This window comes from Pongo pygmaeus, chromosome X, assembly GCF_028885625.2.
Source record: "Pongo pygmaeus isolate AG05252 chromosome X, NHGRI_mPonPyg2-v2.0_pri, whole genome shotgun sequence".
Lineage (NCBI taxonomy): Eukaryota > Metazoa > Chordata > Mammalia > Primates > Hominidae > Pongo > Pongo pygmaeus.
Window position 1 is genome coordinate 31158528 of NC_072396.2, and position 72089 is coordinate 31230616.

The 72089-nt window shown below is 38.8% G+C and overlaps 1 protein-coding gene across 1 annotated transcript; it reads right to left on the reverse strand.

Annotated features, from left to right (window-relative positions):
* Window positions 1–16978: 16978 nt before the first annotated feature.
* On the reverse strand, window positions 16979–36058 carry TASL (TLR adaptor interacting with endolysosomal SLC15A4). Its single transcript, XM_054471715.2, has 3 exons — window positions 35888–36058; window positions 35008–35119; window positions 16979–18542 (listed from the first exon to the last, which is right to left on the reverse strand). Exon 3 carries the CDS (start codon window positions 18539–18541, stop codon window positions 17636–17638), a length of 906 nt encoding a protein of 301 aa, XP_054327690.1. The 5' UTR covers window position 18542; window positions 35008–35119; window positions 35888–36058; the 3' UTR covers window positions 16979–17635.
* Between the last annotated feature and the right edge of the window lie 36031 nt (window positions 36059–72089).

A 72089-nucleotide genomic window follows, 5' to 3' on the forward strand; every position in this document is an offset into this window, starting at 1 on the left:
CAAACTAAAAAACTTCTGCACAGCAAAGGAAACAATCAAAGGAATGAAAGACAACCTAAAGAATGGGAGAAAATATTTGCAAACTATCTGATAAGGGGTAGATATCCAAAATATGTAAATAACTCATACAACTCAATAGCAAAAATAATAATAACAGGCTGGGCGTTTTGCTCACACCTGTAATCCCAGCACTTTGGGAGGCCGAGGTGGGCAGATCACCTGAGTTCGAGATCAGCTTGACCAACATGGAGAAACCCCTCTCTACTAAAAACAGAAAATTAGCCGGGCGTGGTGGCAGATGCCTGTAATCCCAGCTATTTGGGAGGCTGAGGCAGGAGAATCGCTTGAACCCAGGAGGCGGAGATTGCTGTGAGCCGAGATTGAGCCCCTGCACTCCAACCTGGGCAACAAGAGCAAAACTCTGTCTCAAAAAATAATAATAATAATAGTAATAATAATAAGAAATAACAAATAACCCAATTTAAAAATGGTGAAGGGCTTGAATAGACATTTCTCAAAAGAAGACATACAAATGGTGAACAGGTATATGAAAAGGGGCTCAATATCACTAATCATCAGGGAAATGCAAATTGAAACCACAGTGAGATAACACCCTACACCTGTAAGAGTGGCAATTCCCAAAAAGACAAAAGAAAACAAGTGTTAGCAAGATTGTGGAGAAAAGGGAAGCCTTGTACACTATTGGTAGCAATGTAAATTGGTACAGCAATCACGGAAAATTGTATGGGGGTTCCTTGAAAAATAGAACTACTATAATACTCAGCAATCTCGCTTCCAGATATATATCCAAAGGAAATAAAATCTGTATCTTTAAAAGATATCTCCACTTCCATGTTCATTGCAGCATTATTCACAATAGCCAAGAAACTAAAATAATTTAAATAAAGGGTGAAATATATATATGTTACATATATGTAATATATATGCCCATATATTAGTTATATATAATATATATGCCCATATATACTATATATTATATATGCCCATATATAGTTTGCAAATATTATCATATATATAATATATATGCCATATATATTATATATATATATAATGTTGGAATATTATTCAGCCTCAAAAAGAAGGAAATTTTGTATTTGTGACAACATAGATGGACCTGGAGGACATTATGATAAGTGAAATAAGCTAGACACAGAAATACAAATACTGTATGATCTCATTTACATATGAAGTCTAAGACAGTCAAACTCTTAGAAGTAGAGAGTAGAATGGTGGTTGCCAGTGAGAGACGTAGCGGGGAAATGGAGAGCTTTTGGTCAAAGGGTACAAAGTTTCAGTCATGCAAGATGAATAAGTTCTGGAGATCTAACGTACAGCATAGTGACTACAGTTAACAATACTGTGTTGTATGCTTGAAATTAGTGAAGAGAGCAGATCTTAAGTGTTCACAGCCCATACAAAAAAAATGGTAACTATGTGAGGTGATTGAATGTGTTGCTTAACTTTTTATTTTATTTATTTATTTTTTTTGAGATGGAGTCTTGCTCTGTCGCCCAGGCTGGAGTGCAGTGGTACAATCTCGGCTCACTGCAACCTCCGCCTCCTGGGTTCAAGCGAGTCTCCTGCCTAAGCCTCCCGAGTAGCTGGGATTACAGGCACGCGCCACCACACCCAGCTAATTTTTGTATTTTTAGTAGAGACCGGGTTTCATCATGTTGGTCAGGCTGGTCCTGAACTCCCGACCTCAGGTGATCTCCCAAAGTGCTGAGATTACAGGCGTGAGCCACCGTGCCCAGCAATGTTGCTTAACTTAACTGTGGTAATCATTTCACAATGTATATACATATCAAATCCACCACTTTGTACGTCTTAAATATATTAGGTTGGTGCAAACATAGTTGCAGTTTTTGAATTGTTGGAATTTGCCATTTGATACTGGAATAAATTCTTAAATAATGTGGTTATGTTATACATAATTTTAATGGGCTTTTCTCGCTTTATGGTTTGGTTTTGTTTTGTTTTGTTTGTTTTGTTTTTTAAAGCAAATTTAAGTGATTTTCTTATTCGAGTTCAAAACGGGTCATAAAGCAGCAGAGACAACTTGCAACATCAACAGCGCACTTGGCCCAGAAACTGCTAACGAATGTACAGTGCAGTGGTGGTTCAGGAAGTTTTGCAAAGGAGACAATAGCTTTGAAGATGAGGGCATAGCGGCTGGCCATCAGAAGTTGACAACGACTGATTGAGAGCAGTCATTGAAGCTGATCCTCTTACAACTACACAAGAAGTTGCCGAAGAACTCAACGTGGACCATTCCACGGTCCTTCGGTATTTGAAGCAAATCAGAAAGGTGAAAAAGCTTGATAAGTGGTTGCCTCGCGAGCTGGGCAAAAATTTTAAAAAATCATTGTTTTGAAGTGTCATTTTCTCTTATTCTACGCAACAACAACGAACCATTTCTCAATCGGATTGTGACCTGCAACGAAAAAGGATTTTATACGACAACCGGTGATGCCCAGCTCAGTGGCTGGACCGAGAAGAAGCTCCAAAGCACTTCCCAAAGCCAAACTTGTGCCAAAAAAAGGTCATGGTCACTGTTAGGTGGTCTACTGCCAGTCTGACCCACTACAGTTTCCTGAATCCCAGTGAAACCATTACATCAGATAACTATGCTCAGCAAATAAACGAGAAGCACCAAAAACTGTGACATACGCAGCCGGCATTGGTCAATAGAAAGGGCCCAATTCTCCACAGCACCGGACCACACATCACACAATCAAGGCTTCCAAAGCTGAACGAATTGGACTATGAAGTTTTGCCTCATCTGCCATATTCACCTGACCTCTTGCCAACCGACTACCACTTCTTCAGCCATCTCAACAACTTTTTTTGGAGGGAAAACGCTTTCACAACCAGCAGGATGCAGAAAATGCTTTCCAAGAGTTCGTCGAGTCCCAAAGCACGGATTTTTACGCTACAGGAAAAAAAAAAAAAAAAAAAACCTTTCTCATTGGCAAAAATGTGTTGGTTGTAATGGTTCCTATTTTGATTAATAAAGATGTGTTTGAGCCTAATTATAATGATTTAAAATTCACTTTCCAAAACCAAAATTACTTTTGCACCTATGTAATACACAATTTTGTTTGTTCGTAATACCCACATGAATATAATTGACTATCTTTGACAAAACGAACAAAAGCAATACCATGGTGAAAACAGACTCTTTTCAAAAAATGGTATTGAAGCAACAAGACATGCAAAAATACGAATCTAGACAGATCCTACACCTTTCACTAAAATTAACCTAAAATGGATCATAGACCTAAATATAAAACACAAAACTATAAAACTTCTAGAAGATATCATAGGAGAAAATCTAGATAACCTTGGGCATGATTATGATATTTTAGATTCAACACCAAAGGCATGAGCCATGAAAAAAATATTGATCAATGTTGCACTTTGTTAAAATTACGAAAGCTTTTGCTCTGAGAATGATACTGTCATCAGAATGAGAAAATAAGCCACAGATGGGAAAAAAATATTTGCAGAAGACATGATTAAAGACTGTTATTCAAAGTATATGAAAAAGCTGAAGTCAACAATATGAAAAAGAACAACCCAATTTAAAAATTGGCAAAAGATCTGAACATGCTCTTGAGCAAAGAAGATATACAGATGGCAAATAAGCACATGAAAAGATGTTCCACATCATATGTTATTAGGGTATTACAAATCAAAACAACAATGAAATGCCACTACATACCTATTAGAATGGCCAAAATGAAAAACGTTGACAGCACCAAATGCTGGTGAGGATATGGAGCCACAGAACCTCTCATTCATTGCTGGTAGGTATGCAAAATGATATTAAATACAGCCACTTTGGAAGATAGTTAGAAGTTTCTTACAAAACTAAATATACTCTTACCATATGATCCAGCAATCACACTCCTTGGTGTTTATCCGAAGAAGTTTAAAACTTATGTCCACATAAAAACCTTCACATTAATGTTTATATCAGCTTTATTCATAATTGCCAAAACTTTAAAGCAACCAAGATGTTCTTCAGTAGTTACATGGATAAACTGTGATTTCTTTTTAGCTCTGAATAATATTTCATTGTCTAGATACACCACAGTTTATAATATTTCATTGAAAGATGCATCAGCTATCAAGACATGAAAAGAAATGGAGGAACTTTAAATGCATATTACTAAGCGAAGGAAGCCAATTTGAAAAGGCTACGTACTGCATGATTTCATCTATGTGACATTCTGGAAAAGGCAAAGCTATAGAGGTATAAAAAAATTCATGGTTGCCAAGGATTGAGGGAAAGGAGGGATGAATAGGCAGAACACTGAAGATTTTAGGGCAACAAAACTACTTTGTATGATTCTATAATGGTGGATACATGTCATTATATATTTGCCAATACCCACAGAATGAACAACACCACTAATGAGCGCTAATGTAAACTATAGACTTTGGACGATGATCTGTCAATGTAGGTTTATCAATAGTAACAAAGTACTAGGGGGTATATGGGAACTTTCTGTATCTTCCACTCAATTTTGCTGTGAACATACATTTTCTCTAAAAAATAAAGTTCATTTTTCAAAAGGAGAAAACATGAGTTAAAGGCATGTATAAGCATTTTACAGAAGAGGAGATACCTAAAGCCATTAAACATATGAAAAGATTTTCAGCTTTGTTGGTGGTCTGGAAAATATAAATTAAAGCCAAATGAAATACCATTTTGTATATACTCCATTGGCCATAAATTTAAAGTTTTACCATGTCAAGATTTGGCAAGATGTTGCTTGACAAGACATCTTATACATTGCTGTTGATAATGGATTTCTCTCTCACTTTAATTTGAAAATTCACGTAACCTATGACCCAGCAATTCAACTCCTAGGTGTACACCCAAGAGAAAGTCTCTCTCTCTCTCTCTCTGTCTCTCTCTCTCTCTCTCTCTCTCTCACATACACACACACACACACACACACACCCACACACCCACACAGTGCCACCAGGCCAACAGTTAGTGAAAGCAGTGGGAAACCTAAAAAATGATAAGCGAGGTGTATATGAAACATGTATGGGATAAAGATGCTCAGAGAAATATTAACATTCTTACTACAAAGTTGAATACTGTGTATCTACTTTCATATATCTATTTTATTGTATGGTAATGCTTTTCATTTTGTACTAAACTTTTGTATGAGAAAGGAATTGTATTAAGTGTAACTAAGAACTGGATTCTCATTTCTCAAGAAAATATGGTGAATGAGTAACTTTTGAGAAAATATGTATTAACATTTGTCATCAATCTTGGGGGTTACAATGTTATTACTGAGTACATGAAAACACAAATCTGCTGAAGAAGCATCAGTAACTACCACAAAACGTTATACTTATTTAAAAAGACTATACCTGAAGAAGATCAAAGGTATGTGACACCATCAGTTTTCATTGAGATCAAATACCCATGTGAAATTAATTGTGATAATTTTCAGTGCTGAGTTTTCTTGTCATGTACAAAAAAAGGTAATGCAATAGTTATAAATATGCTTTTACCGTGAACATAAGAGAAATTTCTCTCTTTCATCTGGGCTTAAATAACCCCAGATGCTTCAAGTAGAAAATAGGTTAATTTCAATAGTGGTTTCTTTCCATTCAATTTATGTAATTAAAGTAAAGCTTTTAAATGTTCATTCTATTGAAGATAAAACATCTGACATTAATGTCAGTATTATTGCAAATTCAATTAAAAAGTTAAACTTTGAAGAAGAAGTTTTTACTTTTGAGAGGATGAAATGATTACTAATTTGGCTAGGGCACAGCATCATAGTAAAAGCAATGTTCTCACTAAATTAAGGAACTTTGAAAGCAAGAAAATACAATAGGTCAACTGAACACAAAACTCTTAATTGCATCCAAACAAGAAGTAATACTCTACCAGTTGAAATGAAAGCTGTTAATATTAAAAGTATTTTTAAAGTATTTTTATAGGCCGGGCGCAGTGGCTCATGCCTGTAATCCCAGCACTTTGGTAGGCCACGGCGGGTGAATCACCTGAGGTCGGGAGTTCGGGCCCAGCCTGACCAACATGGAGAAACCCTGTCTCTACCAAACATACAAAATTAGCCCGGCGTGATGGCACATGCCTGTAATCACAGCTACTCAGGAAGGCTGAGGCAGGAGAATTGCTTGAACCTGAGAGGCAGAGGTTGCGGTGAGCCAAGATTGCACCATCGCACTCCAGCCTGGGCAACAAGAGTGAAACTCCGTCTAAAAAAAAAAAAGGCCGGGTGCAGTGGCTCACGCCTGTAATCCCAGCACTTTGGGAGGCCGAGGCGGGCGGATCACAAGTTCAGGAGATCGAGACCATCCTGGCTAACACGGTGAAACCCCGTCTCTACTAAAAAAATACAAAAAATTAGCCGGGCGTGGCAGCGTGCGCCTGTAGTCCTAGCTGCTGGGGAGGCTGAGGCAGGAGAATGGCGTGAACTCGGGAGGCGGAGCTTGCAGTGAGCCGAGATGCGCTACTGCACTCCTGCCTGGACGACAGAGCGAGACTGCGTCTCAAAAAAAGAAAAGAAAAGTATTTTTATAAATACACAGAATAAGTAAACTATAAAATGTTCGTGATGAAACTAATATTGAAAACTAAAAGTACTTTAACATGGCAGCATGAGTCTTCTCAGCTTCCCATCGTCAGATTTTAGAAATGTTTGCACCTTTGAAAAACGACCATGTAGATCAACCTATGTGCCTTACAATAATATTACACTTTTATGTAAATTAACACTCTCAAATTTGGTCATTGGAAATCTTTGAAGTTTCTAGAAAATTGTGATTATTGAAAATAGAACTTGCAAAAGGAGAGACTGGAAATTTATCTTTGCAAAAATGAAAGGAGGAACTAAACAAATGGAATGATGATAGCACAAATAATATGCAAGATTTAATTTTGAAATTCTATTATTGGGCTTGGAATATCTCCACTTGTGGAAAGAATATTCTGGTGGAGCTCTGAATTTTAATTGGATAAATGTATTATCATTACCAGAAGAAGACCGAGAAGATTCTAATTTTGCAACATTTAAATTTGGCAAAACATTCCAAAGTATCATAAATAGAGACAATGTACTGGACCCATTTTGTCTTGTAAAAATATTTGTTGAAAAACGGAGCTGGGCATGGTAGTGTGCACCTATAGTCCCAGCTACTTGGGAGACTGAGCTGGCAGGATTGCTTGAGCCCAGGAGGTTGAGGCCAGCCTGGGCAACATAGACCTAATCTCAATATTTTAAAAAATGAAAAGAAAAACGGAGTCAGAAAGAGCACCTGGGAAATATACATTTCAATATTTTTAAAAAGTATGAAACTTGCCATTTAGCAGTTGGAATAATATTTTCCCAAATAAAATATCATGCAAGCAGCCATTATGTGCCTTCTCATGGAAGGACACAACACTACCCATGAATTCTCCTTGGGAAAAGAAAAAATAAAACCTGTATCTGATCAAGCCTATAGATCTCACTACTAATTTAAAAGAAAGACAGAGTATAGAAAAACTTGTTAAATAATGCCCTGGGAATATAATCAGCAAAATCTAGAAAACTGTAGGACAAGTAAAGTGACCAAGTTCCTTCACAAATAAACTGTAAGGAAAACTAAGAAATCAGGATGAACATTTAACTTACAGATTAAAAGATACTTATAGAAACATATTAACCAATGGCAATATATGAACTTTATTGGATCCTGATTCAAATTTAAAAAATAGAAACTTGCCAGACACTGCGGAATCACTCCATGTGTCCTAATCGCAGTCCCCTCTTCCCATCAAAAGTAACCATTATCTTGACTTACAAAGTAATCATGTCCTTGTCTTTCTTGATGGTATTTTCACCCAAATGTGCATCCCTAGACATTCTAATTCAGTCTTGCCCATTTAGAAATAAGTTGATATGCCTTTTAAGTCTTTTTAAATCTACAACTGTCCCCTTCATCTCTTTCTTATACTTATAATTTACCTATTGAAAAAATTGACACTAGTTTCCTCTAGTCTGAGTTTTGTAGACTGCATATTCATGGGGCACTTTAACACATTCATCTTTCCCCTGTATTTTCTGAAAATTGACAGCTGGATTTAGAGGCTTGATCAGACTCAGGTTCCATCCATTGGGTGATATTTTGTTTCTAAGGAAGCACATAATGTCCAGTTTGTTCTCTTCTTTTATATTAGTGGACATTCATGCTCACTTCCTAGCTCCATTTAATTCACTGGAGGGTATAAAATAATGATATTTTAATTCAACAAATTTTCATTAATGAAATATTTTTTATAATGAATTAAATAATTTAATATACTAAATAGGTTAATTTTATTTAAGAGTGAATATAATTTTATTTTTTAGAAACAGAGTCTCACTATGTTGCTTAGGCTGACCCTGACCTCCCGGGCTCAAACAGTCCTCCACTTTAGCCTGCAGAGTAGCTGGGACTACAGGCACCTGCCCCCACACCAGGTTTGAATTTAATTTTAAATGAGTGGAAATCCTAGATTATATTTGAAACATTCAGAATTTCAGTTTCTTTTGTATTAAACTGTGAATTGTCCACATGGAGTGATATCATGTTTGATGCAGGATTTCTTTAAATCTAACAGACTGTATCCTGATCTATAACTTAAAACGATTAATGGGATCAGAAGGTACCAAATTTTCCTGTACCCCTTAAGGAAAAAACTTCAGAGATAGCAAAAAGTGCCAAATCTCTTTCCCCAAAGCTGCAAGACACCCTAAACTTCTTCTTATAAACTACTGGGAAACTGCCCCAGGAGGACTGGCAGAGGGTAAAAACGTCATAGCAATTGTGTCTTCTTATGATTTTATAATTTAGGGAAGTTTATTTTAGTGGCAGCTCTAAATGTTTTCAGAATCACATATACTTATTTCTGTTCAATCTATGTCATTTATCAAAAAGCAATGTTTCTTCATAACATAAGAAGATAGTTACTACCTTATCTTTTTTTACCTACACCACATGACATTAGTTACGATGTAAATATTGCTTTCCTGTTTGTATTTCCATAATGTGATTTCAATTTCAGATTCTGTGCTCAGAACATGAATAAACAATCTTTCTCTGGCCTAATAAAGTCTACTTTAAAACAAACAGATGTAACTTAAGCCACCTTGAACATATAGTTTAACTGTATTTAGAAAAGTGATTTTCCAATTAGAGGAAAGAGTAGAAATATAATTTTAAAATATTTGCAACAAGAAATGTACTAAAATATATGTAAATATGTACGCTTGTGTATGCAAAGTTCATTTCAATGAATTAAAGTCTCCAAATTCAGGCACATCACCACCCAAGGTATAATCAGCTTAACAAACATGATGACTAAACCACTTCAATCCTTTTCCATATATAAAGCAGAATGAGGGAAATGTTAGAATTTTAGAGAAATGAAATGTCCAAATTTGTTTAAGTTAAGATCTCAAAAATATGTATCCTGAATTTAGTATTAATCAAGGGAAAATGCTAAACAGATTGTTTAAAGCAAGCTTGTCCAACCCACAGCCCGTGGGCCACATGCGGCCTGGAATGACTTTGAATGTAGCCCAACACAAATTCATAAACTTTCTTAAAACATTATGAGATTTTTTTGCAATTTTTAAAGTCATCAGCTATTGTTAGTGTTAGTGTGTTTTATGTGTGGCCCAAGACAATTCTTCTTCTGATGTGGCCCAGGGAAGCCAAAAGATTGGACACCCCTGGTTTAAAGGATGTTGGGTGAGTGCCTACAAATAAAGACTAATTACTGGATGACACATCACAAACCAGTTATGCCAAATCAAGCTCATTGTACTCTTTGATAGGGTCACTAAGCTGATAGCTCAAGAAGGGGCCATAGGCTTAATGTATCCTATTTTCAAGAAGGCATCTGGAAAATTTGTCATAAAATCTTTATTAGTTTGAGTTCTCTAGAGAAACAGAACCAATAAGATGGATACATAGATAGATAAATTTATTATAAGAAATTGGCTCACACAATTATGGAAAGTGACAAGTCCCAAAATCTGCAGGGCGTAGTTCCAGTCTGAAGGCCTGAAACCCAGGAGAACCAGTGATGTGGTTCTAATCTGAAAGCTGGTAGCCTCAAGACCAAGGAATAACCAATGTCTCAGGTTGAGTTCAAAGGCAAGAAAAAGCCAATGTCCCTGTTTGAAGGCAGTCAGATAGAAGAAATTATCTTACTCAGGGGAGGGTTATCCTTTTTGTTCTATTCAGGCTTTCAACTAATTGGATGAGACTCACCCCCATTAGGGAGGGCAATGTGCTTTACTCAGTCTACCTTTTCAAATGTTAGTCTCATTTAAAGTCACCCCCACAGACATACCCAGAACCAAATTTGTTTGACCAGATATCTGGGCACCCCATGGTCCAGTCAAGTTGTCACATAATAACACATTAGTCAACATAATATCATTGTGGACAAGACATAGAAATAAGAGCTACATAAAAATACAGTCTAGAATTTGTGGACTATAAGTGAGGAGTTTGTTAATGGACCAGTGTCAATCTGTCAGTCCATTTCAGTGTAATGCCTGTGTGTTTCAGCTAAATTTTACACTCTCTAACACTAGGTGCCTAAAAAAGAAAAAGCTTTATTTATTTTATGCGAATATTCTTTCCATTAAGAAAGATATGGCCTACAAGGAGATAGTGTTCATTGTTTTTCCTGTACTGAGGTTTGTCTATTCAGATTTCTATATTTCCCATTCTAGAGAAAGCTGTAGTAGAATGGGGTCTTGGTGTCCTTCTCACAGAGTATATATGATTCAAACCCTTTACAACACTTCTTCCTATGGAAATGTGTATAGTTAAGTGACAAAAGGATAGAATAGTATAATATCATTTGTTTAAAAATATAAATGTATAGCCAGGCCTGGTGGCTCACACCTGTAATCCCAGCATTTTGGGAGGCTGAGGCGGGCGGATCACCTGAGGTCGGGAGTTCGAGACCAGCCTGACCAACATGGTGAAACCCCATCTCTACTAAAAATACAAAAATTGGCCATGCGTGGTGGCCAGCGCCTGTAGTCCCAGCTACACGGAAGGCTGAGGCAGGAGAATTGCTTGAACCTGGGAGGCGAGGGTTGCAGTGAGCCGAGATTGTGCCACTGCACTCTAGCCTGGGCAACAGAGCGTGACTCTGTCTCAAAAAAAAAAAAAAAATATATATATATATATAAAAATTTATATATTTGTACAAGTGTAGAATATTGTGAGCCTTGCTGGCAGGGAATCTGGAAGGCAAAGTGGTGCTGAAGTGAGAAGTCATCACTATTTGGATTTCTTTTATGCAATATTCATGAATTAACTTCTTATTCATTAGCATTTCATGAAATAAAATGGAGAAATATTTTTGGAATTTCATAAATTAGCATTTTATCAAATAAACAGTAGGCTGGGTATGGTGGCTCACGCCTGTAATCCCAGCACTTTGGGAGGCCGAGGTGGGCGGATCACGAGGTCAGGAGATTGAGACCATCCTGGCTAACACGGTGAAACCCCGTCTCTACTAAAAATACAAAAAATTAGCTGGGCGTGGTGGTGGGCACCTGTAGTCCCAGCTACTCGGGAGGCTGAGGCAGGAGAATGGTGTGGACTCAGGGGGCGGAGGTTGCAGTGAGCTGAGATCGCACCACTGCACTCCAGCCTGTGCGACAGAGCGAGACTCTGTCTCAAAAAAAATTAAAAAATAACAAAATAAATAGTAACAGAGAGAGAGAGAAAAAAGTAGGGAAGAAAAAAGTAAAGAAAGGAGGGGAAAGAAGGGAGAGAAGAAGAGAAGGAAAGAAATGGAAAGGATAGGAGAGTGAGAGAGGGAAGGGAAAGGATGGAAAGAGGGAGAGAGAGAGAAAGAGAATGAATGAAATAAATGAAAAGAATGAAAGGAGACAGAGAGAAACAAAAAGGAAGGAAGGAGAAAGAGAAAGAAAAGAAAGAAAGAGAAAGAATGAAAAAGAAAGAGAGAAAGAAAGAGGAAAAAAAGAAAGAAGAGGAAGGGAGAAACACAATTTCCTAATTTCCATTGCCTCTTCCTCCTAGACTAGATCTAAACCTAGTTTCTCATTTGTCCCTCTCACAATGCTACTTCAGAAGTTACTTCATAATGTTACTTCAGAAGTAAGAGGTTTCTGTCTTTGGGTTATTTCGTCCCAGGGCAGGGCAGAGGAATAGGAGCCTAATTAACTTCAACTTCTCCACAAACTCAGAAGTATAATTAATAACACCTCTCTTTTTTCTTTCTTCTTTCTTTCTTTCTTCCTTTCTTTCTTTCTCTTCCTTTCTTTCTTTCCTTCCTTTCTTTCTTTCTTTCTTTCTTTCTTTCTTTCTTTCCTTTCTTTCTTTCTTTCTTTCTTTCTTTCTTTCTTTCTTTCTTTCTTTCTTTCTTTCTTTCTTTCTTTCTTTCTCTCTCTCTCTCCTTCCTTCCTTCCTTTCCTCTTTTCTTCCTTTCCAGAATGGCTAAATTTCTGAAGCTGGACCTCCATTCTTCCATGGTGGCAGAAAATTTCACTTCAGTTATTCTTGGCTTCTTCAATCCTCCCCAGGGTTGGTTCACAGTCCTAGAATGTCATACAGTGCCAGTGAAGGGCAAGGCAGGAGATTGTGGATGATCTTCAAGCCATAGACTATTGGTCATCAGTGGACACATGTTACTACAGGTTACCAAGAAGCTTATTATTCTGTCTGCATGGCACCTTCTGGTCCTCAAGCGTCTGCTGCTTCTAGATTACAGAAGGAACCCAGTAATTTTTCAGGGTTTCCTATGATCCCATTCTCCACAGGTTGGTCCTCTCTGAATCCATGCCACCTCCGCAGAGGGAGGGGTGGGGGACACAGGAGACTGTCAGTTCCAGGTTCCTGATTTTCTAGGACCCACAGGCCACTTTTTCTTCTTCCTACAATCATCCGATTTACCTTACTTAAGAAAATAGTCTTGGCCGGGCGTGGTGGCTCACATCCGTAATCCTACCACTTTGGGAGGCCGAGGCAGATGGAGCGCTTGAGGACAACAGTTAGAGAGACCAGCCTGGCCCACATAGGGAAACCCTGTCTCGACTAAAAATTCAAAACATTAGTCAGCCGTGGTGGCACACACCTGTAATCCTGCCTACTTGGGAGACTGAGGCAGAAGAATCGCTTGAACCCAGGAGTCAGAGGTTGCAGTGAGCTGAGATCGCACCATTGCCCTCCAGCCTGGGCAACTAAAATGAGCAAGAGATAGAGTGAGCTAAAGTATACAGAAAAAATATATATAGTGTTAGATGACAGGAGACAAAAAGAGAAGCAAACTATTTTATATATAAACAAACATGGATTTATCCATCTTAAATAAAGAGAATTAGTGCTAGAGAGGCAAAGTTCTGACAATTAAGAGTCAAAAATGATTTTGCTATTGTCTGTGTTGGAAAGAATAATTCTACCTTCCCCCTTTGCAAATGTCTATGTCCTAATCCCCGGAACCTGTGAAACTGTTAACTTACATGGCAAAAGGGACTTTGCAAGTATGACTAAATGAAGCACCTTGAGATGGGAAAGTTAGCCTCAATTATTCAGGTGAGCCCAGTTGTAATCACAAGGGTCCTTATAAAAGGTAGGCAGAAGGATCAGAGTCAGAGAAGGAGATGTGAGGATGGAAGCAGAGATCAAAGTCAAGAGCCAGAGTGCTGCCAGCCTCTAGAAGCTGGAAAGAGCAAGGAAACTCACTTTTTCCTAGAGACTCCAGAAGGAAGGCAGCCCTGCCCACAACTTTATTTTAGCCCAGTGAGAATGACTTTGAACTTCTGATCTCTGGAAATGTAAGATAATAAACTTTTGTTGTTTCAAGCCACTAAACTCTATTAATTTGTCACAATAGCAATTTAAAAAACGAATATCCTGCCTATTCATGCATTCATTCAGTTCCAGTTACAGCCAGCGACTTGCAGTTTCCAGTTGCACTAAACCCTCTCATACTTCTGCCTGAACACTTCTCCTACCCATTTGCTGAGATCTGATCTTGTTCTTCAAGAGTTATTTAAACCATCACTTCCCCCTTGGAAGCTTTTCTTACGTTGGGCTCCCCCACTGTCTAGAACTCCCTACCATGTCTCCTTTTCAGCACTCACTACACTTGAGCTGCAATAATTGATCATCTTATTCCTGTTTGTATCAGTTTGCCAAGTTCTTGCCTAATAAATGGCTTTGTTACTTCTTCCTTAGTTATCTTTCAGGTCTCCCTGACAATATGGTAAGTTTTCAGAGAGCAGGGCCTACTCCTGTGTGTGTACACAGATGTATGTCTTCCCTCCATATGCTTAATACACGGTGCTCCAACTCAAAAATCAAAACAAAACAAAAACACAACATCAAATAAATATTCATTGAAAAAAAATGACGCAGCCTACTTTGTAACAGATTATTTCTTGGGAAGCAACGGAAAATAACCATGCATTCTATTGTACCATTTATTAACCTGCTATAATAAATTAGGCTCATTTATTTAGTTAGTTTATGTCTTGAGAAAACCTCAATAGCACTTTTTTTCTAGTCAGAATTATCTGGTTTTCATATTGATGGTCTTTTACTTCAATCACCAAATGCGGTAGCCAACATGATCAAAACATATTTATCCATTTAACAAATATGAAATGGTTGCCTGCTGTGTGCAAGTAATGTTTAGGATGTGGAAAAGCATGTGGATAAATCAAAGTTCATGTTCTGGGCAGGAAGACATACAAATAAATAGTATATCAAGCAAAACACTAAAAAGGAAAAATGAGATAACATAAGAAATTAATGAGCTGACTCCACTCAGAGAAGAAAAAAAATCTTTAGTGAGACAAATAGAGGGGTGAACAGAAAAAGCAGGTGATAGTGGTTAAAAACCAGGGCTTTCAAGTTAAATAAAACTGAACTCAAAGCCAATTCCACTATCTACTGTGTGCCCTTGGACAAATTATTTAATTTCCCTGAGCTCAGCTGGCTCATCTGTAAAATGGGGATAATAGTAGACATTCCACCTCACAAGATTGTTATAAGAATTATGTAAGATAATTCATGTAAAATTCTTAACATGGTGCTAGACACAGAGCAAGCAATTAGTACATTGCAGTTATTATTGTGATAGTTTTAAAACAGTGAATAACATTTCTAATAATTATTTCAAAACCAAATTTCCTTACACAATAGTATATATTTTGAAAAAACATATATCCTATATATATATATATATATATATCCATTCACTCTACAAATACAAATACTGCTAAATGCAGAGCGCTGCTCCACCCAGATTGCTCTTTCGGTGTGAGAAGCTCATTCCCCCAGTAGCTGCTTGGAATTTGGCTGCTGAAGACACAGTCGATTCCTACTTTGGGGATTGCCCTCCACTGAACTGCCTCAGCTAAGGTTACACTCAGCTCCTGGTAGATGCTGGAGTATAAAAGCTGACCCTCTTGTTTCCATTTGTAACCATTTTGAAGGGTCACCCTAGCTCCAGCGCTCCCTGTGAGATGGGCAGAAGCCTCTGTGGAAATCTCTTCTGCTTCCTTCACTCCATCACAGATGTTGTTCCCAAGACCACTCCTCAAGAAACTTACCAATCTCCATCTCAGAGTCTGCCTTCCCAGCGAACCTGAATTAAGCCAAGCAACCACTATATGGACAACGCACTACTGTTAGGCAGGGTTGGCAAGCTTCTTCTGTCAAGGGCCAGGCAGTAAGGGTTTTAGGCTTTGGTGAGCCATATTCTCTAACACTTTTACTCAACTCTGCCATTCTAGTGTGAAAGCAGCCAGAGACAACACATAAACAAATGGGCACTGCTGTGTTCCAATAAAACTTTATTTTATGTACACTGAATTTGAATTTTATATAGTTTTCACCCATCACAAAATACCGTTCTTATTTTGCTTTTTTTTTTTTAACCATTTAAAAATTGGAAAAACCATTCTTTGCTTGTGGGAGTTCAAAAGCAGGCAGCAGGCTAGATCTGGTCAATGGGCCATAGTTTGACAATCCCTGAGCCAGAGGAAAGATGCGATGCAGAGCAGTGAAGCTACTATTCTAGTGAATGAGTTTACAGAATTTGATATCATGGGACCCTACGGCTTGTAACCTTGTTCCAAGGACATGGAAGACCCCTTCTTGGCTCCAGGTCAAGAGGGCATGGAGAAAAGGAAGAGGAAAAAAAGGGAAACTGAGATTCATAATTTCTTTCTTTTTTTTTTTTTTTGAGACGGAGTTTCACTCTTGTCGCCCAGGCTGGAGTGCAATGGTGTGATCTTGGCTCACTGCAACCTCTGCCTCCCAGGTTCAGGCAATTCTCCTGCCTCAGCCTCACAAGCAGATGGGATTACAGGCACCTGCCACCACGCCCGGTTAATTTTTGTATTTTTAGTAGAGACAGGGTTTCGCCACGTTGGCCAGGCTGGTCTCAAACTCCTGACCTCAGGTGATCCACCTGCCTCGGCCTCCCAAAGTGCTGGAGTTACAGGCATGAGCCACCGCACCCGGTCTCACAATTTCTTTTGAAGCTTAGTACCAAGAAAATCAAACACAGCAAAATAACACTAAATGATTTAGTGCTATGTGGTGTTTTTCATTTAGACAACTTCATCTCTACCAGGAAACAGATGTAAGAGATTTGAGTGGCTGTTTTGTGTCTGTGTCCGTAACTAAGAAACCATTCAAAAATAAAAACACAATTATAATTTGTTACAGTTTTAATATTTACAAAGAATACACCTTTAAATGATCTGATACAGAATAGACAAAGGAGAGATAAGCATATTTTGAAAACTGTTTGACCCTATCTTTCTACCCAAATATAGCAGCCTTCTACAGTCCATTTCCTTCAAAAAGAAACAAGTTGGAGGAATTTATTTGGGTAACAAATATATTCTTAACTCTTTACCCTGAAACCTTTTGACTTTTTTTTTTTTTTTTTTTTTTTTTGAGACGGGAGTCTCACTCTTGTTGCCCAGGCTGGAGTGCAATGGAGCGACCTCGGCTCACTGCAAGCTCCGCCTCTCAGGTTCAAGCAATTCTCCTGCCTCAGCCTCCTGAGTAGCTGGGATTACAGGCACCCACCACCATGCCCGGCTAATTTTTTGTATTTTTAGTAGAGATGTGGTTTCACCATGTTGGCCAGGCTGGTCTTGAACTCCTGACGTCAGGTAATCCACCCACATCAGCCTCCCAAATGCTGGGATTACAGGCGTGAGCCACTGCGCCCGGCTACATTTTGGCCTTTTTGTTTCATCTCACTTGACCGTCTTCTTTTTTAATTCCTATGTTTCTTCAAATGAATTAACCTTTTCGTTTTTGATCATTTTTATTTTTGCTTCCTTGCTGTAGACACCTCTCTTCGAAAGCATTCCTTATGACTCTCTTACCATATTCCTTCATCAAGTGTAATATTATGAGATTTCCCCATGATTCACACATGACTTCCAGCTGACCTTTACTTCTCTAGCCCTTAATTCCCCTTCACTACCCCCTCCTGCACATTCTCAGAATAAATGGATAAAGTCTTGCTTCATGTTTAAGTTAATGAGAGACAGCAATGGAAGCATCCTCTCTATGGATTTACATTGCTATACTGAGAAATATGGAGACTAGGAGTGCTAATTTCAGTAATTTCAGTTGACATCAATTGCAATAGGCGGCTAAAGACTATATCTCTGGCTTTTGAGGTCTCCAGATTCTTCTCTCTAGACACTTGAAGACTGATTTGGTCTACACTTGTCATGATGAGTTCAGACGCCAGAATCTGGGTAGGGGAACTGTCATGAAACACGGTGTCCATAATGTACTGTTTATATAACTCCACAACCTTCTGCTCCAGGTACTCATTCAGCACTGCATTAGAAATCGGATTCTGCATTTGCAAGCTGCTTTTCTCTTTGATGCTTGTTATTCTCCAATAGGATGAATACCGCTGGATAGGTTTTTGGGGAAAGTCACTGAGCTGAGTAGAAATGGAATCCTCCATGGGTAAAGGAATCTCAGATGACTTCAGCAAAGGGCCACATTCAAAACTGCTCTCAGAGGGAAAATCTGTTGTCACTGAATTAATGGCCATCACCTGGCCCCCCGCAATCTGTAAGTCATTATAATTCTTGCAAATACTTTTGCAAGAAGATGGAACCAAGTAGGTCTCTCTGCTGGCATCTCTACATATTTCAACTGCAGCCAAATTTGGGCTTTCAAACACAGGATTGGGGTTTGTCTGCAGCACTGTGACTCTCTGACTTCTGCTATGTTGGCTCTCTCTTGAATGCACTGAAGAGATAAACTTGCCAGATGATTTGCAGCTCACGTAGAGACTTCTGAGTTGTGTTTCATCCACAGAGGAATAGGAAAGAGTAGCAACAGAATTTGTCTCCTCTTCCTTTTCCCCAGCCACCTGCTCATTATAAGAGGCACAACTCCAGCGGATGTCATTACAGTACTCAAGTCCACTGAGATACCCTTCTGACAGCATTCTGGAAAGAGAATTGATGAGTAAGAATGGGGAAAAAGAATACTGAAATTTTAGAAGTTGGCACTTGATATATCAAAAAATAAGGACAATGAATAAATTCACTTTATTCATTCACCAAGCTCTTACTAATTCTGTGTACTAAGTGATTTTATTTACTAAGTGTGTACCAGGACTATGGCATGTACTAAGGATATAAAAATGAAAAGCATACAGTTCCATCCTTCAGGAACTTTCCCACTACAGGAAAAAAATCAACTAGATATAAACAATTCCAATATTATATCACTGAGGGTTATAATAGTGATAGGTAAAAAGTACGGGGCGGGGGTCCCTAACTTAGCCTGGGGCAAAGGGGGAGAAGTCACAGGATGTGTCATAGGGAAGGTGACATTTCAGCTGAATGCTAAAGAGTAATTAGGAGTTCCAGCCATAAGAACAGGGTTATAAGATAATATGGTGGCATGACCTACTCACCACATACAAAGAAGCTGAGCACAAGCAGAAGGAATTGGGAAAATAGGCTGAAATTGGATCATGAAGAGCCTTGGCAGTCAGGCAAAAGCATTTACATTCTGCGCCGTAGGAAATGAACAGTGATCTAGAAGTTGCAGACTGGAGAGAAACATGGCTAGTGGATTATGAGCAAAACAATGAGAAAATCTGTGGCAAATTCTACTGAAAACAAGTGCTGTGTCTTACTTAACTTTGTATTGGATCCCTAGGAGCTAGCACAGTTATTTGCATTTCTACAGAGACTCAAAGGTATTTGCTAATTTGAGTTAAAGAATTTTCAACAATGACATGGTATGAAATTAATTTGTGCTCAACACGTCACGAAGTACCACAAAGCCTACCCTGCCTTTGTATCCCAGAATAAATTTCTTTCTCTATCCCTCCCAGTTCTCAGAATACATCCTGAAAATGTCTCTGTATCTAACTAATGTGTTTACCTCCTAGTTACCAAGGAGCTTTCCTGGCCATGGACTTTCCCCACATCTGCCTCCCCTCCCTACCCCCAGCAATTGTCACTGGTCTAGAGTGGCTAGAACAGGCTAGAAACCAGCAGCTGCATTTTCTAAAAACAGAACACACTGGCATTCCTGGCACTGGGGCAAAAGGCAACAGCAAGGAAAACTGGTCCTCTTGGGCCTCGAGAGCTGGGCTTCTGAAACAGACCTGTCAACTTGAGCCTGAACTTGAAATGTCGAATAAGAAAAGAAGGATTTTTTTAACCATACATAAAGGTCCTTTTAAAAATTGTTAACATCTCTTTTTACATTCATGTAATTATTGTTTCCCAGGTAAATAAAATGTTCCCCTTTTTTAAAAATTGTATAAGGGTAAGATAGTAAATGTTTTTTTTCTCTCTTTTGGAACTATTCCTGGTTTATTTAGCAAATCTCAATTTTTTTAATGTTTGCAAATCTCAATTTTTTTAACGTTTACTATATTCTGGGCACAGTTATGTGTCATGAAGATACTAAGCTAAAGGTCTTCAACAAATCCATGAAGTAATTTCTATATGCTGAACACACTTATAAGGATTAAAAAAAAAAGTTGCCATTTCCTTAAAAATCTATGTGAAGTTCTGCCCTCAAACCTAATACCCAGGTGAAAAGGCCAATCTTACCTACATGGAAAGATAAGAAACAGAGAAAGAGTTTATCATAAAGAACTAATGGGGATGCAGTTAATTCCTGGCCCTCAACACCCTACCCCCACCCCGGCTATAGCTAGGGCATTCTGCCTTCAAGTCCTCAGAATATCATTGTGGAAAATCAGAGCATAAACGATCTGTTGACTTTTGAGTATCTAAATGGGCTTTAGAAACTCCTGGCAGAAATAATCGTTTGGGAGAAATGACTTTTGAGAAACCATAACCTGAGCTTTTACACCTCAGAATCCAGAACCATGGAGGACTTAAGGCATAATATTTATGCACTGATAATAAACTTAAGTAGACTGAGTCTCCCATGGAGGGAAAAAGTATGTCTCCAGAGAGATTTGGGAGCCAAGAGTAGACAGGTTTGCAAAATTATCTCATGCCCAGCATGGTGCAGGAGCAGAAGGAGAGACAGCCACATGGATCACCTGGGCAGGCCGGCATGAGGCTGCCTCATCAAGTCTGCTCACACATCAGCATGCTGCTGAGAGCCTGAAACCCTGGAGAAGACCTACAGTTGGGGTGGAAAGATTGCAGACATGATCTCCATAGACTACAAACCAGGGACCAGATGAATGATAAGTTGCCATGGATACCAGTATGGCTACATGATGACAACCAAAGATATCCCCCACCCACTCCCATCCTCAGCTGACCCTATGGCTTTATATAAACAATCTAAAACTTAGACGCATATCCAAGGAGGAGGGAGCCCTGAAGTGACTGAGGAAATCCTGATTGACAGTGAGTACTTTCCCACCACTCTGGAGAAAGTGAGCTCCAAAAAGATATCCAATTGAGGTTGAAGAAAGCAAGGATCCCTAGGAAAGATAGCAGAATAGGCACATGCGTGTATTTTTTCTTCCTTTCCAAACTTCACTAAAACAATAAATGGTTTTTAAAAAGGTATAATACACACACACATACACACACACACACACACAAATACACACACAAAAAAAAAACAACAGGAGAAGAGACCAGTACAACAACATTTTAGAAGCTGAGAAGCAGGAGATTGAGGATTAATGACAGGAGACCTAAGAAAACTGAATCTTACAAGAGCCATGGTGATATGGTTTGCTGTGTCCCCACCCAAATCTCATCTTGAGTTGTAGTTCCCATAATCCCCATGTATCGTGGGAGGGACCATGTGGAGATCATTGAATCATAGAGGTAGTTTCCCCCATCCTGTTCTCGTGATAGTGAGTTAGTTCTCATGAGATCCAGTAGTTTTATAAGGGGCTTCTCTGGGCACTCATTCTCTCTCCTGCCACCCTGTGAAGAGGTGCCTACCACCATGATTGTGTTTCCTGAGGCTCCCCAGCCCTGCAGAACTTAGTCAATTAAACCTCTTTCCTTTATAAATTACCCAGTCTGAGGCGGTTCTCTATAGCAGCATGAGAATGGATTAATACACATTGGGAAAGCAAAGAGCCAATCTGACTTAAATTCCCCTAAATATTGAGGAATTGGTGGTACCACATGCCTTTTTGGAGTGAGAGTAAAGGGGATATACCTAAAGTAAGAAATATCGAAAATCTATTTAAAAAGCAGTCAGAAACCCAGATCATCTTTCACACCTGGCCATGCAGCCAGGTGACACTCCCCATCCTTAACCCCAAAGAAAAACTTGAAATGTAGTCTCTAAAGAGTGAAACAGAGGGTCTCTGGAGTAGGGAATACCAGTTGGGGGTAAAGTTACTGAATTGATAATAGATCAATTAAATAAACATATGCATATTTTTCCTGAGATCCATGACCTCTCTCCCCTTACTCAGCTCCAAGAATGCTAGCAAGAGGAGTATCCACCTTCTAGGCAGGATATTGGGAAGAATGTTTTGGGGAATCTGACCTGTCTGAGAAGAAGAGCAATTGACATCAGAGGTTTCCCAACTCAACAGGCAACCAGATCATCCTTTATTTAAGCCCACAATTAATAGAGCCTATTGAGCTTTTTGGAGCTTTATCCTTAAGTATGAGTAGAACTCTGAAACATCTGAGGAAAAGTCTGATATGAGAAAGATCAAAATAGTCATTTGGAGGAAACAAACTTAGGGTAGGGTGAAGGCGGTGGCAGATTCTACCATCAATATTCTTAAAGAGTTAAGGTATAATATAATCATGAATTACAAATGGGATGCTACAAAAAAAGAAGAATTCTGAAGCTGTTAGAAATTAAAAATGATAATTTTAAATCTCCATGGAAGGATTGAAAAGTAAAGTCGAGGCGAATTATTATTTTGAAAGCAGAACAAAATTACAAGATGGAAAATAAAACTAGAGAGGACCAGTCCAGGAGATCTATTATCTGAATAATAGGAGATTCAGAAAGAGAGACCAGAGAAAACAGGGGAGAAATTCAAAGACACAATTTAAGAATATTTCCCAGAATGGAAAGACTTAAGTTATCAAAATAGTGAGTGAAAATCGATCTATACCTCCTCTCATGAATGTGAAATGATAGAACACTTGGGACAAAGAGAAGATCCTATAAGTTTCCAGAATGCAAAAAAGAGTCACAAAAAAAGACCAAGAACCAGAATCTTCAGACTTCTCAACAGCAACATAAGAAACAATAAGACAATGAAAAAATGCCTACAAATTCTGAATTTTCATTCAACTAGTTATTTTCAACCGAGACCAAGTTATCAATTAAGTATGATGATAGAATAAATACATTTCTAGGTTACAAGTCTCAAATAGCTGATTTTCCAAGCACCTTTCTCAGAAAGTCCATAGAATATGTGCTCCACTGAAAGGAGTAAGTAAAACAATAAAATGGAGGCAAAGGATACAGGAAACAGGAAATCCAACACAGGAGAGAAACAAACAGCCCTTAAACTAGGATAGCCTGAGCCCTTGTTCTAAACCCTGCAATGTAAAGGGCCTCACTCTGGCCCTCCTGAAGTTGCACCTCTCCCAACAGGGTAAGGAGTTCTAGGGTCCAACATGATGGGAGGCCACCCAGCCTCTATACTGCTGCCTTCTATCTCACACTTCTGGTATTCAGGACCTCAGAATTCCCTGCTCAGATGGCAGACCCAATTACAGAGGCTGCACAGGCTCCTCCCCAAATCCATCATGATTAGGGCAGACTTGGGGAAACTGAACATGCACACACCCCTAGGCCCAAAAGATGATGAAGAGGTGGTTTTTAGTGAGGACTGTAGACAGAGCTTAGGTGTATGGGCTGAATGTCAACGATAGCCAGGACTGGGAAAAGAAGATGGAAGGGCTGAAGGCTGAGGCTCCCCATTTTTTGTCCTAGGCCCAGGAGTTGTGAAGAGGAGACCTACCCATGATGACAGTGAAAAGACATTCCAGGAGGAAAGCTGCATATGTAACAGGCTTAAAAGGCAACCAGGCTGATTAGAACAGATCAGAAGGCTTCTGAAGCTAACGATAAAATTGAAGAGAACTGAAAAGGTCTGACCATCATGAAATACAATTTACATAATTGACTACAAACTTTGGGGATAAATTAGAAAAAGCTAAGCAAATGAAAAATCTAGACCAGCACTGTCCAACAGAGCTTCCTGGGATGATGGAATGATCTATATCTGTGTTGTCTAAAATGGCAGCCAATAGCCACATGTAGTTATTGGGCACTTGTAATATGGCTAAGGCAATTCAATTTTTAATTTAATTTAATTTAAATTAATTTTAATTGTCACATGACTACTCTATGGAACAGCAAAGACTTAGAAAATAGTGAAGGTGATAACATAAAATTTTTAAATACTGAAGATTGCTAATTATAACTGCAGTATTTTGTTTTGTTTTTTTTTTTTTGTTTTTTGAGACAGTCTCGCTCTTTCACCTAGGCTGGAATGCAGTGGTGTGATCTCGGCTCACTGTAACCTCCACCTCCCAGGTTCAAGTGATTCTCGTGCCTCAGCCTCCCGAGTAGCTGGGACCACAGGTGCACGCCACCACTCCCAGCTAATTTTTGTATTCTTAGTAGAGACGAGGTTTCACCATGTTGGCCAGGCTGGTCTCGAACTCCTGACCTGAAGCAATCCACCTGCGGTGGCCTCCCAAAGTGCTGGGATTACAGTCATGAGCCACTGCACCCAGCCTATAATTGCAATTTAAAGTTCATTGGTTGATCGCCATCATAGCATACTATGACAGTTATTTTTAGCATACTAAAGTAACATCTGAGTAATTAATTTGTTTCTGTATTCCTTTCAAGGGATGTCAGAAAGGAGCTAACAAAAGATAGTAAAGCCAGGCCGGGTGTGGCGGCTCATGCCTGTAATCCCAGCACTTTGGGAAGCCGAGGCAGGTGGATCACATGAGCTCAGAAGTTTGAGACCAGCCTGGTCAATGTAGTGAAACCTCGTTTTTACTAAAAATACAAAAATTAGCCAGGCATGGTGGCGCATGCCTGCAATCCCAGGTACTCGGGAGGATGAGGCAGGAGAATCGCTTGAACCCGGGAGGTGGAGGTTGCAGTGAGCCGAGATTGAGCCACTGCACTCCAGCCTGGATGGCAGAGTGAGACTCTGTCTCAAAAACAAACAAACAAACAAAAAAAGAGATGGTAAAGCCAGAGCATAAACTATTAGATGTTTGGTAATGAAATGGGATTAGAACACTTATTTGAGACTTTTTTTTTGTTTCACTATTTTGAAACAAGGATGATATAGAATTTCTTTTAAAGTTTTTTAAATGCTTCTATTTGGAGAAGTCTAGAATGCCTGTGTGAATTGTTCAACAAAAAATTGTAAAGATACTTTCATTTTAATTGTGTATTCTCTTAGGTCATCTCTGAGGTGACAAAAGTGCTATCCAATAGAACGTCTTGAAGTGATGAAAACGTCCAATATCTGTGCTTTCCAATATGATAGCCAATAGCTGCTGAAAATGTGGCTACTGTGACTGAAATTTTAATTTGATTTAATCTAATTTAATTTAAATAGCCACATTTGGCTAGTAGCTGCCATATAGACATCACAGATCTAGACAATTATAATCTCCAATTGATAGTTTTAAGAAAGTTGTGTAGCAGTAAAGCCAGGCACAGTGGCTCATGCCTGTAATCCAAGCACTTTGGGAAGCTGAGGCGGGAGAATCACTTAAACCCAGGAGTTTGAGACCAACCTGGGCAATATAGGGAGATCATATCTCTACAAGAAATTCAAAAATTAGCCAGGCGTGGTGGTCCCAGCTACTTGGCAGGCTGAGGCGGGAGGATCGCTTGAGCCCAGGAGTTCGAGGCAGCAGTGAGCTGTGATTGTGCCACTGCACTCCAGGCTGGGCAACAGAGCGAGACCATGTCTCAAGAAAAAAAAAAAAGAAAGAAAGTTGTGTTGTGAAAAAACAAAGCAAAACAAAAACAACCCGTGGTCTACTATATGGCTGAGTTATAAATAGCTTTTATATAGTCAAGATAATATAGCACATGATAATATAAAGCACTGAAAATAAATCTAACTCAATTTAAAATATAACCACAGGGTGACCATGAAGTCAGTACACAAAGATAAAATATTTTTATCATATATAGCAGAATATCATGTATGTATAAAATACTATTTTAATATATATATATAGTACAGTGATACCAATAAAAATCATCCTAGGCATTTGCCTGTGAGTCCAGACTAGGCGGTCACTCCGTATAGTGAGAGGAAGGGGACAAAGTTGTATATCCTTGGTGAGGCCAGGGGAGGGAGGAGAAATAAATCCTCCTCTTCATGATGACAAGTCAAGAAATAATGCCCCAAACTGAAAAATCCAAAAGTTGCAACACAAGCATGTTATTTAAAGAAATGATGGTAAATATCAAGTAATTAGTTAAGGGAGATAAAAGTAGTTGCTTCTGGAAAAGGAGGCAAGGACAGCAGTTTTTCATAACAAACTTCTCAGAATTATTTGACCCAATTTATGTGCAAGTATAACTGTGATTAAATTTTTAATTAAAATAAAAACTAAAGATAAATATTTTAAAGTAACTAAGGGCCAGGTACGGTGGCTCACACCTGTAATCCCAGCACTTTGGGAGGCCAAGGAGGGCAGATCACCTGAGGTCAGGAGTTAGAGACCAGCCTGGCCAATATGATGAAACCCCATCTCTACTAAAAAATACATAAATTAGCCAGGCGTGGTGGCAGGCGCCTGTAATCCCAGCTACTCAGGAGGCTGAGGCAGGAGAATCACTTAAACTGGGGAGGCGGAGGTTGCAGTGAGTCGAGATCGTGCCACTGCACTCCAGCCTGGATGACAGAGTGAGGCTCTGTCTCAAATAAATAAATAAATAAATAAATAAATAAATAGTAACTAAGGGGGTGGGGGGAGAAGATGGCATTTCCTGTACAGCTGTTTGTGGTTAAAGATATTGCATATTCTAAGGGTGAAGAAGAGAGAGAGATGACTGTGTGATAGGTTAACCTTTATTTGGCCCTACAGACAGGATTCCAATGGGCAGTGAAAAGAGGGAAAACATTGCAGACAGAGGAGAGAAGGGCAATAAAAGTGAAGAGGTTTGTGTTGTCAATTTCATGTGGGTCAGTAACAGACACCAATGTAGGTGGGGTGCAAGCATTGTTTGTCAGTGTCGTGCTTACCTGAGACCCTTTCTTGAAATGTCCCAGTTTGCCGAATCCCCCCTTTAGGACCCCTTATCCCCATTCAGACACACCCCAAGTCTCCCACTATTTATCTTATTTCTCTTCATGTTAAACAATCAGCCCTAACAGAGTCTTCTTTCATTGTATGCAGATGAGTTTTATAAGTACTCCAGATAATCTCCACACTCCTTCATAACAATGAAGGAAAAGGGCCTAGAATTTTATTTTGAGTACAGTAATGGGCCCTTTTCCTATTCGTTGTCAACTGAGAGGTTTGCTGGTATCTTAATTATGGCAGAATAAGAACCCTATCATTCTGATGTGTAGGACCCAAGACAGACCAGTAAAGTAGTGGGTCTGATGACGGAAAAGCAGAAAGTGCATCCTAGTGTCTAGGGATAGACATGTCCCCAGCAAAAATAAAAAGAAAAAAAGATTTCTGAGAGGGAGGAGCGGGAGATAAGGTCAGGACAGGGAGGTAAGTTGGGACATCCAAGACTGAGTACATTTGATTCATCCTGTAGGCACTGCAACGTTCTGGCAGGTAAGGAAGATGATTCACCACATGATATAATATAGCAATAAAGTGCAAAATTAATTTCAGCAGAGTGAGATTGGTATTAAGGACCCAAGTTAGGAGGCTGCTGGATTCATCCCAGCCTGAGATGACTGGGACAGGAAGCAGGAGGGAGGTAGGAGAAAAGAAAGAGAAGGAACGCATTTGAGAGACCAAGACCCCCAGACATGGAAGTGAAGGAGAGAGAGGAGCCAAAAGTAACTCTGAGTGTGGGTATGTAGGGGAAATGGCACCATCATTGACCAAAATGGGAAGATCAGGAGGAGCTGCGGAGGAAGCAATGGGTTTAGCTTAGCTCTTCTTGAGCCTGACAAGAGATAGACTGTCTGGGTGCAAGTGTGTAATTGTCCATTGGAGATTCAGGTAGGCAGCTCATTAGAGAAGCTACTTAAAGTACACAGTGAAGTCACCTTCCACTTGCAGGCAGTAGGAATTTATACTGGGGGCTTGAGGAGCTTTCTAGGTTTGTAACTTCTTCTATGGGGAGCCCACCTGGAACAGTACAAGGAGGAAGGAGCAGCAGCAAGGGCTTTGTAAAAACTACAAGAGCTTTGGATGCATTGAACAAGTCACATTTTAAAAATCAATATTCGGGCCGGGCACGGTGGCTCACGCCTGTAATCCCAGCACTTTGGGAGGCCGAGGTGGATGGATCACGAGGTCAGGAGTTCGAGACCATCCTGGCCAACATGGTGAAACACCGTCTCTACTAAAAATACAAAAATTAGCTGGGGGTGGTGGCGTGTGCCTGTAATTCCAGTTGCTCGGGAGCCTGAGGCAGGAGAATCACTTGAACCCAGGAGGTGGAGATTGCAGTGAGCCAAGATTGCACCACTGTACTCCAGCCTGGCGACAGAGCAAGACTCCATCTAAAAAAAAAAAATCTATATTTGAAGGCAAAATTTAATTTCATACTCATTCAGGCAATATACATATGTGGTGTATATATATAAATATATGTATGTTACCTAGAACATCTCATCTACAAATGTCTTCCGGTGTCTTTTCCTTCACACTTAAAAAATCATGGAGAATTGTATATATTTTATAAAATATATATGTGTGTGTACATAAATACTCACACACACACACACACACATATGTATATATGGAGAGAGAGAGAGAGAGAGAGAGAGAGAGAGAGAGAGAGAGAGCGAGCACACACTGGTATTGAAGAGACCAGAGTTCTAAATCTGATCTTGTCACTAGCAGTGGTTTTAGTTTAGTTGTTGCCAGATCTGTAAAATAGCTAGCATAGTACTAGCTACAACACAGATAATATTCTAAGTGCTTTTTATGTACTAAATTAATTGATCATCACAAAAAAACTCTAATATTTAGGTGCTATTATTATGCTCGTTTTACAGATGACAAAATTGAGTAATGTCCAAAATCACCAGCAGTCAGGAAACAGAGCCCAAGTTCATGTTCTTAACCTCTCAGACATTCAACTTATCATCTGTAAATTGAGAATTTGGGATTAAATTATGTCTAGAGTACCATCAAACTTTAATTTTGAATGCGATTATGAAGAATAAAGTGAGCATTAGTCAGAATCAGAATTAATTTCTGAAAATTAGCAGCAGAGGGCAGCAGAGAGCACACAAGGAGGCTTTTAAAAGACCTTTCTAAAGCTATGCAGAGTAATAAGACATAAAACTTATAAACAAAAATACATATATTAACACATTTAATCTTCATAATTAATTTGTTGTTTAGGCCCTTTGCTTCAATTCATCTTACTCTTTAATGCACTTAAAAGGGCCCATTCAAGGCCAGGTGCAGTGGCTCACACCTGTAATCCCAGCACTTTGGGAGGCCGAGGCGGGTGGATCACCCGAGGTTGGGAGTTCGAGACCAGCCTGACCAACGTGGAGAAACCCCATTTCTACTAAAAATACAAAATTAGTCTGGCGTGGTGGCACATGCCTGTAATCCCAGCTACTCGGGAGGCTGAGGCAGGAGAATCGCTTGAACCCGGGAGGTGGAGGTTGCGGTGAGCTGAGATTGCACCATTGCATTCCAGCCTGGGCAACAAGAGCAAAATTTAGTCTCAGAAAAAGAAAGAAAGAAGGAAAGAAAGAAGGAAAGAAGGAAGGAAGGAAGGAAAGAAAAAGAAAGAAAGAAACAAACAAACCCATTTGGCCAGGCGTGGTGGCTCACGCCTGTAATCTCAACACTTTGGGAGGCCAAGGCAGGTGGATCACCTGAGGTCAGGAGTTCGAGACCAGCCTGGCCAACATGACAAAACCCCATCTTTACTAAAAATACAAAAAATTAGCAGGGCGTGGTGGCGCATGCTTGTAATCCCAGCTACTCAGGAGGCTGAGGCAGGAGAATCGCTTGAACAGGGTGGGGTAGTGGGCAGAGGTTGCACTGAGCTGAGATCAGGCCACTGCCCTTCAGCCGGGGTGACAGAACGAGACTCTATCTCAAAAAAAAAGGGGGGGCCCATTACTGCACCCTTTAATGCACCACTAGAATAAAGACAGCGTTGAACATCCTGAGTAGGGACATCAAGAAAAGTTAATTGGGTTTATTTTGACTGATTTTTGGCATTTTTCTTAATAATTTTCCATTATTTTTGAAATTCTAATAAGATATCACTGGGTCTCTTCAAGGGTATATAAAAAGTACACTTCAAACAAATGTTAACATATTTGTTAGACTTGATTTCATCTGAGACATCAAAATTTAACCCAACGGATTACTTTAATTGTTCAGTGGTATTTTGTCACTTGAATTCTTGTTTCTCATCTTAGAGAAGCTATATATATATAAAGCTATATATATGTAAAGCTATATATATTACATATAAAATATACATATATAAAATGTATAAAATTCTCCCTGATTGGTTAGGCGTGAAGGAAAAGACACTTGAGAATATTTGCAAAGGAGATGTTATAGGCAAATTTAGCCCACATTAATCATTAACAGATAGGGGAATGCCAAAATTAACCTTATGTGCAAATTCACAACTTAGAAATATGTGCTAAAGTGCAGTGCCTTGTTAAATCATTTACTTGCTTTTCAGAAGAAACTGCAGTGTAAGTTCTCTTTCTAGACGAGCATTTAGTTTTTCAGAAAGCTGTTGTTATCACTTCTTCACAGACACATTTTTGATTGATTTTTAAAAATCGACAGATAAAACTGTATGAATTTCTCATGTATAATATGGTATTTTGAAGTGTGTATATTGTGAAATGGCAAAATCTATCTAATTGACATATATATTACCTCACAGTTATTATTTTTGTGGTGAAAATACTTATATTCAGTTTCTTATCATTTCTCAAGAATATGATAGATCATCAACTATAGTCACCACGCTGTACAAGAGATCCTTTGAACTTATGCCTCCTATATAACTGTAATTTTGTATCCTTTGAGCATGCTGATCAAAGGACACACTTTTAATTTACATCTAAACAACACAGGCGTGGAGTCAAAGAGAAAACCTAACGAGAGAAGAACTTTATAAGGGGGAACGTTTAAAAAACCTAAGTTAGGGATCGGCAAACTTTTTTTATACAAGGCCAGAGAGTTAATATTTTAGACTTTGCAAATCATACAAACTCTGTTGCAGCCCTGCTGGCATAGCAGGAAAGTAACCATAGACAATATGTAAACAAATGATTGTGTCTGGGCTTCTACTAAAATTTACAAAAACAAGCAGGGGGCCAATTTGGTCCTGGGCTGTGGCTTGCCTACCCTTGACCTAAGCCAAAAAGCAGATGCAATAAATGGGATACGCATCATAATAATGACAGCTGTATGCCGAGTGCTTTCCAGGCATAGCCCTTAACCTTCCAAGAACACTGCAGATTAGATATTATCATAATCTAGATATGATCATATCCTTTTAAAAATCTTTTAAGTTTTTTTCTCTTTATCATTATCTAGATTTTCCCAATGAGAAAACTGAGTTTCAGACATGATAAATACCCCTTCCAAGGTCACACAGCTACTAAGTACTATCGGCAAGATTCAAGCCCAAGTTTACAAACTCCAAAGTGTGTGTTCTGTTCTTAGAACATATCACACTATTGTACAGTTAAGAGCAGTTAGTATCACGCAGCCATAATAACAAGCAATTAGTCCTTCCAGGAAAAGGGCATCAGCCCTGATTCCATGTAGTAACAACAGCACTTGCCAAGTAAAAGAAGGAAAGTGCAGTGAAGTGCAGAAAGGAAGGCTCCAGGGGAAAGTCAACACTCACCCCAGAGGGGTGGCCCAGATGACTACACGTATGTCCCAATTATGTATCGATGCTCATATGTCTTTGAGGAATACAATTTATTTATCCTCTTTTTTTTAATCTAACCATATGAACATTTTCCTAAACCATGACACTGCTATAGCCTGGCATCGCCTCATCTTTAATTTTGCAACCATCTTTCACAGGGTAATTTAATATTACAGGCTGCACGCGGTGGCTCATGCCTGTAATCCCAGCACTTTGGGAGGCTGAGGTGGGTGGATCACCTGAGGTTAGAAGTTCGAGACCAGCCTGACCAATACGGTGAAACCCTGTCTCTACTAAAAACACAAAAATTAGCCTGGTGTGGTGGTGAGCGCCTGTAGTCCCAGCTACTTGGGAGGCTGAGACAGGAGAATTGCTTGAACCCAGGAGGCAGAGGTTGCAGTGAGTCATGATCACACCACTGCACTCCAGCCTGGGCAACAGAGCAAGACTCCATCTCAAAAATAAAAAATAAATTAAATAAATAAATAAATAATACAGATACTCTGTTTAAATATAAACCACTTCCCATCACCTCAGGGATAAAGTCCATACAGGGTAGGCCTGTGATGTGTGCTCCCTGTCTGTCTTCCTCATCTCATCTCTGCCTGTTCCCCACAGGACCCAGGACCCCAGCCATGCTGATCCCTTCCCAGTTCACCTGAGCCCCATGCCTATCCCAGGGATTTGCGCATTTTTTGTCTTCCGTCCTGAGAGTTCTAGTTCCCTATCCATCCTCTGGTCCACCACCCATAACCTTCAAGTCTCACCTCATATGTTAACATTTCAGAACCCTTGGCCATCTACTCAGAATCATTGAATCTGAATTAGAAAAGGATTCTTGGCTCTTCTCTCCCCTACCCCAAGGTGTTCATCAGGATTGCATGAAACTTTAATAAAACTGAAAAGATAAATCACTGGAATAGTCTTTGGAAAGAAGGAAAAATTGACACGAGCAAAAGGAAAACAAGATTGAGGATTGGTGGGGAGTGTGGGAGTTTTGGATGATGAGGCAAAACAGATCCTGCCCCTTGAAGAACATTTTGGAGGTGTGCGAACTAAGACACCCAAAGAGGCTGGATTGAGATGGATGCAAAAACTACTAGTGGCCACACACAAATGGAGGCAATGGGATGGGGCTGCCTTCCACCATTATGGGCTATAACATCTTGGAATTACAGACAGAAAAACATTTGTGATCTTGAGCCTAGCTAGCAGGGGTACAGTTTGGCTTCTACTTGTCAACATGTCTGCTTACAGAGATATAATTTTTAAGAGTTTTTTAATATTTGTATTATTTAAGAAATAGTACATCTAAAGACACATCTTATTTTAATAAATCATTTCTCTTGAGGGGCACTGAGGTTAATCTTGCTTTTCCACTATGTGTAATTATTGCATATGCCTCCGTGAGTATTTCCACAGGCCAGATTTGGAGGAGCAGAATTACCGGAGCAAAGCTATTGCCAAATTTCCTTTCAAGTAGCTTGGATCAATTTATTCTTTCACCAGCAATGTTTGAGATTGTTTTCATTGACATTCCTTAGCACATTATTTTTTTTTAATTTTCCAATCAAATGAGCTAATTTATGTTTGTCTCAAATTAGAGAGTCTTGTTAAAATCATATGTAGGTCATGTGTTATTTTTTAATACCTGCAAAACTCAAAATCCTGTATTTCATCTCTTTACCTCTATATTATATTACCCTATAATATAAATTCTAAATCCCATGATTCCAATGTAAACTTTTTAAGACTTTCTTGATGTGGGGGACTTGCAGGTAAATTGCTGAAAAGTGATCACTGAAAAACTTGAATATTGTTTTGTTCATGATTTAATTATGATAATGTAACCAAATCTGTATTACATGTTCCAGTTTTTTTTCAGTGAATGATGCAAGACCTTTATCTAAACAAAAAGCTTCTTTAGGAAGGACCTCCCTGTATAAAATAGCATCTGCAGTTTCCTTACTCTTATCTTTAAAAATACCTGTTCCTTAGAGCTGGAAATAATCACTTAATCACATACCTTAGATTATATCCCTATTATTTCAGCTTGTATTGAATTTATTGATGAATGCTCTAAAATATTGCTCATTAATATTTCAATTTCTGTTACAAATCATATAATTTGGGATTATCTATTCTTGTATCAAATATGAAGTGACTCTTACTTAACAAATTAATTTCTGAAAGTACAACTTGATGGCTAAGATAACACAATCATAAATCAAAAGCCGTCTGTTCTTCATATTAATATTACCAAGTAAATAAATAATGTTGTGTTTGGTTCTGCTTAGATTCTTATGACCAAAGTTAATGGCTACTTCCAAGAATGATCTGATGTGTGAATTTTCTTAGTTCAGAAGATGTAAACTTTGGTGCAGAAATATTAGTAAATACATTTTATCATAGTTTGGATTTTTCTTTATACTCCTTCTTGATATATCATAAATTGAAAAATTAAACCTTATGGATCATTTTTTGAATCACTTTCAATGTATTTTGATGCAAAATGAGAGGACTAAAAAAATAAGAAAACCTATCATAATTGTATTGTACTGATATAAATTTCCTTGGTGTTATAATTGTTAATCATTGTTAATCATGTTAATTATGCCAATTTCATTAACATTTACTTAATTGTAGGCATGTCAACTACAAATGCAATGCAAGATTCTTGATTGGATCCTGGATTTAAAACATAAAAAGATTCTAAAGGACGTGTGGATAATTGGGAAAATTTGAATGTGTATCACATCTTAGATAATAGTATTGTGTTGATGTTGTGTTTCCGTGGTGTTGTAATGTGTTATAGAAGACTGCCCTTATTTTTAGGAGATACATGCTAAAGAATTCAGGGGTGACATGTGTCCTAAAGTCAGCAACTTACTTTCAAACCATTCAGGGAAAAAACTGTGCATATGTGTATGTGTGTGTGTATATATATATATATATACACATATATGTGTATACTATATATATGCATATATGTATACACATATATGCATATATATACACATATATACATATATACACACATATATATATATACAGAAAAGGACAGGCAGAGACAGAGAAAGACAAAGCGAGAGAGAAAGTAAATGTGGCAAAAGGATACCACTGATTAATATACATGATGAAAATATGGGTGTTCGTTGTACTATTCTTTCAATTTTTATATAGATTTGAAACATTTCTAAATAAAAATTGGGAGGGGAAATAACCATATTTAGTTAATGAAGGCATATATACATTCTATAATGTTTATTAAGAGCCTAGAGGGACAATATCTTATATATCTAAAATAATCATTACATATGTGATGAGAAATGTCTCAGTGACTTGATATAAATACTTCAAACATCACTTTGCTCTGAGATAATAGAATTAGTGTACTACCTTTGAATATCTCCAAAATTCCACTTATGATATGGATGTTTGACACAGACTTCAAATACTCTTCAATCCTCCAGAAGCTTCTCAAGCTCAGAAACAATCTTCTCACACTGACCTATGCAAGAAATGTTATAAAATATCAATATAAATATTCTGTCCAAACCAGGTCTATATTTAAGCACAGATTCATATGCACAAGACAAAGAATGTTGGAGTGAGTCTAAAGATAATTCAAACAAAAGTCCACTCATACACGCGCTATCTTTAATACCAAAAGGGAAGCTTTCCCCAAATCACCCAGATGAAAGTCGAAAAGCATCCTCACCACAGATCGCATTCATTTTGAATACATCCTGCCACACAGAAAAACACTATCACAAGCTTGCTGAACTGAATAATTGAGAGTCAAATCCAATTGGAAAGGATTGTGATTGTTTTCGTCTCTAAAACTGCATCACCGTAACTGAATTCAAGAGCTGTGTTGTCCCTGCAAAACCCTGCTTAGGTTTTTAGGCCTTCTTTTAAAAATGCAGAAGCTAAACCAGTGTAGCAATTAAAGATACAAAATATTTACAATACAATAAATATTTGATCAGATCAATCAAAAATTGTAGGTAAAAATATATGTATTTTAGAAATGCTTAGAATGTGGACATGAGGAGGTAATAAAAGGAAGTATTGGGCTTAATTTCTCTTTATTTTTCAACTCCACTGAATGCTTGTTTAAACTCCCACTTGCCCCTGATATGGTAAGCTAGAAAAGCATTTTAGATGTCATAAGAATGGATCAGCGCTCTGGTGATAAAGGGCTAAGAAAGCGTGAGAAGACAGATGACAAAAAATAATAGCAGAGTTCTAGGGTCCTTTGCTCTCTTTTTCTTACCTTCACTAACCAATCTGCTCATCTGATCCGGCAGAAACACAGCAATTGACCAGAGAGACGAACAAGCCAGCCAATGCTCTTTCCAGAAATTTTCACAAGCCTTTCACTGATGAGACCAGTAGACTGAGCTGCTCATTGCAAAGCCATTCTTTTTATAATTGATCCCATGGAAAAAGAGTTGTTTTTGCTCAAGCCTGATTTGTGCTAAAGGGGCAGTGGGAAGTCCCGGGAGGTGGGGAGGCAGTAACTGACAAAGCCACATCAAGCCACAGAATGGTGTTTCTTCCCCTTTTTCGAAAAATGAAACCTATCTACGAAACTGTCGCTTATTAAAATAGTTTATGGTTACACATTTTGTAAGAACCCTAGCAACAGAATTAAATTTCCTTTCTAGAACAGTACATTATCTGGGATCCTTCACCCAAAAGAGAGCCAAAGTCACATATGACTTTAGAAAATTCTGTTTCATTACTAATCTATAATTTTTAAGAAGTATTATTTCTCAATGGTACTTATAATTTTTAAAAATGTAAATGAAAAAAGTTTTCTCGGCCGGGCGCAGTGGCTCACGCCTGTAATCCCAGCACTTTGAGAGGCCGAGGCGGGTGGATCACGAGGTCAGGAGATCGAGACCATCCTGGCAAACACGGTGAAACCTCGTCTCTCCTAAAAATACAAAAAATTAGCCGGGCGTGGTGGCGGACACCTGTGGTCCCAGCTACTCGGGAGGCTGAGGCAGGAGAATGGCGTGAACCCGGGAGGTGGAGCTTGCAGTGAGCCGAGATCGCGCCACTGCACTCCAGCCTGGACGACAGAGCGAGACTCTGTCTCAAAAGAAAAAAAAAAAAAGAAAAAGAAAAAAGTTTTCTCTCTCCAAATACCAAAGGTCAAAACAATAATACACGGTGTGGGCAAAGTTGTGAAGAAACAAGCACTCTCAAACACTACTGATGAGATTGTAAACATATTTAGAGGGCAATTTCCCAGTATCTCTCAAATACAAATATTCATACCCTTTGACCCAACAATTGTATTTTTATAAATTTATCCAAGCTATATGTTTACACTTGTACACAAAGACTTACGTGAAAAGATATTTGTTGCAGCATTGCTTGAGAAAATAAATGACTAGAAAAAATTATATCCATAAATAAGATATTGGCCAAATAAATGAGAACATATGCATACTTAAATTCCTATGTAGGTTGTATGGGGTGGCTCACTCCTGTAATCCTAGCACTTTGGGAGGCCGAGGCGGGTGGATCACTTGAGGTCAGAAGTTTGAGACCAGCCTGGCCAACGTAGTGAAACATTGTCTCTACTAAAAATACAAAAATTAGCTGTGCGTGGTGGTGGGCACCTGTAATCCCAGCTACTCAGAGGCTGAGGCAGGAGAATCCCTTGAACCCGGGAGGTGGAGGTCACAGTGACATGAGATTGTGCCACTGCACTCCAGCCAGGGTGACAGAGCGAGACTCCATCTCAAAAAAGAAAAAAAAAAGATCTCTAACATATATTGTTTAGCAAGAACTCATTTTCCAGTTTGTATTTTTAAGGAATATATGTATATACATGCTTATGTAATAGAATATTTCTTTTTAAAATTTTGTATTTTAATTTTTGTGGGTATACAGTAGGTGTATATATTTATGGGGTACAGAAGATGTTTTGATACACGCATATGATGCATAATAATTACATCATGAAAAATGGGGTATCCATCCCCTCAAGCATTTATCTTTTGTGTTACAAAAAATCCAATTATACTCTTTTAGTTACACTAAAATGTAAAATTATTATTCACTACAGTATCCCTGTTGTGCTATTAAATACTTTGTCTTATTCATTGTTTCTAACTAGTTTTTGTACCCATTAACCATCCCTACCTGCCCCATCAGCCCTCCACTACCCTTCCCAGCCTCTGGTAACCATGCTTCTACTCTCTATGTGCATGAGTTCAATTGTTTTGATTTTTAGATATCACAAATAAGTGAGAACATGTGATGTTTGACTTTCTGTGTCTGGCTTATTTCACTTAACATAATGACCTCTGGTTCCATCCATGTTGTTGCAAATGACAGGATCGTATTCTTTTTTGTGGCTGAATAGTACTCTATTGTGTATATGTATCACATTTTCTTTATCCATTTATCTGTTGATGGACACTGAAGTTGCTTCCAAATCTTAGCTATCGTAAACAGTGCTGCCACAAACATAGGAGTGCAGATATCTCTTCAATGTACTGATGTCCTTTCTTTTGGGTAGATACCCAGCAGTCGGATTGCTGGATCTTATGGTCGCTCAATTTTTAGTTTTTTGAGGAACCTCCGAAGTGTTCTCCATAGTCGTTGTACTAATTTACATTCCCACCAACAGTGTATGAGAGTTCCCTTTTCTCCCTATCCTCACCAGCATTTGTTATAGCCTTTCTAGAATATTTCTTTTTCTATGCTACACACAAGAAATCAGAAATAAGCAATTGTGTTTCAAGAACAAGACTCATTTTTCATTCTATACCCTTTTGAAATTTCTATGTGTATGTATTAATTTTTCATTTTAAAAACTAGTATTCTTAAGTCATATTTAACTTTGACTGTACAGCCCAAATGTATTATAATCTATGTCTTTTCTGGAGGACAGACAAGTCTATCTGCAAATGGGTCAGTTCTTTTTGCCCAAAAGCAGAAAAATTAAGGGTTTCAAAATCGTTTATCTGGTTTACCCTGACTGCTTCAAGTTAACCAACAAAGAATAAGCCTGCCCAAATCATAACTACTTCATCGTCTTTTTCTACCTAACTCCAATCAAAGCTAAGTTCTATGGATACAAAAAAAAAAAAAAAAAAAAAACAAAGCTAAGTTCCAAACCCTTAAGAGGTGAACATTTCCACTTAATGGGTTTGATTTTGTTTACTTTTGTTCAATGACTTATCTTAAAATGTCATATATTTTAAAGTATACTAGCATTTTTATTTCTGTTAGTCATGATTTTCTGCATTTTTTTTTCATGAAACATTACTTAAATCCACTTTAGAAGGCATGCTCTCATGTATGAGCCATGATAAGGACAGTTTCTCAACTAGTCCTGAATCTGACTTGACCTGCCATCACAGGAAACACCAGACTCATTGCCCCAGGGGTAGAGTTACAGTGTAATCTTACAAAATCAGGTTCAGTGATGTCTTCAAGCATTTTTAGCTCATCAAGGATTTAGCTGTGATCAAGAGACCATAGCACCTGGAGAGCCAAACATTGATTTATTTCACTTTAGTGTAGCTTCATCCACAATCATGAGACACCGTAGAGTAGGTCTTACCTACCTCCAGAAACACTTTATGGTGGGTTACCAAGAACTCGCCTGGAAGTATAATGAAATAATCATTGTGGGGTGATTCCATCTTCTCCACGTTGTCTTAAGTCACACTTACTGTTTTATTCAAATACAATATGCAGAATTTTGATTATGCCCACGCTTGATTTTGTCTCTAAAGTTACCCCTTTGATGGAAAAACCTGCTTTGCAGAAAAAAGATTCTGTAATGAAAAAATGGGCACTATGCCAAGCTAGCCTACTATTTCTACTATTTCTCATTTGATAAAACCTGAGCATACAAAATCAGCTTTAAACAGCTTTTTCATTACTGGTTAAAATAAAATAGAATTATATCCCTTGTAGCTGAAATCTTATAATATGATTTTCTATTAATCTGCTGAATAGTAGGTAAAAGTTATTGCCTCGATATCTGTACCTCTAAATGGACATTATTCCTATTATTCAATTACTTTTCCTGCTGTACAAAACACCCTCCAAGTTATTTCCATTATGATAGCATCCCTCCTAGCTCACCCTCACTCCTCACCAGATTTCCTCCACCCTGGCTACCCTCTATTCACCTCTCAGTGCTCCTAGTAGCACTCTAAATTCCGCAACAATATGTCTTTCTGTCACATCCTACTTGCCAATTTCCAGTCCCATATAAAACCATTATTGCCTGGCTGGGCGCGATGGCTCACACATGTAATCCCAGCACTTTGGGAGGCCAAGATGGGCTGATCACCTGAGGTCAGGAGTTCAAGACCAGCCTGGCCAACATAGTGAAACCCTGTCTCTACTAAAAATACAAAAATTAGCCGGGCATGGTGGCATGCACCTGCAATCCCAGCTACTCGGGAGGAGAATCGCTTGAACCTGGGAGGTGGAGGTTGCAGTGAGCAGAGACCGTGCCATTGCACTCCAACCTGGACAACAGAGCAAGACTCCATCTCAAAAAAAAAATCCATTATTGCCTTTCCATAACTAGAGAAAGGTATATATATGTATATATTAAGTATATATACGCACACACACACACACACACACACACACACACACACACGACAGACCAATCACAGATTTATTCCATCAGACTTCAACTATCTCAGGATAAATTATTTGTCTTTCTGAAGCATACTCTCTGACCACTCTCAATACTCAAATAACTCAACTAAATCTATTTTCTCAAAGTTACCAAAGCCCCTTAATCATCAAGTCTAATAGCCTTTATCTCAGCCTATATCCTCTTTGACATTTCTATAGTATTTGACACTGTTCACTATTCCCTTCGCTTTTTCAATAGTTTGTTTCTTTAAAAAAATTATATACATGTTTTTAAAAACTGTAAATGGTACAAAAATATAGTTTTGCATCATTTAACAACAGGGATACATTCTGAGAAATGCAGCATTTGGTGATTTCATTGTACGAACATCGCAAAGTGTACTTACACAAATCTAGATGGTAGAGCCTAGTGCACACCTAGGCTATATGGTGTAGCCTATTACTCCTAGGCTACAGACCTATACTGCATGTGACTGTACTGAATACTGTAGGCAAATGTAACACAGTGGTAAGTATTTGTGTATCTAAACATACCTAAACATAGAAAAGGTACAGTACAAATACGGTATAAAAGCTGAAAAGTGGTACAGCTGTACAGGGCAATTGCCAAGAATAGAGGATACAGGTCTTGAAGTTGCTCTGGGTGAGTAAGTGAGTGAGTGGTGAGTGAATGTGAAGGCCTCGGACATTACTGGGCACTATTGTAGACTTTATAAATACTGTGCAGTTAGGCTGCACATGTTTTATTTTTAAAATAAAATAATTGTTCTATGACATTATGACAGCTATGACGTCATTAGGCAATAGGAATTTTTCAGCTCCATTATAACCTTATAGGACCACTGTCATGTACACTGTCCATTGTTGACTGAAACGTCGTTATGTGGCACATGACTGTGCAGTGAAAATTAAACCTCTCTTCCTATCTGATCTTTATCTCTCAGATCTCCTCCCCAAAGGCAATTGCTATTGTCAGCTCCTTGTGTATCAATCCAAAAATTATATATATCCTTCTTTGTATACAAATGGTAGGATACTGCATGTGCTATTCTCTTACCTTTTTTGTATAATTTTTCACCATTAGTACCTGCTGACTGACCTCATCCTTTTAAATAACTACTTAGACTTCCAGGTTTTGGATGTTCTAATAGTAATGTATTTAACAAGTTCTTTATTGATGTAGCCCCTCCTTTAGGAAGGTCACCACACCACCACCCAGTTGATATTGTGTCATTGCACACTACTACTTATAATTTTTGGATTCATGCACAAGAAGGTGACAATAGTGATTGCCTCTGGGGAGGAGATCTGAGAGACAAATATCATATAGGAAGAGAGGTTTAATTTTCACTAGACAGGGCCGGGCGCGGTGGCTCATGCCTGCAATCCCACACTTTGGGAGGCCGAGGCAGGTGGATCATCTGAGCTCAGGAGTTCAAGATCTGACTGGCCAACATGGTGAAACCCCATCCCTACCGCAAATACAAAAATTAGCCGGCCATGGTGGCGGGCACCTGTAATCCCAGCTACTTGAGAGGCTGAGTCAGGAGAATCACTTGAACTCAGGAGGTGGAGGTTGCAGTGAGCCGAGATCATGCATTGCACTCCAGCCTGGGGACCAAGAGTGAAACTCTAACTCAAAATAACAATAATAATAATTTTCACTGTACAGTCATGTGCTGCATAACGACGTTTTGGTCAACAATAGACCGCGTACATGACAGTGTACACCACAGTGGTCCTATAAGATTATAATGGAGTTGAAAAATACCTATTGCCTAGTGACATCATAACTGTCATAACATCAGAAATGCCTCTAAGAAAAGTGAACAAAACAGCTAGGCATGGTAGTTCACGCCTGTAATCCCAGCACTTTGAGAGGCCAAGGTGGGCGGATCACAAGGTCAAGAGATGGAGACCATCCTGACCAACATGGTGAAACCCCATCTCTACTGAAAATACAAAAATTAGCTGGGCGTGGTGGCGCAGGCCAGTAGTCCCAGCTACTCGGGAGGCTGAGGCAGGAGAATCACTTGAACCCAGGAGGTAGAGGTTGCAGTGAGTGGAGATTGCGCCACTGCACTCCAGCCTGAGTGACAGAGTGAGCCTTTGTCTCAAAAAAAAAAAAAAAAGAAAAGAAAAGTGAACAAAACAAAAAGTGCTGGTGCCCATATGAGAGTACATAATGATATAAAAGTAAAGTTTTTTTCATAATAATGTTTAACATTACATCTTTAAAAACACAACCCTATTATCCCATATTCACTTTCATAGTTTACCTTAGTAATTTTTATAATCGCTATTGCCTGCAGACACAATTACAGTATTACATATAAGGTATTAATGCACTTCCTCTGCAGAAGATTAATTTTAATTGACATTCTATAAAAATTAACATGAGCATATTAGAATTTAGGAACATGTTACATAACCCGTAGGGTAAAATTAATATGACATTTAAAAATTCTTAGTTATACTTCAGTAGGTCTAATTTATACCAAAGAAATCCATAAGGTAAGCTCTAGAGCAATACTGCTTATCTTGAGGATGGGATGACAGATTATAACTGCTTTATTAAGTACAACATTCTGAATTTCTATGAAGCTGTAATGGCTTCTTGTGCGCTAGAGATTTTGTTATTTAGGATGTAATTGATTGTAATGTATACTGTTTGCTCTTGAATAACTCCCATTTTCCAACTCAGAGAGATTTTCTTTTTTTTTTTTTTTTTTTTTTTTTTTGCTGATTACAATTGTGTTAGAATCTTTATTAGAGTTTTTTAAATGTTTGGAAACAAATACTATATAATAGTTAACAAGTTATGTTTTTTTTGTTTTTTGTTTTTTTTTCTTTTATTATTATTAGTATTATTATTATTATTATTATTATACTTTAGGCTCTATGGTACATGTGCGCAACGTGCAGGTAAGTTACATATGTATACATGTGCCATGCTGGTGCGCTGCACCCACCAACTCGTCATCTAGCATTAGGTATATCTCCCAATGCTATCCCTCCCCCCTCCCCCCACCGCACAACAGTCCCCGAAGTGTGATGTTCCCCTTCCTGTGTCCATGTGTTCTCATTGTTCAATTCCCACCTATGAGTGAGAATATGCGGTGTTTGGTTTTTTGTTCTTGCGATAGTTTACTGAGAATGATGATTTCCAATTTCATCCATGTCCCTACAGAGGACATGAACTCATCATTTTTTATGGCTGCATAGTATTCCATGGTGTATATGTGCCACATTTTCTTAATCCAGTCTATCATTGTTGGACATTTGGGTTGGTTCCAAGTCTTTGCTATTGTGAATAATGCTGCAATAAACATACGTGTGCATGTGTCTTTATAGCAGCATGATTTATAGTCCTTTGGGTATATACCCAGTAATGGGATGGCTGGGTCAAATGGAATTTCTAGTTCTAGATCCCTGAGGAATCGCCACACTGACTTCCACAAGGGTTGAACTAGTTTACAGTCCCACCAACGTGTAAAAGTGTTCCTATTTCTCCACATCCTCTCCAGCACCTGTTGTTTCCTGACTTTTTAATGATTGCCATTCTAACTGGTGTGAGATGGTATCTCATTGTGGTTTTGATTTGCATTTCTCTGATGGCCAGTGATGGTGAGCATTTTTTCATGTGTTTTTTGGCTGCATAAATGTCTTCTTTTGAGAAGTGTCTGTTCATGTCCTTTGCCCACTTTTTGATGGGGTTGTTTGTTTTTTTCTTGTAAATTTGTTGGAGTTCATTGTAGATTCTGGATATTAGCCCTTTGTCAGATGAGTAGGTTGCGAAAATTTTCTCCCATTTTGTAGGTTGCCTGTTCACTCTGATGGTAGTTTCCTTTGCTGTGCAGAACTCTTGAGTTTAATTAGATCCCATTTGTCAATTTTGGCTTTTGTTGCCATTGCTTTTGGTGTTTTAGACATGAAGTCCTTGCCCATGCCTATGTCCTGAATGGTAATCCCTAGGTTTTCTTCTAGGATTTTTATGGTTTTAGGTCTAACATTTAAGTCTTTAATCCATCTTGAATTGATTTTTGTATAAGGTGTAAGGAAGGGATCCAGTTTCAGCTTTCTACATATGGCTAGCCAGTTTTCCCAGCACCATTTATTAAATAGGGAATCCTTTCCCCATTTCTTGTTTTTGTCAGGTTTATCAAAGATCAGATAGTTGTAGATATGTGGCATTATTTCTGAGGGCTCTGTTCTGTTCCATTGATCTATATCTCTGTTTTGGTACTAATACCATGCTGTTTTGGTTACTGTAGCCTTGTAGTATAGTTTGAAGTCAGGTAGCGTGATACCTCCAGCTTTGTTCTTTCGGCTTAGGATTGACTTGGCGATGTGGGCTCTTTTTTGGTTCCATATGAACTTTAAAGTAGTTTTTTCCAATTCTGTGAAGATTTTGTTATTTAGGATGTAATTGATTGTAATGTATACTGTTTGCACTTGAATGACTCCCATTTTCCAACTCAGAGAGATTTTCATTTCAGCATCAAATAATATGATTACGGCATTTGTAAAGTTTCTGAAGCATTTTTTAATTTTTTTAGTTGAAAAATGATTTATAATGAAATATGATATAAGTTAAAGGGGAAATTGAATGTAATCCCCATATGTTTTATTTTAAGGCCACGTACAGTACATAGAATAGCTCCTCTTTTTTTGGCCATTACCCTTTAGTTGGCATTATTCAGAGTCAGTAAAACAAATACCTGAATGCTGAAGGAATTGGCAGTCTCATGAAATGTTTTGATTTCTGCTTTCTAATTGTCACCCTTTGCTTTTACCTAACATTACCTGCTTTAACAATCTCGCAAAAATCTCTAACACCAAAACTCAAATCTCTATTATTAACTCTAAGGTAAATCAACCCCTGGAAATACTTGACAGAGTTTTTGCTACAAGGGCTTGTTTTTTTAAGCCCATTTTGACAAACTTCTGCCCCACTTCCCTAGTTTTTATATTTTCCTTTTTTATTTTTTTAATTTTATTATTATTATACTTTAAGTTTTAGGGTACATGTGCACAACGTGCAGGTTTGTTACATATGTGTACAAGTGCCATGTTGGTGTGCTGCACCCATTAACTTGTCATCTAGCATTAGGTATATCTTCTAATGCTATCCCTCCCCTCTCCTCCCACCCATATTTTCCTTTTTTAACCTCTTATCACTCTCCCTGTCTGATTTTCAGGTTTTGGGACACAGAGACACTTCCTCCTCAAGCCAAGATAATGCTTTATTCCTTCTATCATAAATTGATATTAAAGAGAAAACACTTGCTCTGTTTCATAGTTGAACAACTGAGAATTTTCATTGTACTCATGCTGTGTATTTACCTATTCTTTGAAGCTTGTACAAATGAGTATTTGTATGAACTCTGCCTTGGCCTCATAATAATTTACTTCTGTTAAGACCAGGAGGCCAAAGACTCAGCCAAATTTGTACAGAATCTCAATTTTCATACATTGATTGTTATCCTAAACCCAAGTCTATCATTACCCTTTCTGCTGTGTGCCTTTCAAAAGAAGAAAGGAAAAGGGAAAGTTGAATCTGCTGCTGTTTCTTCTTGTTGGTGCCTCTGTGTCTTAGTCTGTTTGTATTGTTATAAAGGAATGCCTGAGGCTGGGTAATTTATAAAGAAAAATGGTTGGCTGGGTGCAGTGGCTCACGCCTGTAATCCCAGAACTTTGAGAGGCAGAGGCAGGTGGATCACCTGAGGTCGGGAGTTCGAGACCCACCTAACCAACATGGAGAAACCCTGTCACCACTAAAAATACAAAAAATTAGGTGGTGCATGCCTGTAATCCCAGCTACTCAGGAGGGTGAGGTAGGAGAATCACTTGAACCTGGGAGGTGGAGGTTGTAGTGAGCTGAGATCGCACTATTGCACTCCAGCCTGGGCTACAAGAGCAAAACTCCATCTCAAAAATAAATAAATAAAAGAAAAAAGGTTTATTTGGCTCACAATTCTGATGACTGGAAAGTTCAAGATTGTGCATCTGCATCTGATGAGGGCCTCAGGCTACTTCCACTCAAGGCAGAGGGGAAGGGTAGCCTGCTATATAGAGATCACATGGCAAGAGAGGAAGCAACACAAGGGAGGGAAGTTTCAGGCTCTTTTTAACCACCAGCATTCATACAACTAATTCCACAAGAACACACGCATTACTGCAAAGATGGCACCAAGTCATTCATGAGGGATCTGCCCCATGACCCAAACATCTCCCACAAGCCTCCACCTCCAACACTGGGGATCAAATTTCAACATAAGGTTTGGGGCAACAAACACGCAAACCATGCCATTCTGCTTCTAGCCCTCAAGTAGCACGTCCTTCTCATATTGCAAAATACAATCATTCCATAGCAATAGTCCCCAAAAGTTCTAGCTTGTTTCAGCACCAATTTAAAAGTTCAAAGTCCAAAGTCTCATCTGAGACTTAAAGTAAGTTCCTTAGAGTTGTGAGCCTGTAAATTCAAAAATAAATTATTTACTTCTAAAATACAATGGTTCTATAGTAATTGGGCAAACATTTTCATTCTAAAAGGAAGAAATAGGCCAAAAGAAAAAGGTAACAGGCTCTATAGCAATTCTGAAACCCAGCAGGACAGATATTATATCTTAAAGCTCCAAAATAATCTCCCTTAACTGCATTTCCTACATACTGAGCACATTGGTGGGAGGGTTGGGCTCCCAAAGCCTTGGGAAGCCCCACCCCCATGGCTATTTTGGGTACAGCCCAGGTGGCTGTTCTGATGGACTGGAATTTGGGCTTGTGGCTTTTCCAGGCTGGAGCTGCACACTACTAGTGGCTCTATAATTCTGAGGTCTAGAGGGTGGTGGCCCTGCTCCTACAGCTCCACTAGGTACAGCTCTTGCATTTTGCATGCCTGCAGACTTAGCACCACATGGATGTCACCAGAGTGTACAGCTTGCATTCTCTGGAGTGTCAGCTGGAGATGTACCTGGGGCCATTTCAGCCATGGCTGCTCCACTCGGAGTGGTCAGGATCTGGGGAGCAGCATCCTGAGGTGGCACAGGGCAGCAATACCCTGGCGTCTCCCCCAAAACTTTTCTGTTTTTCTAGGCCTCTGAGCCAGTGGATGGGAGGAGCAGCCTCAAAATTTTCTGAAATGACTTCAGGCCCTATATCCTATTGTATTAAATATTAGCACCTAGCTCCCTTTTAGCCATGCTAATCTCTTTAGCAAGTGGTTGCTCCACAATACCCTTAGATTTGTCTCCTGAAAACACTCTTTCTTCATGATCAGACTGTGAATTTTCCAAATTTTGATGTTCTGCTTCTTTTTTTTTACTTTAAGGACATATTTTGTATTGTTATTGTCTTTAATTTTTAATTTTTGTGGGTAGTTAGTAGGGTATATATTTATGGGGTACAAGAGATAATTTGATATAGATAATAACACAATGTGTAATCACATCAGAGTAAATGGGATGTTCATTCCCTCAAACGTTTATCCTTTGTGTTACAAACAATCTAATTATACTCTTAGTTATTTTTAAATGCACAATTAAATTATTATTGACAATAGTCACCCTGTTGTACTAGCAAACACTAGATCTTATTCATTCTTTTTATTTATTTATTTATTTTTGAGATGAAGTCTCGCTCTGTTGCCCAGGCTAGAGTGTAGTGGCATGATCTCGGCTCACTGTAAACTCTGACTCCTGGGTTCAAGCAGTTCTCCCTGCCTCAGCCTCCTGAGTAGCTAGGATTACAGGTGCCAGCCACCACACCTGGCTAATTTTTGTATTTTTTAGTAGAGACGGGGTTTCACCATGTTGGCGAGGCTGGTCTTAAACTCCTGACCTCAGGTGATCTGCCGACCTCAGCCTCCCAAAGTGCTGGGATTACAGGCATGAGCCACCATGCCCAGCCCATTCTTTCTGTTTTTTGTACCCATTAACCATCCCCACCTCCCCACCACATCACCTTCTTACCCTTCCCAGCCTCTGTTAATCATCCTTCTACTCTTTTCCATGAATTCAATTATTTTAATGTTTAGCTCCCACAGCTAAGTGAGAACATGTGATGTTTGTCTTTCTGTGCTTGGCTTCTTTCTTTCTCTCTCTCTTTCTTTCTTTCTTTCTTTCTTCTTTCTTTTTTTTTTTTTTTTTGAGATGGACTCTTGCTCTGTCGCCCATGCTGGAGTGCAGTGGCACAATCTTGACTCACTGCAACCTCCGCCTCCTGGCTAATTTTTGTATTTTTAATAGATGCAGAGCTTCACTATGTTGGCCAGGCTAATCTCGAACTCCTGACCTCATGATCTGCCCGCCTCAGCCTCGCAAAGTGCTGGGATTACAAGCATGAGCCACCGTGCCCGGCCTGGCTTATTTCACTTAATATAATGATCTCCAGTTCCATCCATGTTTTTGCAAATAACAGGATCTCATTCTTTTTTATGGCTGAACAGTACTCCATTGTGTGTATGTACCACATTTTCTTTATCCATTCATCTGTTGATGGACAGACACTCAGGTTGCTTCCAAACATTAGCTATTGTGAACAGTGCTGCAGTAAACATAGGAGTATAGATATCTCTTAGATATACTGATTCCCTTTCTTTGGGGTATATATCTAGCAGTGGGATTGCTGGATCATATGGTAGCTCTATTTTTAGTTTTATGAGGAACCTCTAAACTGCTCTTTGTAACAGTTATACTAATTTGCATTCCCACCAACAGCGTATGAGGGTTCTGTTTTCTCCACACCTCACCAGCACTTGTTATTTTATCCAATGGTTTTGGATAAAAACCATTTTAAGTGGGGTGAGTTGATATCTCATTGTAGTTTTGATTTTTGCTTCTTTTTAAATTATAAATTCCAACTTTAGATCCTTCTTTTGCTGTCATATCTGATCATAAGCTGTTCAAAGCAAAGATGCCACTTCTTGAAGGCTTTGCTGCTTAGAAATTTTTTCTTCCAGATATCCCAGGTCATCACTCCTAAATTTGGCCTTCCATAAAGCCGTAGAGCACAGGACATAATGCAGCCAAGTTCTTTGCTATGCAGCAAGGGTGACCTTTGCTCTGGTTCCCAATAAGTTCCTCATTTCCATCTGAGACTTTATTTCCATTACCTAGTTTCACAGCTGCTTCCACATTTTCAGGTATCTTTATAGCAAAAACCCACCCCTTGGTACCCATCTTCTGTCTTTGTCCATTTGCCTTGCTATAAAGGAATATCTGAGGCCAAGTAATTTATAAAGAAAAAAAGGTTTTTTGGCTGATGATTCTGACATCTAGAAAAGTTCAAGATCAGGCATCTGCATCTGGTGAGAGCCTCAGGCTGCTTCTACTCATGATAGAAGGTGAAGGTGAGCTGATGTGTGCAGAGATCACATGGCAGGAGAGAAAGCAAGAGGTGGGAGGTGCCAGGTTCTTTTTAACAATCAGCTGTCACAGAACCCATAGAGTGAGAACTCACTCATTACTGCAAGGGTAGTACCAAGTCATTCATAAGGGATCTGCCCCCACAACCCAAACTCTACTAGACCCCCACCTCCAACATTGGGGATCAAATTTCAACATGAGATTTGGAAGGGAGAAACATCCAAAATATGGTACTCTGTAAAGAACTGAATTAAATGAAAAAGACACATTAAACTAATAGGTTAAAACTGTATTTTGAGGTAAGATATGGATTCTGTTTTCCTTAGCATCCTTTTCTCTGCATGTTTAGATAATTTGAACTATAACAGAAAGAATGAGCTTGGTAAACCTTCAACTCTAAAGATGATAGTGGGCTCCCCAAACCATCTCTCTCTTCCAACTTGACTGTTTTAGGACAGTGGCTCTCGAGAGCAAAGCTTCCAAGCAGTTTAAATATTGCTCTTTATACAAGCTTTTATGAAAAGTTTAGTTTCTGTCATCAAGTAGTTGTTAGAAGTTCAACGGTCCCTTTGTGAGAGCCAACTGAACAGTTCTCAGACTTATATTCGGAGGTAAAAGAGCCTGGAAAAATTAAACCTGCATAATCTTGGTGTCCTCTAATCCCACGAGATTGTGCAATTTTGGCATATTTTTTAAGAAAAAGGGACCAGACACTCCAAAGCCAAGTAGGGGGTTTATACACCCCAGAGAAGGTTCCAAATTTTTCCAATTTACATTCTCTTTGGAAAGCTTCTTAGTTTTTTTTTCCCCTTGATTCTATTTTTATCATGCCATAGCACTGGTTCATGTTAATAAAGACAGTCAGGGACACATGAGTTCTATGGAGGAGAAACTGGGACTTCAGTCCAAGTAACGTTATTTCACAAAGCAATGGAGAAGTGAAACTAGTGCCGTTGAGCCCTTAAGACTCCAGATTTCCTCTCTTTGTGGAGAGGCTTCTGGGGTAGAAATTTTTCATCTCTGTCTCCAACTGACCACATCAAACCCCTCTTTGGGTCCTGTCCCTCTATGAGTAAAATTCAAGCAAATGTATATATCAGATTATAGATTGAAGAGCTAGTTTTGTTTAAGCAACTTCTGTCTATTTACAGGCACACATTTACAACAATAAAGCAATTCCTATTCTTTGTAATCTTTCCCTTGCTCTTTAACTCCTGGAGGTGAGAAGAACAATGCTTGAGGTTAATAAAAAACATCTTTCAAGATAAATTTTAAATTCATGAATCCCTCTACATTCGCATTTAGTAGAAGTCAACTAATTAGTTTCAAAATTTAGAGCAGAAATAAATCCTTTCTATCAAGTCTCTTGAAGGGATTACTACGAAGCATATGATGATGCAAACTTTCTATTGGGTGCTCATTATCAGAAATTCCCATCAAACAATGAGATAAGAATCTAATCTAATGAGAATCTAATCCAGTAGATATAAGTGCTTAATTGCACAGATTCATATCAAATTGATTTACAAATCTCTTGGCTTTACTTTAAAATCTCTTAGACTTTAAGTACTCTTACCACAAAAAAAGAAAAGGAAAAAGGTAACTATGAGATGCTAGGTATGTTAATTTGCTTGACTACAGTAATCACTATGTATATGTATATTAAGATCAATATATTAAAACATGCTGTACACTTTAAACATATACAATAAGAATGGTCTTTTAAGACAATGCTTCTCAAACTTTGACACGCATATGAATCACCTGGGAATCTTGTTTAAATCCAGATTCAGTAGATCTGGGGTGTGCCCTGACATTCTATATTTCTAACAATCTCCCACGGGATGGCAATGGTGCTCATCTGTGGAGTACTACACTTTGAGTAACAAGGTTTCAAGGCACCTATGTTCTGCATCTTAAGCCTTTATATAGCAAAAGCTCTTATTTGCAGAATGCCTACTATACGTGCATTATAGACTAAAAGGTTTGATTTATGTCATTTAATCCTCAAAATAATCCTATAGAGCATGTTTGATTATTTTTAAAAATAAGAAAAGTTTGGATTTCAGAGAGGCTAATTACTTTGTCCAAAGTCACACAGGAAGTCAGGGCCAGGAATTTGGACCCAGGCTTTTCTGACTCCAAAGCCAGAGGACTATTCTCTATGTATTATATACAACATCTAGTACACAGTGTTCTGAGACAGAGATGAGAAAAAGTTTCTACCATTCAGAATCAACAGTACAATGGCAGAAATCAGACATATATGTAAAAAGATAAATTACAGTTTTTAAAGGTATTGTGCAAGTATCAAAGAAGTATAGACTACTGAGTTAATTAAATAGTAATAGGATAGGAAAGGATAAAATTAATATATTTCTGTACAGTTACTTTGGATTAACTCTCATTAATCTACCTCTTGATGGAAGAAGTGGACAACTATGGGCATTCTAACAACTGCCACATGTAGATAATAGTGAGGAGGCAGTTGGAACTTTTCTGTGAGTTGGGGCTGGGGAAGAGAGAGGGATTTCCAAAGTCCCTTCAACATCTCCACTTAAATGATTATGCAATTCAAATTTTGAACTTGTCATTTAAAAATAATTTATATAAATTACCTGCTCGTGGTTTAAAATATATATAATGGTACAGAGCTATAAAGAAAAAAGTCTTCTCCCCTAACTCCCTTATTTCCACTTTCCAAAGGAAAACATTGTTCTCAATTTTATGTGTATCTTTTCTGGAAGAACTAAGTTTTTCTTACAATTTTTACAATTTTCAACGTGAGCCTTGGTGAACACAAGTTACCTTAAAGAAATGTTCCATATAAGCCAGGCTCGATGACTCACACCTGTCATCCTAGCACTTTGGGAGGCCGAGGCGGGTGGATAACCTGAGGTCAGGAGTTCAAGACCAGCCTGGCCAACATGGTGAAACCCCATCTCTACCAAAAATACAAAAATTAGCCGGGCGTGGTGGTGTGCGCCTATAATCCCAGTACTGGAGAAGCTGAGACAGGAGAATTGCTTTTGAACCTGGGAGGCGGAGGTTGCAGTGAGCCAAGATCACACCACAGTACTCCAGCCTGGGAAACAAAGTGAGAATCCATCTCAAAAGAAAAAAAAAATGCTCCATATAGAATTATAGAATTTTTGTACCTTTTTAACATCGAGATCTAGACTTGATCACTACTTTATTCAATTCAGAAAATATTTATTGAGCATTTATTAAGAGCCAGATATTAGGCATTTTATACATAAAAACCACTAAGGTTCGATTTCTACCTCCAAAAGGCTCGTAGTTCAGTGACTTCTCTGATCAGGAAAAAAAAATGACTGTGGTGTTGCAGACAGGAAATTACTATTTAATACTGACAGTGCCTTCTTCCTGTTTCACCAGAAGAGACAAAGTTGGAATTTGAGAATATATTCTATTCGGGCAAGTTTCACTTCTCCAGTGATTCCCATAAACCCCTTTCTAGTCTGCACTCCAAGGTAATCCATTTGAACCTCTACTTGGGTCTATTTGCCTTCTTGCAATTCATAAGGACATGCTTTTTTGTATTTACAAAGCTTTTATCTGAATTACAAGATGATCAAGTCAGAAAAACTGGTTCTTGCTGGTCCTCTGACATAGGTCCCTCTGAACATTTAAGGTGAAGAGTCAGCTGCCTATGCAGAATTCATTCATTTACCCAACTCAAATTCATAAAGTGTACCCCACAAAACTGAAATTTGAGTTGCCTGGACAAGAGACCTTCCACACGAGAATAGTGCCTTTTCAAACAATTAACTACTGTGTCTTTATACTTCAAAACTTTAAGTTTTAAAGTCATTTCTGCAGCAAAATCTCACATTAGAAGATAGCTGCCCGGGGGAAGTTTTAAGGCATATACTCCAAACTTCTGTGGGTCGAATTTAGTTGAATAATGCCTTTGTTAGCAACTAACGAGCCTGTCATCAAGAATGAGGAAGTTGGGAAAAGAATGGTGCAATGTTTCCCAAATGATCTCATTTTAAGAATCACCTGATGTGCTTATTAAATATGCAGATTTTCTAGGCCCTTCCCCTGGAGATTTGGTTCATTAGATTTGGACCTAGGACTGCCACATTTAACAACTGCCTCAGAAGATTCTTATGATTAGACTACCCTACGGCAATAGTTTTTAACTTTGGATGTACATTAGTATTATCTGGGGAGTTTTTTCGCTTTTTTTTTTTTTTTTTTTTTTTTAGAAACAGGGTCTCACTCTGTCACCCAAGCTGGAGTGCAGTGGTGCAATCACAGCTCACTGCAGCCTCAATCTCCTGGGCTTAAGCGATCGTCCTGCCTCAGCCCCACTAGTAGCTGGGAATACAGGTGCGCCACCTGGTGAGTTTCTAACAGTACATATATATTAATACCTGGGTTGCAAACACAAATACTCTAACTTATCTGAGTTGGTGCCAAGCATTGGCCATTTTTTAAAGTTCCCTAGGTGATTCTAGTGTTGAGCCATTCTAGTGTTCAGAAATAATGATCTAAAGTAGCAGTTATAAAACGTTTTGGTGTCAGGATTCCTTTACACACTTGAAAATTGTGGAGAGTGGTACATGCCTTCAGTCCCAGTTACTTGGGAGGCTGAGGCAGGAGGATTGCTTAAGCCCAGGAGTTGAAGGCTGCAGCGAGCTATGACTACACCTGTGAATAGTCACTGCACTCAACTAGCAAGACCCTGTCTATAAAGAAACAAAACAAGCAAACAAAATTATGGAGAATTCCAAAGAGCTCTTATGTGGGTTATATTGATATTGTCCATAAACAAAATTAAAACTAAGAAATTTTGAAACATTTATTGGCCCATTTAATAATTATAATAATAGACCCATTATGTGGTAATATAAATAACATACTTTTGATTTAAAAATTATTTTTCAAAAAAATTAATGAGAAGAGTAGCATCCTTTTCTATTTCTACAAATCTCTTTAACACCTGGCTTATAGAAGACAACCAGTTTCTGCATTTAATCTATTGGGATAAGCTGTTTTGATTGAAGAATTCTACTTGAAGTATATGAAGAAAATCCAGCCTTTCAGAAATATGCTGTTGAAAAAGGAAAGAGTGTGTTAAAAAGCTTTTCAGATAACTGTGGATATTCCTCTTGGACACAATACCAAAACTTGACAAGTGACAATTTCTTAAAGGTTGCTTGTAATGTGGAACAGAAGGTATATTATGAACTTTCTTGTACTTCATTATATTAAAACCCATTGATCTATCTCATACTTTTAATGTATCATTTACTCATGCAAGATTTTATATCATACATTGGTCATTTGAAAAAATATCGGTTCCCTGAGTTATGCAGCCCTTCCAAATGCTGGCACATTTCCTGCTGTATAATATCAAAACATCACATTTGTTAATATCACAACCAGTCTCATCAGAAGAGTCAGTAGGTACTGAGATGCTGTCAAAATCCCAGTAGTGGAATAGGTTTTTCAAAATTGTAATATTCATTTGAACACTTGAGTTTCATTGTTGGCCACATATATACTGTCAGTTGTTTTCCTTGAAGTGACAAACAGACTTCATTCATTTTCAAGCAAATGTTTGCCAAATCTCCAAGTCTGAAAAACCATAGTTTGCCAGTTGCTCTTTGAAGTAAAAATAGTGTTTCACGAGAAAAGCCACTAGTTAAGCTGTCAACCCAATCACTCAAAAGCTTTTCCTGGCGGCATCTATTCTACTTCAATGTGCAGCAGAAGTGCTTTTTGCATGCCTCATATTTCATTGCAGGGAATTTTTTTTAAGTGTACTTGAGTCAAGATTTAATAAAATTAATAATTCTTGCTGTTTCATCAAGGACATTCTTAAATGAGAGAGGCTTTTAAATTTTTTTAATTTTATTTTTTATATTTTATTTTATTTTATTTTATTTTTTTGAGATGGAATCCCACTCTGTCGCCCAGGTGGAGTGCAGCGGCACGATCTCTGCTCACTGCACCCTCTGCCTCCTGGGTTCAAGTGATTCTCCTGTCGAGAGAGGCTTTTTAAAATTGTGAGTGTGTGGGGATGAAAAATACAATGACTACCAGTAAAGTTTAGCACCACTGCCTTGATACACGCTAAGGAGTCAGAATTTTGTTTATTGCTTTTGCACCACCAGTGCAATCGTTAATACATTGAAAAAGGAAAACAGTATCTTCGTATTATTACGAGAATGTTTTGATATGGACTCCCCTGAAATGCCTTGGGAAGCACACTTTGAGAACTGCTGACCTAAAAGAACATAAAGCAGTACTGGTAGAGGAGGCAGGCAGGGCAAGTTTAGCATGCATTTACCTATTTATTGCTGAGATTAGAATAATCACCATACTTGGTTTATTTGTTTATTGTCTTAAGATTCACAGTAACATCCACAAACTAGATGTTACTATTCCTATTTTACAAATAAATAAATTAAAGCTCAGAAAGGCTAAATAATTTTCTAAGATCAAGCAAGGATCAGGATTTAGATCGAAATATTCCTGATTCTAACTTACTCTGTTGCCACTACACCAAGTTGTTTTTCTTCTATTGAACCGTTTAGGGTGTAAATAATAGGTACTAAGGCATATCAAGCATTTATTATGCACTAAAAACAGTTCTTAGAACTTTAAATCTATTAACTTATTTAATCCTCCCAACAGGCGGGTACCCATATACACCCTATTTTAGAACATAGGGAAACAGAGACCCAAAGAACTTCTCAAGGACACAGGTAGTAACTATGGTGCTGAGATTTTAGCCCAAGAGGAATGGCTTCAAACCCATTTTACTAAAACATCTCCTGGCCAGGCATGGTAGCTCACGCCTGTAATCCCAGCACTTTGGGAGGCTGAGGCGGGTGGATCACCAGAGGTCAGGAGTTCGAGGCCAGCCTGACCAACATGGAGAAACCCCACCTCTACTAAAAATACAAAATTAGCCGGGTATGGTGGCACATGCCTGTAATCCCAGCTACTCGGGAGGCTGAGGCAGGAGAATTGTTTGAACACGGGAGGCAAAGGTTGCAGTGAGCCGAGATCGCGCCATTGCACTCCAGCCTGGGCAACAAGAGTGAAACTCTATCTCAAAAAACAAAACAAAACAAAACAAAAAAATCCCACAAAATCTCCTAAGTAAAAATAGTAATGAAAAATTCTGAATAAAAAAATTATAATTAAGATACTTGTAATTATTACTTGAATAAAGGAAGTACTTCAATGCTTGAAACAAATACTTTTGCCTGTTTGCATCTAAAATGTCATGTGATCAAAAGATCTTGGTTTATTTGTTTCGTTTCCTCGAGGAGAGACAAAATCATGTGTGGAAAAACCTTAAGTGTGTGGAAATTTTAGCAAGAAGTTAATTCACAGAAATCACTAAGAATAGATTCCTAAAAGGGGTGTAGTTCAGTTTACATTTTCAGATTTTGAGCTCAGGATGTCGTGGTCAAGTCTGCAGATGGGAAAGGAATGTGGTCTATGTCACACTGAGCATATGACAGACACCCATCGAAGAACACACCTGCTCCTGGAGAAGACCAGGGCACTGGAAAAATCATAGGTCTGACAATAAAACCATTTCCTTCATTTGCCATCACAATAATTAGTCGTCTTGGGGTATATTTCCTTTTTCTAAAAATAATGGTAGTGGTATTGTTACTCAATCTGCTAAAATGGGTTTATATGTTAACTTCCAAGACAAGAGCTCCTTTTCCTAAATGGAACTCCATTTCTTCAGCCAATGCAAGACTCCTTATCTAGAGAGAAAGGTTATTCATGTTTACTTATGAAAAAGCACACAAAGGTAAACAACTTGGTCCTTCCTGTGTGCTCAGAAATTGCCTCCCTCTGGATCATGCTGAGGTTGGGAAATAGAAGTTCTTCCCTCATCCCCTCCCTGTCCCCAACTGTACACCCTGCTGTGGACTCTGACTCTGTTTCCCTGCCACATGTACATCTTTTCTCAGTCTTACTTTCTGAGTCCTGATGGCTCCTTCTTGGCTTTCCTTACTTGGTAAAAGTAAGGTGAAGGGGCTCTGCAAGAAGGGAAGGGGCTTTGGGGACAGGAAAACCCTCCCTCAGTGGGCAACAGCATCTACCAGCAAGAAAAAAAAAAAGAGAAGTGAAAATCCTGTTTTGTAACTAAGGGCTCCAAGCGTTTTAACTGCTGCTGCTTCTCCTCTCTCTCTCTTTCCACTTACCCTCTTCCGCCCACTCTAAGGTTTCAGTCTCTGCTCATTCCATCTAAGAACTCCCCAGTGATATAAGTGAAAAAGAAAGGGACAACCAACCTGTCCTCTCCACAGGAACACTCATTTCCCCAGGCTCATCCACTCCCTCATGCCTACTCCAGCCCCTCAGGCCCAAACCTAATATGGACTTCTCCCTGCTCAGGCCTTCCCATTGTCTATTTGAGTCTCTGTTTCCTAACTCTAGAACTCCAGTCTCTGCCCAGACAGACTTCACTGGAAGCTTGGAACTAAAGGATGTACTCTCCCAGTTAGAGCTGCCTCAAGGGGTCAGGAATCTCTGAAGATAATTTCCCCTACGAGCATTGCTACACTTATTGGTTCTCATCCATAGTTTTCTTAGCATAGACTCCACTTCCACTCTGCTTAAGTTAGTTTTTCTGGTATCTTAGAAACCTAACTACGTTTTCATCCACTCACTCATTTGACACATATTTTTTCTGAAGACAGAGACTCTCCTAAGGACTATTTTAGGCATTGTACAAAACAAAACCTCTACTTTCGTGAAGAAGACCAATCCTAGATCCAAGTCGAAGACTGTCACTGGAGGTAAGCAGAAATCCCCACGCCAATTCAAGAATTATTACACAAAGGATAACCTGAGCCCCTCGGAAGGTTAGCAGAAGACCATTCCCTTAGAAAGCAGGGAGTGGCTGTTAATTCTCCAAGATTTTCCACCTCTAGGCAAAGAACAGAGAAGGATTTGTGAAAAGCCAGTGCTCCAACACAGCACTGTGATAGGAAAGATATTGAATGAGGATTCTGGATTCCCTAGGAGAGTCTCAGGGGAGGGGAGGTTGAGTCCTTCCTGGCCTCTATATCAGCCATGGTGAAGAAGTCACCTCAAGCAAGGCCAGAGAAAACAGGCCCCAGACTGGCCTTGAGAGTCGCCTCACATCAGGGCAGCCCTGCTGTGGAGAGAACTGCAAGAGGCAGGAGAACCAAGTAGGACAAAAACTAAGTTAGGCTACAAGGATGTACTGTGAAGCATAAACTGGGGATGGCAGCTAGGCAGAAATATCCTCTGTCCACATATACAGAGTAGAACAAAACCAGGGATTCTTAAGGATTTCAATAGTTCTTGCTCATTCTCCATAAGTTTCTCTTTCCCTTCCTATCTCTAGTGGCTGACCTCAGCCACTCCTGTTTTTCCCAGTCTATCCTCCCAGCTAGAACTGAGCAATGCCATCCCCACCATTTCCCAGCTCTAGCCAGTTCCCTACCACCCACTGCATACCTCTTGTTCTTTGCCTAACTGCTGTTCTCTGTGCCTCATGACATTAGGGGTTCTGAGTGTCATTTAAAATATATTTCCTTCTCTTTGTTTGTTTTAATTAGTGTCACTCAACAAAAAGGTGTCTTTCACTTTAATAGTTTTTGCCACCTAGAGAAAACATTGGAAATTTCAGTGAATTGAAATGTAATAGATCTCCAAGATCTAGTATAAGAAAAAAACAAGGTGTTAAATAATGTTTGGAGTCTGCTATTCATTTCTGTGGGATATATATATATATATATATATAGATACACACACACACACATATATATACACATATATATATACACACATATATACGTATTTGTGTGTATATAAACATATGCATATATGTATGCATATACATATGTACATATACATATATCTAAATATCTATATGTCCTAGATGATTCTCGACTGAGAATTTGGAGTGTGCTATTCATCCCACATAAATGAATAGCACACTCCACATATATATGAATATAGACACATACATATACACACACATATATATAATATGTGTGTCTGTGTGTATATATGTATATATAATATTTTATATTTTTTTTCGTGGGATATATATCCCACATAAGTGAATATATGAAATATACACATATATGAAACATATAATATTATATTAATAATTATATTATATGATTATATTAATATTATAATGTATATAACAGATTATATGTTATATATATTTATAGTTCTAAATATATTATCTCTGGGAAGGCATGCAAAAAGGGAGTAAATATTTCAAAAACAAAATTATAGTGTGAGAGAAAAGCTATTCTCTACTCAATATTATAAAAAGATTACTAAGAAAAATGTTTGTCTTCATAAGGGTAGCCACCAAAATTTAACAGTGGTTATCTTCAAAAGATGATATTTGGGAAAAATTTTTCTCCCTCTCCATTTTTGCTTATTTGAGGTTTCTACTTTTACAATAAATATGTTTTATTTGTATATTTAAAATAAAGTAGAAAATAAGATGATTGATCATTCTCAGTAAACTATCGCAAGAACAAAAAACCAAACACCGCATATTCTCACTCATAGGTGGGAACTGAACAATGAAAACACATGGACACAGGAAGGGGAACATCACACTCTGGGGACTGTTGTGGGGTGGGGGGATCGGGGAGGGATAGCATTGGGAGATATACCTAATGCTAGATGACGAGTTGGTGGGTGCAGCGCACCAGCATGGTACATGTATACATATGTAACTTACCTGCACGTTGTGCACATGTACCATAGAGCCTAAAGTATAATAATAATAATAGTAATAATAATAAAAAAAAATAAAAAAATAATAAAAATAATAAAAAAAAATAAAATAAATGATTCCAGAAAAAAATAAAATAAATAAAATAAAATAAAATAAAATACTGTAGTAAATTAAAAAAAAAAAAGAAAATAAGATGATTGGAAAATTGCCATATATAAAAGACAAAATTATATAAATTCAAGGAATAAGAAAAAAGCAAGGGAAAGTGGAAAACAGACTTGTCACAGAAACATTCCATACCCAATTCCATACATACCTTCCTAATAGCTGCCCAGTTGGAAGTTACAATTATTGTCTATTACTTATTCACTAAATATACTGAGTGCCATATTTTTTACTATAAATACACACCCACAAGGCACATCTTTGTGTCTATCGAGGTATCCTCATACGTCCAAGAGACCTAAGAGCCCTCTCCTCAGGATATTCTTAGTCCAGAATCATCTAGGACATACACCCCTTCCCAAGGGTAGCTTTTTTTACTATAAATACACACCCACAAGGCACATCTTTGTGTCTATCGAGGTATCCTCATACGTCCAAGAGACCTAAGAGCCCTCTCCTCAGGATATTCTTAGTCCAGAATCATCTAGGACATACACCCCTTCCCAAGGGTAGCTAGTTGACCCACTACCCAGACTGGGTCAAGTCCTGATTTCAGGAACTCTGCCTCTTCTCCTTGAATGTACCATTAAGGTACCTTAACCTATGAGTCAAGAATTTCAACAGATACCCTTCTTAGTTTTCTGAAGTAATTTGTCACTCCCAGAAGTAGGGAAACACTTGTCATTTTTACATGCCCCCAACTGTGGCACTGCCATTTGCTCCCTGCTTGCTGTCTTGTCTGCCACATCATTCCTTATCTATTCAATCACTTAGTCATCTACATTGCCAATACTTTTTGACCATACCTTCTGTGTTAGTGCTCGGGAAATAACTCCTACCATCAAGCAACTGTCTGTGTTTGATTTCCCAGTTAGAGACTGCCAGGATTGGCTAAGAAATAGTTCCAAGTCAGAATATTATTAATTTTTTGGTAGGAAAATTATTTAAAAAGCACTACTAAAATATTATGATAGTTATAAAATAATTATTTATAGACAAAAAATAACTAGATATTCATTTAGGAGCCTGGGGGGATGCTAGAGGCCTCTGCAATGCAGAAGAGCCTTGAGGAAGATTTGACAGGTGAATGAACATTAAAGCTGAGTCATAAAGAATGAAGAAGCAATCTTCAAGTAGAAATTGGTGAAAGAAGATTTCAGGAAGAGACATCAGCATGGGGAAAGTTAAGGAGATGTGAAAGTTGATGCACATTTAGGGAATAGCCAATAATCCACTATACTTAGAGCACAGAGACTTAGAGGTGGGGTGTAAGACAGGAGGCACAAGGAACAGAAGGAGAAAGCAGGGTAGAGACCCACACAGAGATGGACCTAGCATGCCTTATAGAGTTGTGACCCCAGGTTTCACCTGAACTGGGATTCAGGCTTACATGATATACTGGTGAATAAGGTCAGGAGAACTCTGTTTGTGTCAGGATGGCTTCAGGCAATGAAGAAGACAGCCTGATGTCTGTCCCAGATATCGGTTCCCTGCTCTCAGACTGACCTGCCTTGAGAATATGTCCTGTAGGCAGAAGCTGAGGAGCTGGTTTTAAAAGGAAATGTTGGCTGGGCGCGGTGGGTCAAGCCTGTGATCCCGGCACTTTGGGAGGCCGAGGTGGATGCATCACTTGAGGCCAGGAGTTCGAGACCAGCCTGGCCAACATGGTGAAACCCTGCCTCTACTAAAAATACAAAAATTAAGCCGGGCGCGGCAGCTCACGCCTGCAATCCCAGAACTTTGGGAGGCCGAGGCGAGTGGATCACCTGAGATCGGGATTAAGACCAGTCTGACCAACATGGAGAAACCCTGTCTCTACTAAAAATACAAAAAATTAGCCGGGTGTGGTGGTGCATGCCTATAATCCCAGCTACTCGGGAGGCTAAGGCAGGAGAATCACTTGAACCCGGGAGGCAGAGGTTGCAGTGAGCTGAGATCGCGCCGAGCCAACATCGCCCCATTGCACCCCAGCCTGGGCAACAAGAGTGAAACTCCGTCTCAGAAAACGAAAAAACACAAAAATACAAAAATTAGCCAGGTGTGGTGGCATGCACCTGTAGTCCCAGCTACTCTGGAGGCTGAGGCAGGAGAATCGCTTGAACCCGGGAGGCAGAGGTTGCAGTGAGCCAAGATCGTACCACTGCACTTAAGCCTGGGCAACAGAGTGAGACTCTGTCTCAAAAAAAAAAAAAAAAAAAAAAGCAAATGTCACTAAGACACAAACAGGGGCCTGGGTCAATGCCTAGGAGGTAAGGAACACCAGGGGAGCGAGGATGGACATTCTTATCATTTCTGCATATAAAAAGCACCTGGCTTTGATAGGCATATCAAGAACTCTAGGGACTGAGGTGATATATTGATACCTTGAGGATTTTCAGCATTAAGAGCCTAAGAAGAGGCTGAGTGCGGTAGCTCACTCCTGTAATCACAGCACTTTAGGAGGCTGAGGTGGGCAGATCACGAAGTCAGAAGTTCAAGACCAGCCTGGCCAACATAGTGAAACCCTGTCTCTACTAAAAATACAAAAATTAGCCAGGCATGGTGGCTGGCGCCTGTAATCCCAGCTACTCAGCAAGCTGAGGCACGAGAATCGCTTGAACCAGGAGACGGAGGTTGCAGTGAGCAAAGATCGTGCCACTGCACTCCAGCCTGGGCAACAAGAGCAAAACTCCATCTCAAAGCAAAACAAAACAAAAACAAAAACAAAACAATTTGCTAGGAGAAGATACTCAACTTCACTGTGATCGGAGAAATGCAAATGGAAACTACAAAGAGATTCCATTTTCCCCTTATACTAATGGTCAAAGATATCTATAAAAAATTGTAATTTCACTCTGACTATGGAGTTTTGCTCTTAGTTATTATAGAGATATTTTCATAGGTGTGTGAAATGATGTATGTAGAAGGACACTCATTACAGCATTTTTTATTATAGCAAAAGATTGGAAATTACCCAAGTGTTCCTCAGTAAGGAATTGGATAAATAATGGCTCATCTATACAATGGAGTATAATGCAGCTATTTAAAAGAATGAGATGGCTCTATGTGTACTGATATAAAACATTACCCAAGATATATTAAGTGAAAAAAATGAGTTATATAATGTACATGCAGTATGCCCTCCTCCCTTCTCTCTCTCTCTCTTGTGTTTGCATGTATTTGCATATATGAGTGTGTATCTTTTTCTATTTTTTAATTTGGTGTATGTCTTTTAAATGCTAGAATATCTCTGGAAGGAGTCACATGAAACTGACAATTTTGTTTACTTTCCAGAGAGAGGAATTGGGTGCCTAGGGAGCTTTTTGCCCTTTTGTACTATGTATTTGTATTACATATTCCCCCAAAAAATAAATTTTAAAAAATTGTTGCAGGCTTGTTCCAAATACTTCTTTTCAGGAGATGGCCTTTAACCTTTTCCCCATGGCAAGAATGGCCTGAGAAACAAGAGTCACAATTATACCTAAGATTAAGCAAGCTGAAACCTAGCTTCGCCCTGCAAAAAAGATTCCTGCTTAGGAGATATTACAGTAATTATGAACATGTAAAGGCAAGAAAAAACACACAGACAGACTCAGGAAAGATGCCAAAGAGTGACATATCCCAGAGAATAAGAGATTTAGTATGATGAGTGTATAATCACTGTGGCATAGTGAGAAAGACTTGTTAGTGAGGAATGATGAAAACATTTATATGGCAGAAACCAATGGGGCTAACAGAGTAGATAAATATGGTATCTGTTAGGGGAATTTGGAGTCTAGATAGAATTAATCAAGACTTATAAGAAGTTTAGGCCAGGCACGGTGGTTTACGCCTGTAACCCTAGCACTTTGGGAGGCGGAGGCTGGAGATCGCTTGAGCCAAGGAGGTCAAGTCCAGCCTGGGCAGCATGGCAAAACCCCATCTCTACAAAAAATATAAAAATTAGCCAGGCATGATGGCACACACCTGTAGTCCCAGCTACTCAGGAGGCTGAGGTGGGAGGATAGCTTGAGCTAGGGAGGCAGAGGTTGCAGTGAGCTGAGATTCAGCCACTGCACTCCAGCCTGGGTGACAGAGCGAGACCCTGTCTCAAAAAAAAAAAAAAAGAAAAAAAAAGTTTAGGGCTGCCACAAGGACCAATTGAGGCAACACTCCAAATATTGATAATTATGTAAATGGAATACATCTAAAAAGAAAAAAGTTTTTTGTTTTGTTTTATTACTTAAGGGGTTTCTTCACAACAAAGATAAGTGATAGAATAGTCACTTATGCTACCATTTGGGTCAAGAACAAGAGATCCTCTAATAAGGGTGTCCAATCTCTCGGCTTCCCTGGGCCACATTGGAAGAAGAAGAATTGTCTCGGACCACATATAAAATACACTAACACCAACAATAGCTGATGAGCTAAAAAAAGAAAATTGCAAAAAATAAATCTCATAATGTTTTAAGAAAGTTTATGGATTTGCGGTAGGCTGCATTCAAAGCTGTCCTTGGCCGCATGCAGCCTGCAGGCAGTGGGTTGGACAAGCTTTCTCTTCTAGCTAGTAAACTGATGCTAAGGCTCAGCTACAGAGGTAAAGGTAGAAAAAGTGTGCCTCCTTGTATGCAGCTTCTACAGACCCCAAAATCCCCATAAAACCCTAATAGTGGGCTGCCAGGCATGCAAACCTAGTAAAGCAATTATCCATTTAACTTGATCCAATAACCAGACAAAATATCCTAGTCATGAATGGAATTTTGCAGGCATACGTTTCAAGTTCTGTTCGAAGCACTTGACTTGAAAATTGAGTCATATTTCTTTACAAGCTGCAAAGTCTGTTCTTTTTAGCTGTTGAGTAAGTTGTTAAGCACAACAGTTGATATATAACTTGTTCTGGATATCAAGAATTATAGTCTTTTATATTTTTTAAAGTACTTTTTTTGCCTTTGTTTTCCAAACACAGCTATTTTGTCCTCAAAATAGTTCTGTGATAAATGCAGAGGATTATTACCTAATTATTTGTACCTAATTTTAGATGTATAAAATCACTTGTCCAAAAGTTACACTGTTGGCTCATAGCTGGTTTCTGCAACATTTATTTATAGTATTTAAGCAGGTGGTCTTTGAAGTAGAATAGAATATATGAACTAAAATAAACCGAAAACTGAATTAGTTGATGGATTATTCAGGATTCTTCAGAAAAACAGAACGTGTGTATACACACACACACACGGAAAGACAGGAGAAAGACAGAGATGGTGAGATTTATTTTAAGGAATTGCCTCATATGATTGCAGGGGCTGAAAAGACCCAAACCCACAGGTCAGACTGGAAATTCCAGCAAGGAGTTGATGTCCTGAGTCTGAAGGCAATCTGGAAACATTATTCCTTCTTCTTCAGTGGCCTTCCAGTCTTTTCTCTCAAGGCCTTCAACTAATTGGATGAGGCCCTCCCACATCATAGAGGGTAATCTGTTTACTCAAATCTACTGATTTAAATATCAATCACATCTAAAAAAATAACCTCACAGCAACATCTAGATTGGCATTTGACCAACAACTGGGCATAACAGCCTAGCCAAGCTGACACATAAAAATAACCCTAACAGTTGGGATTTGGAATGGCTACGCTGGACTCACATCTTACATTAAGGAGTGGCTTATAAACAAGATAGTTCTCAAGTAAGTAGTCAAAGTCAGCAGCCCAGGAATGGCATAGTAACCCTCCAGTCATTAAGAAACAGGCCCATTCCAGTTTGTTGCTCTACTATCCTCCACACATAGCTTCTGCCTCATGTCCGAATATGACTTCTTAGCCTCAACTATCCAATCTCATTCAAATTTTCTGGAAGAGCATCTACCTCACTTTAAAGACACTTCCTGAAAGTTTCACATGTCTTACACACATGGTCTAGAATTTACATAGCCACAATTTGTTACAAAAGTGGCTGAGAAATGTTGTCTTTATTTTGGTGGTCATTTCTTCAGCTAAAATTCAGGGAATCTGTACTTTAAAATTCAAGGAAGAAAAAAGAATGGATAAATATAGAGAATAGGTCTACCATGTAGAGATTGTTACATTGCACAACTGAAGGGCTGCCATTTATAGCACAGTATATATCATAAATTATTCAGATTTACTCATATGTGAATGTGATTTAGTGATGGTCATATCAAAGTAGACCTAGTCTATGCATGGTTGAGAGGACTACAGTCTATGCATGGTTGAGAGGACTACAGTCTATGCATGGTTGAGAGGACTACACAAATCAAGGAGGCAGCAATCACACCATAATCTATACTAGGGATCTTTCTAAATTCCTAATTTGCTTAGTGTGGAAGAAAGTGATGACTCCATGAAAGTGGACTTATTCTATATACAATTGGGTGCACTGCACAGCTGTAGGCAGACCTTTCATATTACACTCTATTCTATAGATGTTTCTGGGTTCCTTAATATGCTCAATATGGAGTCAGTGATGATCTCATAAAAATAGATTTAGTTCATGTATAGGTGGGTACACTCCACAACTTAAGGATTCTATTTATATCAGTCTATGCCATGAGTCTCTCCGGATTTCTCATATGCTCAATGTGAAAGTTATTGTTGCCCACATGAAATTAGATTGTGTCATGTACTTTGGGTGCACTGTGCAAAAGGAAAATAAAATCTTGGAAACCCAATTCACTCTGCCAAAGGAAAAAATTAAGCTAAAAGCCGAGTCATGCAAGAAACTGCCTTTCCTTTTGTTTCGAAGCAAATAGCTACACATAAAAGGTTAAATATCTCCACAGGTAACTACTCTATGTTCAGCTTATCTTATGTAAAGTGCAGATTTACTAAGCGTCAGACAAATACATAATTGACTATTCCCCTACCTCCTCCTATTTTCTAGCAATATGTAAATTCAGTAACGTGGATTTACATTCACGTAATGCCCTCCCTCTTTCCCCTCCAGCCTGCTTTTCCCCTTTAAATATTGAAGCCCTCAAAATCAGAAATTTTCCATCTTTTTTTAAAAGAAACGCTACACTCCACTGAAAACATTCCCAATGGTTTTAATCTGAGGCAGAAACAACAACTTGTGAAGCATTTGCCATGTGTTGGGCACAGTACTACACCCTTTATATGTTTTATTTCATTTACTCACTTCCACGACCCTATGAGTTAGTTACTAATCTTATCCCATTTTTATTTTTATTTATTCATTTGGAGACAGAGTCTTGCTCTGTTGCCCAGGCTGGAGTGCAATAAGGCTATCTCGGCTCACTGCAGCTTCCGCCTCCCAGGCTCAAATGATTTTCCTGCCTCAGGCTCCCCAGTAGCTAGGATTACAGGCATGCACCAACACACCAGGCTTATTTTTGTATTTTTAGTAGAGATGGGATTTCACTCTGTTGGCCAGGCTGGTTTCAAACTCCTGACCTCAGGTGATCCGCCTGCCTCAGCCTCCCAAAATGCTGGGATTACAGGCGTGAGCCACGGCGCCCGGCCTTTATCCCATTTTTTAAAACGGGAAAACTGACCGGGTGTGGTGGCTCACGCCTATAAACCCAGCACACTGGGAGGCTGAGGCAGGCGGATCGCCTGAAGTCAGGAGTTCGAGACCAGCCTAACCAACATGGTGAACCTCTGTCTCTACTAAGAATACGAAAATTAGCAGGATGTGGTGGCAGGTGCCTGTAATCCCAGCTATTTGGGAGGCTGAGGCAGGAGAATCACTTGAACCCTGGAGGCGGAGGTTGCAGTGAGCCGAGATTGCGCTGCTGCACTCCAGCCTGGGTGACACAGCAAGACTCCTCAAAAAAAAAAAAAAAAAAAAAAAGAGAGAGAGAGAGAAAACCAGGCCAGGCACAGTGGCTCGCACCTATAATCCTAGCACTTTGGGAGGCTGAGGCGGGAGGATCACTTGAGTCTAGGAGTTTGAGACCAGCCTGGGCAACATAGCAAGACCTCATCTCTACAAAAAAAAAATAAACGAAATTAGCAGGGCATGGTGGTGCATGCCTGTAGTCCCAACTGCTCAGGAGGCTGAGTGGGAGGATTGCCTGAGCTCAGGAGGTAGAGACTGCAGTGAGCGATGATAGCACCACTGTACTCCAGCTTGAGTGACAGAGTGAGACCCTGTCTCCCAAAAAAAAAAGAGGAAACTGAGGCACAGTCCTACAGCTGGTAATTAATAAAACCAATATTTAAATTCAGTTCAATCTGAAACCAGAATTTAAGGTATGCTATGTTGTTAATACCTCTTTCAATTACATTGACATTCTACTAATGGTTTTTTGAGCAGAGAGATTTAGCTGCTCCATAGATAATTAAATTTTGGAAAAAAATGGAAAGTGTTTTGAAGGAAAATGTAAGTCAGATCTCAGACTGACATGGGAAACTGTTATGTGTATGAAGTGGTGCATTAATTAATGTACTCCAGTAGCTGAGATTTTATTTTATTCAAAGGAGATGAAATTTTAAATTAGGAGATGAAATTTAAGATTTAAAAAATCATGATTGTAAGGCTGGGTGCGGTGGCTCACGCCTGTAATCCCAGCACTTTGGGAGGCCGAGGTGGGCGGATCACCTGAGGTCAGGAGTTCATGATCAGCCTGACCAACAGGGTGAAACCCCGTCTCTACTAAAAGTACAAAAATTAGCCGAGCGTGGTGGCGGGCACCTGTAATCCCAGCTACAGGAGAATCGCTTGAACCCAGGAGACGGAGATCGAGGTTGCAGTGAGCCGAGATTGCACCATTGCACTCCAGCTTGGGCAACAAGAGCAAAACTCCATCTCAAAACAAAAAAAAAAATCGTGATTGTAGCCTACACTTGGATCTATGCCTAATAAAACAGTCAAGTATGGCTGAAGCAAAAACAGTTTACACACACATTTTGTGATTTATTGGTTACTCAAAGGGAGTCCAGTCCATAGTGTGAAAAGTGAATTGCTGCAGAGATGAAAAGAGGTGTGTCTAGAGGAAGTCCTTGTAGCAGTGTTTTGTTCCTGCTGGGTCTGAGCCTTTGAATAGATCCTGAAACGGTATATCAAATCCTCTCTCAAAGCACCATTATATGAATGAACAAATAATTTATTGAAAAGTAAAACTAAACTAAATTAAGATCCCTGGGAAAAGAAAATCAATACTCCAGAACAATGGATCCAAAGCTCAACTAGACTAACTAATTCTCAAAGTTTTAGCTTTTAGGCCACTTCAATTTGTCTATCAATGCAGTATTGAACTGCTGACAAATTAGGGAGACATAGTCTCCACCCACAAGCTGCTGTTTATAAACACCAGATGTTTCTGGAACCACCACTTCTGCTAAAAAGGTTTAACTGCCCCTTGTAAATTAATAAGAAATAAGAATTGCAAAAATTGGAATATATTCTCAAAGTATTCCTGAACTTGTGGGATAACTAATAACAAGTATACTTATCTTTAAAGTTAAAGTTTTGGCCGGCTGCGGTGACTCACGCCTGTAATCCCAGCACTTTGGGAGGCCGAGGCGGGCAGATCACGAAGTCAGGAGATCAAGACCATCCTGGCTAACATGGTGAAACCCTGTCTCTACTAAAAATACAAAAACAAAAAATTAGCCGGGCATGGTGGCTGGCACCTGTAGTCCCAGCTACTTGGGAGGCTGAGGCGGGAGAATGGCGTGAACCCAGGAGGCGGAGCTTGCAGTGAGCAGAGATTGCACCACTGCACTCCAGCCTGGGTGACAGAGCGAGACTCTGTCTCAAAAAAATAAATACATAAATAAATAAAGTTTTGCAGATAAGCAATTCTATGAATATTGAATGTCTTTTTAACCTATAAGAAGATACCACTCTTGTTTGATTTTCTTTTTGGGAGTGCCTAGGTTCAATTTAAAGGATCTCTGCATGAGATATGCCAATTGATGTAAAGGTTGTTTTTTTAAAAAATTTTAATTTCACTGCTTCCCCATTCCTCTGTGTATACACACTTGCTAGTGATTTATTTTCTTAGAACCAGCATGGCACATGTATACATATGTAACTAACCTGCACATTGTGCACGTGTACCCTAAAACTTAAAGTATAATAATAATTTTTAAAAAAAGAAATTTTACTGAGTAAACAATTTGAGAATAATAAAAAAAGAAATTATGAATATCATTTTAAAAAGAGCTGTTTCTGCTAACCTTACAAAATATATTTAATTTGCTGTTTAAATAAAATAGCAAACTTTCTCAAACTTACAGATGCCTCTTGAGCCTTGGATTTCCATTTCTATTTGCTGCGTTTCTGAGTCTCTGTTATTGCTATTTAGTGTGAAAACATACACGTTATTTTGGCTTATGATTCAGAAAAGACAGTTTTTTTAATCACAGTTTCTCCAGAGTTCACGTTAATAATGCAACATTTGAACTTCTGCTTCTAGTCAAGATGGAGTAATGGGGACCAAATTTACAGGGACAAAACTGTAAAACAGCAGTTTTCAAGACATTGGACATTGGGCAATGGACAATCATCGCTGAGAAACAGGAAACAAACTAAGTGAGCCCTATAATTGCCCCAGGCAATTGAATCCAATTATATATAAAATGGAAAATACATCATGAACAAGTGGGGTTCATCCCAGGAATGCAAGATTTGTTTAGCATTAAAAACTTAATCAATAAAACTCTCGACAGACTAGGAATAGAAGGGAACCTCCTCAACCTAATAAAAGGCGTTTATGAAAAACCTACCGTTAACCTCATTAATGGTGAAAGACTGAATGTTTTCCCCCTAAGATCAGGAACAAGGCAAGGATCCACTCTCACCAATTCTATTCAAAATTACACTGAAAGCTGCAGCCAGTGAAATAGGGCCAAAATGAAAGGCATTCATATTGTAAGGGAAGAATAAAACTGTCTTTATTCACAAATGACATTCCTGTCTATGCAGAAAGTCCTGTGACATCTACAAGAAAGATACTAGAATAAATGAGTTTAGCAAAGTTGTAGGATACAAGATAAATAATGAAAAATAAATTGTGTTTTCTATATACTAGCAATGAAAACGGGAAATTTAAATTATAAATTATAACAACATCATTTACAGTGACAACAAAAATATAAAATACTATCATGTCTGTAATCCCAGCATTTTGGGAGGCCAAGGCAGGCAGATCACTTGAGCCCAGGAGTTCGAGACCAGCCTGGGCAACATGGTGAAACCCTATCGCTACAAAATAATCCAAAAAAAATCAGCCTAGTGTGGCGGTGTGCACCTGTAGTCCCAGGTACTTGGGAGGCTGAGATGGGAGGATCACCTGAGCCCAGGTGGTCAAGGCTGTGATGAGCCATGATCGTACCACTGCACTCCAGCCTGGGCAATAGAGTGAGACCCTATCTCAAGTATATATATAAAATACTTAGGGATAAACCTGACAAAGTACGTGTGATACCTACACACTGAAAACTAAAAAAACATTGCTGAGATAAATGAAAGAAGACCTAAATAAATGGAGAAATATACCATGTTCATTGATTGAAAGACTCAGTATTGTGAAGATGTCTCTTTGAAGCAAACCCAAATAAGATATCAGCATGATTGTCTTTAAAGCTTAACAAGATGATTCTAAAATTAA

Coding starts and splice junctions, on each gene's coding strand:
- TASL (XM_054471715.2), bottom strand. CDS start 18,541: ATGCTGTCAGAAGGGTATCTCAGTGGACTTGAGTACTGTAATGACATC.